This window comes from Oncorhynchus keta, chromosome 36 (genome assembly GCF_023373465.1).
Source record: "Oncorhynchus keta strain PuntledgeMale-10-30-2019 chromosome 36, Oket_V2, whole genome shotgun sequence".
In the NCBI taxonomy this organism is placed as follows: domain Eukaryota; kingdom Metazoa; phylum Chordata; class Actinopteri; order Salmoniformes; family Salmonidae; genus Oncorhynchus; species Oncorhynchus keta.
Window position 1 is genome coordinate 16,999,182 of NC_068456.1, and position 72,089 is coordinate 17,071,270.

The 72,089-nt window shown below is 41.7% G+C and overlaps 2 protein-coding genes across 4 annotated transcripts; both read left to right on the plus strand.

Moving 5' to 3' along the window:
• The first annotated feature begins 5,844 nt into the window (after window positions 1-5,844).
• Window positions 5,845-24,484, plus strand: LOC118369719 (phosphatidylinositol 3,4,5-trisphosphate 3-phosphatase and dual-specificity protein phosphatase PTEN-like). Of its 2 annotated transcripts, XM_035754353.2 has the most exons (10): window positions 5,850-6,785; window positions 15,806-15,890; window positions 16,093-16,137; window positions 16,237-16,280; window positions 16,370-16,608; window positions 17,384-17,525; window positions 20,109-20,177; window positions 20,700-20,863; window positions 22,891-23,157; window positions 23,473-24,484. In XM_035754353.2, the coding sequence occupies exons 1-10, from the start codon at window positions 6,707-6,709 to the stop codon at window positions 23,656-23,658; spliced, it is 1,320 nt and encodes a 439-aa protein (XP_035610246.1). In that variant the 5' UTR covers window positions 5,850-6,706; the 3' UTR covers window positions 23,659-24,484. The 2 variants fall into 2 exon arrangements, with proteins under 2 accessions (XP_035610247.1, XP_035610246.1); XM_035754354.2 differs by lacking the exon at window positions 20,109-20,177 and having other exon boundaries at window positions 5,845-6,785.
• A 30,392-nt stretch (window positions 24,485-54,876) lies between these two features.
• LOC118369720 (tumor necrosis factor receptor superfamily member 6-like) lies at window positions 54,877-63,488 on the plus strand. Of its 2 annotated transcripts, XM_035754355.2 has the most exons (9): window positions 54,878-55,028; window positions 57,884-58,022; window positions 58,271-58,405; window positions 58,518-58,635; window positions 59,067-59,143; window positions 59,273-59,368; window positions 59,565-59,629; window positions 61,120-61,138; window positions 61,234-63,488. In XM_035754355.2, exons 1-9 carry the CDS (start codon window positions 54,990-54,992, stop codon window positions 61,545-61,547), a joined length of 1,002 nt encoding a protein of 333 aa, XP_035610248.1. In that variant the 5' UTR covers window positions 54,878-54,989; the 3' UTR covers window positions 61,548-63,488. The 2 variants fall into 2 exon arrangements, with proteins under 2 accessions (XP_035610249.1, XP_035610248.1); XM_035754356.2 differs by lacking the exon at window positions 57,884-58,022 and having other exon boundaries at window positions 54,877-55,028.
• Window positions 63,489-72,089: the final 8,601 nt, after the last annotated feature.

Consider the following 72,089-nt stretch of genomic DNA (forward strand, 5'->3'; position numbering starts at 1 on the left):
AAACCTTGAAGTGTAGTGTCGCATCATTCTACTTTTAACCAACATTTTGTTGGCTTCAAAGCACTTTTGAGATCATTGAACAATGTTTGAGAGATGAGCGATATTGTCGTGCCAGAATCAATTAGTGCATGACAAGTTAAGCATTCCTCCAGGACTGTTTCCAGGTATGGCCGTTTAGAATTGCGTTTAGTGGACATATTCTCACAGGGGAGTTTACAAATATATATTTTATATCATCCGCAATGGCGTGATGTACCATTTCTGTTCAAGGTGAAGGCAGATCAACTTTTTTGATTTTGAGTGGGCTTGGCTTTAGCAAAGCTTTTGACCTTTTTCTTCACAACCTGTGTATCAGAGTCTATAGACAAAGCCTGTTGGCTTGTTTAATGATCGAGTGGACCCTGGATAGGGTCTCAAGTGAGAGCGGGAGATATTCTATTTTTTTACGTCCTCGCTAACGGTTTTAATTCCTGCTGACCTGGTGTCCGGCAATTCCCCGTCTAGTCCTTGTGACTTATCATTTACCCTTTTCTCAAATGTTTCTCACTTTAGTTCTTCACATAGCGGAACTTCTAGGGAACATTGGTCTACATTTTGATTGTCCTTTAATAACCCTTTGTTACCCTTGTGTTCTGACACTTTGTGTTTGTTTGGGTGCAAGAACGTAGTGAACAGGTCGATTGTAGTGGTAGGCGTTTCGATGGCGACGTACTTGACAGTTATTTCAACCTCGGTGGTTATTGGATTCGTGGTTTCGTGGTACAAACCGTTGTTGTGTGTCATCTCTCAACGCTCTAATACCTGATAATGCACCCTCTAACTGGAGTGAGTGTTCCTGGTCAAACTTCAAAACCGAGTGGTCAGGGATCTTAGTGTGGTGAGCTTTTGATACCTCAAAAGCTGTGCTTACTAGCTCTCTGAGTTGTAAGATAGGCAAGCTAACATGGGCTGTTGGGCCCTAGTAGGTAATGAAGGTAGGATACTTGTTCGACAGAAACATTTGTTTGATTGGTAACAGCTCTTCCATTGCAGTTTCACTGAGTAGGCCAAAGTAAGCTAAATGAAGCCTATAATAGTAAGCCTGTGGGTGTTCATTCCGAGCTTGTTTGACAGTGTAAGCCAGTGATCTATCGTGTTTGCGAGAAGCAGAACCACTGAATTTTCATTTCAAAGCTGTGGCAAGTTTATCGTAGTCATTAAACACGTGCTGCTATTGTAGACGAATGAACCTCATCATGTGTCTATTTGACGTTTGCTTCAACAAGTAAACCCTGTCAGAACCCGTAGCTTTCGGGTAGCCAACCAATGCATCCTCTGTCAGCTAGGAACTTCTCAGTATTGTTTGGCTGACCTGGAACGGGGTCAAAGGTGGGGAAATTCTTGACGAGTTTGTCAAGGCGTTCTACACCAAGCAGATGGAGAGGGTTGGCTTCATCCTGTGGGGAAATTGGGTCCGAAAGGCCAAGAGGAGAAGCCAAGCTTTGCCTTTGCTGATGAAGAGGTGCCATATTACTCAGTGCCAAATGGCCAAGAGGAGAAGACTGAGGGACACATGAGGGAGGCAAAGTCTGAAACCTTCTATCATCTTCACTCCTTTGAGTACCGGGCTCCAGTTGCTTGGTTGGGTAGTCACGCTGTAGTGTGTGACCGTTCTGGAATTCTACCAGATTGTAACTAAGAGTGGTATTCTGTCGTTGTTGTCTTCTTTGTTGGAATACTTGATCATCCTGTAGTGTTCATCAGAGTCTCTGGTTAACTTTCCCAGAAGTCACAATGTCTTTTGTGGTTGTAGGTGGTTAGATTGGTTACTTCAGAGTACCATTCGGAAATGTTCTCATAGAATAAATGCTTCTGCGGTTGTCGGTATTCTCGTTCTAGACTTATGTAATTTCTAGCTGCAGACTATGTAAGGGTTGCGGAACTGGTGGCAGTGAAGTCAGACGCAGGAGAGCAGAAATAGGTAATAGCCGGAGCAGTCTAATATCAAATCCAACGGCAAATAAAAAAGAACCTATAGCATTGTTCCTTACCCACATCTCTGGGGACCAAATATATATCCAAAACTACACACTGCCATCTATTTATGTAAATGAATTTCACATCAAGTTCCAAATCTTAGAGGCATAGTTTACTATTATACAACTAAGATGTTAATGTTTCCTCACAATTAAAGTAGTCTTACGGGCCAGGAAAAACTGTAATTCATGGTTCAGTTTTCTTTAAACAGCCACCACAACCTAACAATCAAATCAAGCCTAATTGTATTTGTCACATGGTTCATAAGCAACAGGAAAGAAAATAAAGATAAGATAAATACACAATAAGTAATGATATCTTGGTTATATACACGGACTAACAGTACCGATTTGATGTTCAGCCGAACAAGGTAATTGAGGTAGATACAGTGGGGAAAAAGGTATTTAGTCAGCCACCAATTGTGCAAGTTCTCCCACTTAAAAAGATGAGAGAGGCCTGTAATTTTCATCATAGGTACACTATGACAGACAAAATGAGAAAAAGAAATCCAGAAAATCACATTGTAGGATTTTTTACGAATTTATTTGCAAATTATGGTGGAAAATATGTATTTGGTCCATAACAAAAGTTTATCTCAATACTTTGTTATATACCCTTTGTTGGCAATGACAGAGGTTAAACGTTTTCTGTAAATCTTCACAAGGTTTTCACACACTGTTGCTGGTATTTTGTCCCATTCCTCCATGCAGATCTCCTGTAGAACAGTGATGTTTTGGGGCTGTTGCTGGGCAACACAGACTTTCAACTCCTTCCAAAGATTTTCTATGGGGTTGAGATCTGGAGACTGGCTAGGCCACTCCAGGACCTTGAAATGCTTCTTACGAAGCCACTCCTTCGTTGCCCGGGCGGTGTGTTTGGGATCATTGTCATGCTGAAAGACCCAGCCACGTTTCATCTTCAATGCCCTTGCTGGTGGAAGGAGGTTTTCACTCAAAATCTCACGATACATGGACCCATTCATTCTTTCCTTTACACGGATCAGTCGTCCTGGTCCCTTTGCAGAAAAACAGCCCCAAAGCATGATGTTTCCACCCCCATGCTTCACAGTAGTTATGGTGTTCTTTGGATGCAACTCAGCATTCTTTGTCCTCCAAACACGATGAGTTGAGTTTTTACCAAAAGGTTATATTTTGGTTTCATCTGACCATATGACATTCTCCCAATCTTCTTCTGGATCATCCAAATGCTCTCTAGCAAACTTCAGATGGGCCTGGACATGTACTGGCTTAAGCAGGGGGACACGTCTGGCACTGCAGGATTTGAGTCCCTGGCGGCGTAGTGTGTTACTGATGGTAGGCTTTGTTACTTTGGTCCCAGCTCTCTGCAGGTCATTCACTAGGTCCCCCCCGTGTGATTCTGGGATTTTTGCTCACCGTTCTTGTGATCATTTTGACCCCACGGGGTGAGATCTTGCGTGGAGCCCCAGATCGAGGGAGATTATCAGTGGTCTTGTATGTCTTCCATTTCCTAATAATTGCTCCCACAGTTGATTTCTTCAAACCAAGCTGCTTACCTATTGGAGATTCAGTCTTCCCAGCCTGGTGCACGTCTACAATTTTGTTTCTGGTGTCCTTCGACAACTCTTTGGTCTTGGCCATAGTGGAGTTTGGAGTGTGACTATTTGAGGTTGTGGACAGGTGTCTTTTATACTGATAACAAGTTCAAACAGGTGCCATTAATATAGGTAACGAGTGGAGGACAGAAGAGCCTCTTAAATAAGAAGTTACAGGTCTGTGAGAGCCAGAAATCTTGTTTGTTTGTAGGTGAGCAAATATGTATTTTTCACCATAATTTGCAAATAAATTCATTAAAAATCCTACAATGTGATTTTCTGGATTTCTTTCCCTCATTTTGTCTGTCATAGTTGAGGTGTATCTATGATGAAAATTACAGGCCTCTCTCATCTTTTTAAGTGGGAGAACTTGTACAATTGGTGGCTGACTAAATACTTTTTTGCCCCACTGTATGTACATATAACTAGGAGTAAAGTGACAGATAGTCAACAGTAGCAGCAGCATATGTCACGAGTCAAAAATGTTGGTGCAAAAAGTAACTTGGCAAGTCAGTTAGGAACAAATTGATATTTTACAATGACGGGCTACCCCGGCCAAACCTTTCCCTCACCCAGACGACGCTGGGCCAATTGTACGCCGCCCTATGGGGACTCCCGATCACGGCCATTTATGCTAAAACCGAGCTCAAACTCGGGAACCTATTTGGTTATAGTCCGGGTAACTATTTGGTGAACTATTTTGCAGTCTTATTGCTTGTGGGTAGAAACTGTTCAGGGTCTTATTTGTTCCAGACTTGGTGCATCGGTACCGCTTGCCATGCAGTAGCAGTCTATGACTTGGGTGGCTGGAGTCTTTGACAATTATTTGGGCCTTCCTCTGACACCGCCTGGTATAGAGGTCCTCGATGGCAGGGAGCTTGGCCCCTGTGATATACTGGGCCATACACACTACCCTCTGTAGCGCCTTTGGATGGCAAGTAGTTGCCATACCAAGCAGTGATCAACCTGTCAAGATGCTCTCAATGGTGCAGCTGTAAAACTTTTTGAGGATCTGAGGGCTCTTGACAAATCTGTTCAGCCTCCTGAGGGGAAAGAAGGTATTGTTGTGCCCTCTTCACAACTATGTTGGTAAGTGTGGACCATGATAGATCCTTAGTGATGTGGACACTGAGGAACTTGAAGCTCTCGACCCGCTCCACTACAGCCCCGTCGATGTGAATGGGGGCGTGCTCGGCCTTCTGTTCCCTGTAGTCCACAATCAGCTCCTTTTTCTTACTGCTGTTGAGAGAGAGGTTGTTGTCCTGGCACCACACTGCCAGGTCTCTGACCTCCTCCCTATAGGCTGTCTCGTAGTCTGTGATAAGGCCTACCACTGTTGTGTAATCGGCAAACTTAATGTTGTTGGAGCCGTGCGCGGCCACACAGTCGTGGGTGAACAGGGAGTACAGGTGGGTACTAAGCATGCACCCCTGAGGACCCCCATGTTGAGTGTCAGCGTGGCGGATGTGTTGATGCCTACGCTTACCACCTGGGGGCGGCCCATCAGGAAGTCAAGGATCCAGTTGCAGGATCCCATGTCTTGGGGAGAAACAAAATTGCACTGTACTGGTCTTTTCATGACACTGAGTGGAAGTGGATGTTTCCCCTTAAGTCCTCGCCTTTACTACAAACAAATGGCCTTTCATCCCAAACATCAGGCAGGGAGAGTTGGTCTGAGCCTTTGAATTTTACAGATTATGTTTGGTGTGTTTTGTGCCTAAGGAATGTTTGACAGACACCCCCACTTCTACACCCCACCCTTGTCTCACACATTCACTCACTCACTCACTCACACACTCTCTCTCTCTCTCTCTCTCTCTCTCTCTCTCTCTCTCTCTCTCTCTCTCTCTCTCTCTCTCTCTCTCTCACACACACACACACACACACACACACACACACACACACACACACAGGTAATTGGTTGTCTCAGAGTCAATTAATGGATCCCATGGATACATTCAATAAGGTAAACTAGGACATTAGAAATAATATACTAAAATGGTGTATCTGACTTCTCTCAATTGTTTTATATGATGACATGAACATATATGCTTGTCAGTCACACTTAAATAGCATAACCCAATTTAAACCGAAAAAAGTGACATTATGTTGGAAACTTCCCTAATTACAAAAAAACACGTGATCACATTGACAGAGACTTGCATGCGCTCTGATTGTGTCCTTCCGCTGCCAACAAAAGAACTAGCCGACTACAAAAAACGTAAATTGACAATACACTGACTACAATATAAAACTTATGCAAATAAATAGCTATTCTGAGAATCAACAATTATTTATTTGATAGGAAGAAAGTGTTTTTGATTTCGCTCTAGAACTATATATTTGCGGCGGTAGGATATTTATTTTAAAAACCTAGCCTGCTCTACATTTTCTTCCTCCGTTGGAAGCCATGATGGAAGCTTGAGAATTCAGTTGGAGAGAAACGCGAAAAGATGATCCCCAGGATATAGCTATCTGTCAGACGAATCTGTGCTCATATTTGATCCCTGTATAGACAATATAAATGCACGGTGGAGCCTGTCACTTTTTCCGGTGTAGTTTAGCAAATAATTCACGACGATGTTGATTCGCTAGGAGGTTTTTTGATTAAAAAAAAGGGGGTAACGTTAGCTAGCTAGCTAGTTAGTTACTATACTGTAGCTTGCTAACGTTAGCTACGAGTGGATACTGTTGCTGTCCTTTTCGAGAGTAACATTATTCTTCAAATTCGAGCGCCGGAGAGTTTTCTCTCCTCGCTGTCCGGTCAATCACGGCGGCTACTGTAGATCAAGAGGTTCGGACCGTCTCTTATACCATACGGTTAGGCGGGAGGAGAATTGTATGTATTTTTCAGGGGGGATTTGAAAACAAATTCCAGGATTGGGAAAGTTGGGCCTGCGTGGAGGAGCAGAGCAAGGCCCGTCTTTATGATCCAGAGAAGACATTCTAGTTAGCAAGTTAATCCTACTCACAACGACTATCACTGCTAGCTTTGCTAGCTTGTCATTGCGAGAAAGGAGCTACAAAATCAAAAGCGCAAAGGGCGAGCGAGAGGCAAATCAAGCGAAAGCAACGATACTTTTTCATAAATAGACTCCTGTCACTAAGTTAGCTACAATGGCTGCGAAGATAAAATTAATGGTCAGCCGGAACAAAAGGAGATACCAAGAGGATGGGTTCGACTTGGATTTAACGTGTATCCTTTTCTTAAATAACAAACGTTAGTTTATCATACAGTAAACTAGTCACGTGAGTATGCATATTGTATCAATTCAATAGCGATGATTGCTTGCTAGCTAACGTTAGCTAGTTAAGGTAACTGGCTGTTTTTGATAAGCCGGAAAGCATGTTTGAAATATGGTGGATCTGTCAAATGAGCACGCAGAAATGTCTGAAGCAAGTATGTATGACATCCAGTAACTACCTAGCTCGTTGTCATTACCAGGTACAGTGCCTTCAAAGTATTCACAGTCCTCGACTTTTCAACATTTTGTTACAGCTTGAATTTAAAATGTATTGCATTGTGATTGTCACTGGCCTACACGAAAAATACCCCATGTCAAAGTGGAATTATGTTCACAAATTTAATAAAACATGAAAAGCTGAAGTGTCTTTGAGTCAAGTATTCAACCCCGTTTGTTATGGCAAGCCTAAGTTCAGGAGTAAACGTTTGCTTATAAGTCACATAAGTTGTAAGGACTCCCTCTGTGTGCACATTTTTTTTATGACAACCTCGTTGTACCCCACATACAATTAATTATCTGTAAGTCACCCAGTGAATTTCAAAAAGATTCCACCAAAGAGGCCAGGGAGGTTTTACAATGCCTTGTGAAGAAGGACATCTATTGGTAGATGGGTACAAATAAAGAAAATGTTAAATATTCCAAAAATGTGGCAAAGAAATGAACTATGTCCTGAATACAAAGTGTTACGTTTGGGGCGAACAACACATTAGCACAGGCAAAATCTTAGGAAAACCTGGTTGTCTGCTTCCCAACAGACACCGGGAGACAAATTCACCTTTCAGCAGAACAATAACCTAAAACGCAAGGCCAACTGTATGTAAGAGTTGCTTACCAATACAACGTTGAATATTCCTGAGTGGCCTAGTTAGTTTTGATGTAAATCGGCTTAAATCTTTAGCAAGACTTGAAAGTGGCTGTCTTGCAATGATCAACAACCAACTTGACAGAGCTTGAAGAATTTTTAAACGAATGTGCAAATATTGTACAATCCAGGTGTGCAAAGCTCTTAGAAACGTACCCAGAAAGACAACTATAATCGCTGTCAAAGGCGATACTAACATGTATTGAGTGGGTGTGAATAGTTATGTAAATTAGATTTCTGTATTTTATTTTCAATTTGTATGCAAACATTTCTAAAAACATGTTTTCACTTTGTCATTATAGGAAATTGTGTAATGAAAAAATACATTTGATACATTTTGAATTTGGGCTGTAACACAGCAAAATGTGGAATAAGTCAAGGAGTATAAATACTTTCTGAAGGCACTGTTGTGTTACGAGTAACATTAGCCAACACATTATTTTACCAATTTAGCTTGCTAGCTAGGTTCAGGTTAGCAGCCAGTCATTATTACTCAACTTTGTTGGCTACAAATTGTCAATATAGGCATGATTACTTGAAAGTACTACTTAAGTAGTTTTTGGGATATCTGTACTTTACTATTTATATTTTTTGACAACTTTTACCTCAGTACATTCCTAAAGAAAATAATATCCTTTTTACTCCATACATTTTCCCTGACACCCAAAAGTACTTCTTACATTTTGAATGGCTAGCAGGACAGGAAAATAGTACAATTCATTCACTTTATCAAGAGAACATCCCTGGTCATCCCTATTGCCTCTGATCTGGCAGACTCACTAAACACTGCTTATTTTGTAAATTATGTCTAGGTGTTGGAGTGTGCCCCTTGTAATCCCTAAATTAAAAAACAAGAATTGTGCCATCTAGTTTGTTTAATATAGGGAATTTGAAATAATTTATACTTTACTTTCAATACTTAAGTATATTTTAGTAATTACATTTGCTTTTGAGACTTAAGTATATTTAAAATCAAATACTTTTAGACTTTTACTCAAGTAAGTATTTCACTGGGTTACTTTTACTTGAGTAAAAGTAATGATATCTTTGATAGAAAATTACTCGAGTATGACAATTGGGTACCTTTTCCACCACTGATGTTAGCCAACCTTCCGTAATGTAAACTAACATTTGGTTTGCTTGCTACAGTAAAACTTGACTTATTTGACAGTGCAGGGAAGCTGGTTGGCTGCTGTAACAATGTTTTCTTCTCTTAGATGAAATATAGATGACATGAGGCATAATTCTAGCTACCTAGCAAACTACCTAACCTATTGGCCAGCTAATCAACCACAAACTTGGTTTGCGAACACAGAGACTGCATTTACATAAGCTGCCCAATTCTGATCTTTTACCCAATTATGGACAATATATCTGAATTTGGCTGCTTGTGTAAACGCAGCCTGACAGTTCTGGGATGTTGGCCCAAAGGCCAATGTATCACAGATTTAATCATTGGACATGTTGGGAAGCAATCGATTTGAATGTTTAAGACGGTGCAATGCACCTTTCGAAAAGCACTGTTAACCAGATTGAGAAACTAAATATTTTCTCATGAATTTGGCAATCATGCAGCATGTGCTGCTAGCTAGCTGTCAAACGTGATCTAAATTAGGTTCCCTTAGGGTATAGGGAACATATCTGGCAACCTTGGATAGAAAACATTTGAAAATGTGCTACTGCCGAAAGAGCCTCAATTCTGTTCATGTTATCTTTATGCAAATTATTAATTCAATATGCCAATTTTCAATGTCTAGCTTTTCAATGAATCACTATATACTTTTTACAAATAACATTCACACTGACGCACCACTTCCTGAAAATTCTTAAATTGAGAAGATCTAATGCTAATAAAGTCCAAATGGAATCTGCATGATTGGATATTGTAAATTTATTGAGGTTACCTTCAGAACATCCTCATGTATTCTGTCAAGTGACATATGTGATCTAGGCCTATACTGATTTTGTTAACCCATAATATGCTGGTGGTGAGAATGGTAGTCCCTTGCTGCAGCACATCTCATACCTGGCCCTGATATTGAAGACAAGTTTAAGGGAGTGCACTGTATGGGTTTGGAGGAGAGATAGTGGGAAGAGTGGACACAGGGATTGTGTTAATTGTATAGTTTTCTCTGACATGGATTATGTGCACAATGTTTATTTGGAGCAGTTTTTTGTGCACTTTGCAAAAAATCTAGGGACTCTAATGGCCTGTATAGTCCTTTTTTATCTATGGTGTGGTAGGATGGTGTTCACCCTAATGGCAATACCTTTGACGGTTTAGTGAGGCATTTGTTCAGTTACTTGTGGGCCTGAGCAAATCAAAACGACTTGTCCCACAGTCTGTTTGAATCCACTGGTTATGCAGGCTATACAGTATTATAATGTGGAGACCATATTGATGTAAGTTGCGGCACAGGTTAAGGGGGTTTTGCTTTACTTTTCTATCTTGTTTTAAAATTGATACTTACATGCGACTAATAGGAAAACTGGTCACTGTCTGAGCATTAAGCTTACCCCTCATTCAAAGTGTCAAATGCCACTATTCTGTTTTGAATGGACACCACTCACTGGAGAAAGGCATTTATCTCAATTCAACTCAGTTTATTCCCTGCACCCATTCAGTAGAAGAAACCACAGATGAATGGATAACAGGCTGATCGTGTAAAGATGCTGTTATTGAGATATTGATATCAGATTTGTCTGTTTCTGTGGGGTTTTCTGCTTGTGAGATAGATGCGAGGGAGCGAGAGGGGTGTGTCATTCAACCCCAGTAATTCCTCTGTTGATGAGCAACAGCCAGTCAGTGTGAGTCCCCTCTCTGCTGATCTAAATTCAGGCACTTGTGGACGCAAACCTTTTTTATCGGATTTGGCATGGTGTCTTAAAACAATATGAGCTCTTTGCAGTTATGTAATGCAGTATGGGTGGACATTTCGGTTAACCAGTCAAACTGTAGAAAAAATAACATCCAAACAGGAAAATGACGTGACCAGCAGAAAATACTATGCATGCATACAAGGAACTGACATATTTCATTACGAGCTTAATGAACATTTTCAACAATAGCAAGCCCTCCGTTTTACAGTCAAAAGGCTATTATTGAACGTTCAACAGCTGTAGTGAAGCAGGTAATAATATTTTATTTTTAATACATTTACCAAAATGCAATTTGCGTGAACACCATTCTAAGCAACGCACCTAATGCGAGCGGTTCCATTTGTGACGTAGATGAACGTCTCCATTGGAAACTTAGAAAGAGGGAGAATCTAGTAGCAACAACTAGGATGGGTTGCTAATATGACTATGATTGTGCCTTTGGCTTCTGGACAATGAAAGAAAGTTATGAAAACCAATAGAACAGGATAGAAAGGCTGCTTAATGGCATGAGGAAGTATTTATAAAATAATTGCATCCATGTTTCTATGGTTGGATTTTGGCTAGGCTAATTTGAAGCAAGGTAAGACATTCTACATTATTTAAAGTGAAGTAAAATGTTCAGGTTTCAAGCAATGATACTGCCTTAATATCACATTGCAATGTGGTGGGTGACGAGCTGATAGCCTGCCTACCGTTGACTATAGCCTATACATGCGAATAGGAGGCGCACTTGAATTGAGAGTTGAGATTGAGATATATAAATAGTAGCTATTTTTAATTGTGGCCATCAAAACTGTTTTTAACACACCATTGCATTTAGAATTATTTGTTGCACAATGACTGGGTTTATTTATAAAAGCATATTTAATTCCAATAGCAGCTTTTTTAAAGGGTCTGCTCTCGTGTTGTCTGACAGGTGATTGGCCATTCCGCTCCTCAAACTAGGCTCTGTATGCTGGGCATGTTTGATAAATAATTTATCCTTTTATTTAACTAGGCAAGTCAGTTAAGAGCAAATTCTTATTACAATGACGGCCGAACCCGGATGACGCTGGGCCAATTGTGCGCCGCCCTATGGGACTCCCAATCACATCCGGATGTGATAAAGCCTGGATAATAAATGAGATGCATGACGACTAACAGAAATACACACGTGCCAATTTAATTCCACTAAATTATGCAAATTAACATAGAGACCGATAAGCATGACTGGTCAAATGTGTTTTCGACAGCTAACCGTTTAACAGTTAACCGTTTATATCCCTATAATGCAGTATCAGGGTTCTGGGAATAATCCTTATAATAGAGCACCAGTGATCTTGTATCAGCAATGCTGCCTGAGTCCCCATCCCCAACCAACCACCTGCCCTCTTCCCCACATTCTCTCCTCTACTCTTATCCACCCTTCCCATATCATTCGTTCTCTGCCTGCTCCTCTCATTTTCTCTTTTCAACTCTCTCCCCCTCTACTCTCTTTTTTCTGTTGCCCAGCCGTGGAGTTAGCTAGAGCACAGAGCTGTGGCAGGACAGCTGAAAACGCCAGAGAGAAAAGGCGTTCCTGAAATGTCCGGTTTTTAGAGGAGCTTCCGTCGGGGGTCCTGTATGTGCGTTTCCTCCCAGCTGCAGAATTCCGAGCCCCCCGTGCCCTGGGCTGTAGCTCCCCTAGGAGCTCTGGAGCTTTTTAAAAACACTTAAAATAGTCTGAGTGGAATGATTTTGCCAGTAGGACCAAAGGCAGAGGTGGAGGTTGTAGCCCATTATGTGGTATAGAACGGCCTGGATTTGGTTCCTAATTAGGTCTTTGAGGCATTAATGGAAATGATTATGTTCCTCTATGTAATAGACAGGCTCATATGCTGAAGGCCACAGGCAAGTAGCTTGGCATTATGCAAATACTATAATAAAATCTCTGCTGTGTTTTATTGAATTAATGCAATGCATTGTGTTCCTCTTGAATTTTAATGCCATAGCTGGAATTTGGTAGATACTACGCCTATCTGACATAGGGCATCATATTCTTGCTAGTTTCATTCAAATTTTGGTCAAGTTACATTGGATCTTGACAAATGTGTTCATCACATCCACAGATACTGCCATTGTACTGTGTGTTTGTGTGCATGCAGAAATTAGAGGCAGTTCAAGGTTCAAGGGAGTCAAGTCTTCACCTTTCTTCACCAGAGTCACCAGAGTCGTCAGTGGTGTGTCAAATCTTGGAGACGAGTTTTAAAATGATTTGCTCCAAAATAACTTCTGCTAGTAAAAAACAGACATTATATTAGAGCTGTTTGCCATTCTATTTCTGACACGGTGACACAGGAAACGTACAAAAGGGTGACCTTTCGTCAGTGGTTAAAGTGCAAAATCCCACGGCTTATGTAGGCAGACAGGCTTCAGAATGTCAGTTACAGGTAGGAGTTGAGATGATGTGCAATCAATTCAATAATGTTTTGAGAAATTGCATTAAAGTTGATATGGACATGATCACACATAATATGGTTGACATTTGTCCTCCAGAGACAGAAATTAGTTTAGTAGTTTAAAGTATCTTTCAAAAAACCGCAGATGCACTAGAAAATGTTCAATATGCAGCTGAAAGTAACAGCTTCATTTTGCACTTAATGAGTGTGTGGGTTTAGCAAAATGGTTGGTCAATAGAAACGTTTTTGCAATCATCTTAAGTCATACACAGTGCCATTGATATGGTATTATTCAAGATATTTTGATGTGCAGCCTAAACTAGTGATTGTAATGAATTTTGGGGTTACAATTAGCCTGTTGCTATATTTTACTCTAAAAATAGGGATCCAGAATTGCTATGTCTTTAGTTCAATAAATTTGCATACGTATTTTGTGTGGCTATCACAAATAGCTACAAATAGGCTAATTCCTTTAGGGCTAATTTGCCAACTGAGGAAGTGGAAACTCCAAATGCATTAGCTAGGTTGAGGAATATAATATGTTGCTAGTAAGCCATGTAATTGGTTAATGTAACAGCAAATGTAATAACTTTGTAGCATTCCCAATGATGTCTAGGCCTATGTAATCACTGTAAATGGCAGATGCGTGCTCCCCCGTTCCGCATATCTCAAAGCCCATAGCCTACCAGATACTTTTGTTTAAAAAACGGCACTCAGACAGTCAATATTGAGAGTTGAGAAATAAATGTAATACAGAAAGCTGAGAACCTCTTCTCTCCAACAGTCACAACAGTAGTTGCTTTTGGAGAATAACAAATATTTTGTAAAGGTTGCTATTACAACTCATTTTTCTCAGCCACTCCTCTCCCACTAGCCTACTCAGAGCCTGCAGGAAAAATGGGCACAGGCAAGCACTTTCATGCACTTTAGGCCAGGGTTTCCAAAACTCTGTCCTGGGACCCCCTTGGGTGCACATTTTGGTTTTTGCCCAAGCACTTCACAGCTGATTCAAATAGTCAACTCATCAATCTTTGATTATTTGAATCTGCTATGTAGTGCTTGGGCAAAAACAAAACTCCCCATGAACCCCATAACCAATTGTCATTTATCCCAACAAGATACTTTTCTTGTCCGTCAAGGCAGGGTCCTCATTACTCTTACATTTGATCTGTTAAATATTCCATGTGATTCGGCTGGGGCTGCAGGAAAATTAAGCCCAACATCTGCGACGATCTCAATATAACTAGGGCTCTATAAATACATGCAGGTCAAGCTGTGTAAATTCTCCTAGTGCACCCACATGTGGGCCCCGCTTGATTAGGAGTGCTCCGGTCCTCTCGGCCTCTCTCGCCCTCACACAGCCAACACCATCTGTTATTCTACTGATCACAACCCTTCTGCCCAGCACTATACTTTCCCTTTCTGTTCATTACTGCACAATGACACCCACATGGTGATACAAACGTCATGATGATCTTTCCTCAGACCTTTTGTGATAGGATTACGTTGTAAGCTAGAGGTTTTGGTATTGTATGAGCTATACAGTGCATTCCAAAAGTATTCAGACCCTTTGACTTTTCCGACATTTTGTTACAGCCTTATTCTCAAATGGATTACATTTTTTTCCCCCTCATCAATCTACACACAATACCCCATAATGACAAAGCAAAAACAGGCTTTTATATTTTTTGGGATCAAATTTATAATAAAAAAATAAATAAACATAAGTAAACTGAAATATTACATTTACATAAGTATTAAGATCATTTACTTTGTTGAAGCACCTTTGGCAGCAATTACTGCTGCACAGTTATTTTCAGGTCTCTCCAGAGATGTTCGATCGGGTTCAAGTCCAGGCCACTCAGGGACATTCAGAAACTTGTCATGAAGCCACTCCTGCCTTGTCTTGGCTGTGTGCTTAGGGTTGTTGTCCTGATGGAAAGTGAACCTTTGCCCCAGTCTGAGGTCCTGAGCGCTCTGGAGCAGGATTTCATCAAGGATCTTTCTGTACTTTGCTCGGTTCATCTATCCCTCGATCCTGACTAGTCTCCCTGCCGCTGATAAACACCCCCACACCATTTTTGTTATTTTTTATTTAACTAGGCAAGTCAGTTAAGAACAAATTCTTATTTACAATGACGGCCTACCACAGCCAAACCCGGACATCGCTGGGCCAATTGTGCGCTGCCCTATGGGACTACCAATCACGGCCGGATGTGATGCAGCCTGGATTCGAACCAGGGACTGCAGTGACGCCTCTTGCACTGCGATGCAGTGCTGCAGAAATGGTTTGGTACTCTTCCCTAGATCTGTGCCTTAACACAATCTTGTCTCTGAGCTCTACGGACATTTCCTTCGACTTCATGGCTTGGTTTTTGCACTGAGATGCACCGTCAACTGTGGGACCTTATATAGACAGATCTGATCCTGTCCAAATCATGTCCAATCAATTGAATTTACCACATGTGGACTCCAATCAAGTTGTAGAAACAGCCCAAGGATTATGAATGGAAACAAGATGCACCTGAGCTCAATTTCGAGTTTCATAGCAAAGGGTCTAAATGCTTATGTAAATAAAGTATCTGTTTTTTATTTGTAATACATTTGCAAAAATGTCTAAACCAGTTTTTGCTTTGTCATTATGGGGTACTGTGTGTAGATTGATGAGGGGGAAAAAATAGTTAATACATTTCATAATAAGGCTGTAACATAAAAAAATGTTGAAAGCAGAAAGGTGTCTGAAAACTTTCCAAATGCACTGTATATAGGATTTTCTTCTATCTGTGTGTCCTTGACCCAATGGTGACCACAGATATCTATCCAAACATCATTGCTATGGGCTTTCCTGCAGAGCGACTCGAAGGAGTGTACAGAAACAATATAGACGAGGTTGTACGGTGAGTAACAGCCACCCATGACCTCAACTGGTGAGGACTGTGATATTAATGCATGTGGAATGTGGTTTGTGACCAACATTAGACAAAACAATCCAAGTTGATAAAGTATCCTGAGGTGTTTTACATTCTCATTAGATGCATTATGTTGTCAATTTCTGTAGTTGCGGAATGTTTTGAATGTAACTATCTTTTGCCTCAACAGGTTTCTTGACTCGAAACATAAAAACCATTATAAGATTTACAATCTGTAAGTATACCGCTAAACACTTAAATGCTGATATCAATGTTTTGTTTACAAATGAATTGCTCCTTCATGACTGCTGACTTAATATCCTTCCTATTTCAGTTGTGCAGAACGACACTACGATGCTGCCAAATTTAACTGCAGAGGTACGCCGTCACAAACAAAATGTTTTTAGAGCTAGGTTGCTTAAAGGAAACTTACTCTTTATATTTCTCTCTCACTCTCCACCCGCCAGTTGCACAATACCCCTTTGAAGACCACAACCCGCCTCAGCTAGAGCTCATCAAGCCGTTCTGTGAAGACCTCGACCAGTGGCTGAGCGAGGATGACAATCATGTGGCGGCCATCCACTGCAAGGCAGGGAAAGGCCGCACCGGGGTGATGATCTGCGCCTACCTCCTGCACCGTGGCAAGTTCCAGGACGCCCAGGAGGCACTCGACTTCTACGGGGAAGTGCGGACAAGGGACAAGAAGGTCAGTGACAGTGACTTGCCAGGGGTGGTGACTAGTGATGGGCCTTTTACATAATTTAACTATTCAAATAATATGCCATTTTATTATTTGTTCGAATATCCGGATAGTGATTTATCAAATGCACATGGCAGAGAACTGAGGACAGGCTGTTTTTTTTTCTCTGCTTATTTTTTGGCTGAAAGCAACAGTGAAAGAGAAGTCCAATTTTTGCCATGATAGAACTGATTCTGTCACAGAAAGGTTTTCTGATTAATGTTTTACATTCATCTGGGTCAGTTATTGTGGGAACTCTGTTAAGTGTGCGCCTGTAGTTGTTATTCAAAGTGGGGGAAATAGCAAACCAATGTCAATTCATTTTTTTGGGTCAAAATTGCCTAAAAAAATGAACACAAGTAAACGAATAATAACGTCCGTTCGGATATTCAATTAACCGTGCCCATCCCTAGTGGACACTAGACGCTAGTACTCGGTGTGAGAATTTTTAATAAACGCAGACTAGGCCTAGATCGTCTGTTTTGTCATAGACCTGCCGTGATTAAATTTTTACATTGACATTTTAGTCATTTAGCAGACACTCTTATCCAGAGCGATTTACAGTAGTGAGTGCAAACATTTTCATACTTTTTTGTACTTGCAAGCACCATGCGCTACCAACTGAGCCACACAGGATTTCAAAGACATATTTTTCACAATCTGTATATCCTATTCTTTGCGGTAATTATTAAATTGAGGTCATTCCCTATCATTGACTGTTTTTGTTGTCTTTCCTTTTCAGGGAGTGACGATCCCAAGCCAACGGCGCTACGTGTACTACTATAGCCACCTGCTGAAAAACAAGCTGGACTACAAGCCTGTGGCTCTCCTCTTCCACAAAATGGTGTTTGAGACGCTACCAATGTTCAGTGGAGGCACCTGCAGTGAGTCACTCATGTTTAACTTGAACTCCGACTCAGGGTGTAGGCATGTAGCTCTTTAAATGGTGTGTATACGGCCACCCACGGTAGTAGAGAATGGTGCAGGTCAACTTGTGTAGTGAGAGCATAGAGTCATATTATGTACTTTACAGTGAAGCCAACAAAGCTCTTGATCAGTTGCTTGTACTCTTTAAGAAAGATGGCTAGATATTGATGAGAAAGAGAGCATGGATGACACTATTCTCAGCTGCGTTCAGCTAGGCTGGCTTCTACCTGCTTTATCCAAATTGTGACATGTTTTGCTCTGCAGTTCAGAGGAGGAATTCAGTACGTGTAAATAACAAGTCACCAATGACCTCTTACAGATAGCAAATATAATAACTGCGTTTATTGTTGTCCAGGGATTTTCAGAAAGACAAAGACTTCAACTCCTAGCTCAAGTAGACATTTTCACCGATGATCTTTAATCAAGAGATGTAGTGATCTATGTTTTTCATCTAATAGAATGTGAATGACTATGCATGTACATCTAATGCATGTAATTTGCTTGGCTGAACTTTTCTGTGAAACAATGATTTTAATATCTTTACATTTTGGTCATATGAAATATGGATTTCTGGTTTAATGTGCCTGAGTCACAGATTATCTTCTTGTTTTTTCTCTATATTTCCCTGTTGCACAAAAATGCACCCTTTTCCTCCTTGGATTATCTGTGATGCTCTAACCTAGCATCTGAATGTGCTCAACTGCTCTAAACTAACCCTTCTCTTTCCCTCTTAACACTCCCTAGAGAGGGCCCTATTCTGAGTTTGACGTTCTCTATTTGTAAAGACCTAGATAGAAAACATAATGTTTCTTGTTCGCACTCATTTTAAATTATTGGCTAAATACTGAGGTGTATTGTAGTGATGTGCAGATCAGCTGTTTGTTCACCCCCCCCCCCAAATCTGAGGCCTGCACTCGACCCTAACCCGTAAATATTGAAAATGCGCTGTGCCATCTGACAATTTTTTGAAGAGGTCTTTTTAGATGGGTCCATGTTTTGTCTTATAATTTCGGACATTTTGTTAGGCTATTTGTCAACTTGTCTATAAATAGATACATGCAGCTTCTCTTCTGTCATTACTTGTTTCCCTTAGACTAAATAAACCCTTTTTCAACAAAATGTCATAAATCGATAGAATGAATGATTCAATCCAGTTGGCATCGGTAAAGTTTGCTTTCTGTTTCCTCTTTCATCTCTGCTTCTCTACAACAATGTTTAGGTACTGGGGAGAAAATGCAATAACTAAAAAATAATAATAATAAGATAATGACATTGGTTTGACTGGTTTTAAGGAAATTTAAATCTGTTAAAATTACCCAACAATTTGTGGTTGAAATACTATCAGCTTTTATGATGCTGATAAAGACAGCACATATACAGATGGTCGTGTCCATTCTCTCATAAATCAATCCTATTTCTCCACTCCTGTTAATATTATATCAGGCTATGAGCGAGGTTATAGAGCTACAGTGTATAACCTCCTGGTCCCTAAACATCTTTCCAGATTTCAGTTAGGCTACTATTCCATTTAACCCATCTGAACAGTACAGTTACCTTGATGTGCCATATTGATATCCCTGTCTTGTGACTGTCAAATGTATATAGAGGTTCACAATCATCACACACAACATAGCCGAACGGCACTGCTTATCATCCTCTCCTACCACTTCAGCAAATCTTTCCCAAACATTAGACTACTGTTCTTGCCGTCCGTTTAATTTATTTTCAACTCTCCATTTCACAGCTTTTCTCTTATTGAATTCAACTCTTAACATTATCCTTTTTTGCCTCAGTCGATTGACATGAAACTTTTCTGCCCAAGTTCCCAAAAGCATTTGGCAATTACATTGTTTGTCCCTAAAGCCTAGGCTTAGGCAATGCACTAGTTCCAGATTCAAAATAATGAATGAAAACCTCAATGTAGACTATGGATATAAATTGCACATTACATACATTTATGTATTTGTTATGCATTTTCTCTTTATTTAATCCTCCCGCCACCCACCTGCCCTTCATCCACACATATTTAATGACCCATAACCTACCCGCCCAAGCGGGTCCTGTGGGTTATGAGTCAACCCGCACATCACTAGTGTATTGGATGAGAAGTTCATTTGGAGAGAACTTTCCTTTTTCAATAGACTAGCATATAAGACTAGCTAGCATATAAGGCGGTTCTCATTGGTGAATACATTATCACACATTGTTAAGAATTAAATTGGCTAGATGCAGGTACTGCCATTGGGATTTATGGTGGTCAATTGAGATGTTCTTGGAATATCTACAGTCTGAAGTTCCCACATGTTCTTTTTCCTGTGAATTATTAATGTATTGCACCATGTATCCCAAGTCTTGTGGACTAGATTTAACTTGATATCTCCATTTGAAAGCATTGTTTTTAGATATGTGGCTGTGTATGTATGTATATAATTGATATCCTAGCATATATCTGTACTGTTAGAAGTGTTCTTGCTGTGTTCTGAAGGCCCAGCTTGCCAGCCCAGCCAGGCTGTGAGTTAATCTCCTTCTCTCTCTCTAAGGGGACAGTACCGTTAAAAACAGGAGCGAGCCGATCCCTCTGGGCTTCAAGAAAGTGAATTGGCATTGGGGTAAATGATCCTTTCATCCGTTTTGATGTCCTTCCCTCATATACTGTTCATTTGGCTCCAGTTCCCACAAGAACTAGAAAGGTAGAACTTATTCTAGTGAAGGCTAGAAGAAGGAGTTGTAGCATTAAAACATCATTGCAATGTGGAGGCATACAAAGACCAACCAACCACCCCCTTATGAGAGGTTTGAAACTCTCACAAATGTAAGGCTATTGTTATAGAAGAAAGCACAACAGTCATCAGAATGGGGTCCCATGTCTTTAGTTCTGGTTCTTTTTGGGTGCTATTTGTGGTCTGGTTATTTCCCCCTATTCTCCTTTGTGGTCTGGTTCTTTCCTTCTCTCCTCCTATATTGGAAAACACGGTTTTAGAGAACTCCCAACTAGGGGTTGCTTTTGTAACTGTCATGGCAGCAACTCCAAGACTACTAAGACTTGTATCCTGTCTTGTCTGGTTCTCTCTACCGGCATTACCCTTCATTGCAACCTCTCTCCATATCTCTGAAACACTCACCCCTTTTAGATCCTCAGTTTGTGGTGTATCAACTTAAAGTCAAGATCCACACATCCAACCCGGCTCACACGCGGAGGGAAGAAAAGCACATGTTATTTGAGTTTCCCCAGCCGCTGCCCGTCTGTGGAGACGTCAAAGTGGAGTTCTTTCACAAGCAAAACAAAATGATGAAGGTTGGTTAGTTCCGCCTGTCACATGAGTGTCTCTAATTTCCACCTGGGTTTCCTTGGCTTCAGCTGTTATGGGGTTTTCAATTGCTGCCCCATTGTAGTTATTGTCATAATTGCAGTGTCACTCCAATGTTTACCTGGTATTTTATCATAAAAGGTGTTTTATGTGAGTCCCTTATAGTATCATACATGATAGTCGTAATGACGTTAAACGGCACTCTGACGTTATAATTGGCTAGCTTACCTGGAAATGTATTGAATCATGTTACTATAAATAGCTGATTTTCACACTTACAGTGCCTTGCGAAAGTATTCGGCCCCCTTGAACTTTGCAACCTTTTGCCACATTCCAGGCTTCAAACATAAAGATATAAAACTGTATTTTTTTGTGAAGAATCAACAACCAGTGGGACACAATCATGAAGTGGAACGACATTTATTGGATATTTCAAACTTTTTTAACAAATCAAAAACTGAAAAATTGGGCGTGCAAAATTATTCAGCCCCTTTACTTTCAGTGCAGCAAACTCTCTCCAGAAGTTCAGTGAGGATCTCTGAATGATCCAATGTTGACCTAAATGACTAATGATGATAAATACAATCCACCTGTGTGTAATCAAGTCTCCGTATAAGTGCACCTGCACTGTGATAGTCTCAGAGGTCCGTTAAAAGCGCAGAGAGCATGATGAAGAACAAGGAACACACCAGGCAGGTCCGAGATACTGTTGTGAAGAAGTTTAAAGCCGGATTTGGATACAAAAATATTTCCCAAGCTTTAAACATCCCAAGGAGCACTGCAAGTGATAATATTGAAATGGAAGGCGTATCAGACCACTGCAAATCTACCAAGACCTGGCCGTCCCTCTAAACTTTCAGCTCATACAAGGAGAAGACTGATCAGAGATGCAGCCAAGAGGCCCATGATCACTCTGGATGAACTGCAGAGATCTACAGCTGAGGTGGGAGACTCTGTCCATAGGACAACAATTAGTCGTATATTGCACAAATCTGGCCTTTATGGAAGAGTGGCTTGAAGAAAACCAGTTCTTAAAGATATCCATAAAAAGTGTTGTTTAAAGTTTGCCACAAGCCACCTGGGAGACACACCAAACATGTGGAAGAAGGTGCACTGGTCAGATGAAACCAAAATTGAACTTTTTGGCATCAATGCAAAACGTTATGTTTGGCGTAAAAGCAACACAGATAATCACCCTGAACACACCATCCCCACTGTCAAACATGATGGTGGCAGCATCATGGTTTGGGCCTGCTTTTCTTCAGCAGGGACAGGGAAGATGGTTAAAATTGATGGGAAGATGGATGGAGCCAAATACAGGACCATTCTGGAAGAGAACCTGATGGAGTCTGCAAAAGACCTGAGACTGGGACGGAGATTTGTCTTCCAACAAGACAATGATCCAAAACATAAAGCAAAATCTACAATGGAATGGTTAAAAAATAAACATATCCAGGTGTTAGAATGGCCAAGTCAAAGTCCAGACCTGAATCCAATCGAGAATCTGTGGAAAGAACTGAAAACTGCTGTTCACAAATGCTCTCCATCCAACCTCACTGAGCTCGAGCTGTTTTGCAAGGAGGAATGGGAAAAAAATTCAGTCTCTCGATGTGCAAAACTGATAGAGACATACCCCAAGCAACTTACAGCTGTAATCGCAGCAAAAGGTGGCGCTACAAAGTATTAACTTAAGGGGGCTGAATAATTTTGCACGCCCAATTTTTCAGTTTTTGATTTGTTAAAAAAGTTTGAAATATCCAATAAATGTCGTTCCACTTCATGATTGTGTTGTTGATTCTTCACAAAAAATACAGTTTTATATCTTTATGTTTGAAGCCTGAAATGTGGCAAAAGGTCGCAAAGTTCAAGGGGGCCGAATACTTTCGCAAGGCACTGTATGTACTGTAAATGTGTAGCTTTTCTAAGCCGGCATTAGCGTGGTAACTATAACCACAATGATCGTCAGACATACTCCATTACAATTAGTCAGTACCTCTCCCTCTCCACTATCCAGGATAAGATGTTCCACTTCTGGGTTAACACCTTCTTCATCCCCGGGCCACCGGAGGAGAGCATGGAGAAGGTGGAGAACGGGTCAGTGGTGGTGAACGATGTGGACGGGGTTCAGAACCAGTCCACGATTGGCACCCCTCCCCAGGCCCCGCAGAGTGCCGAACGCAGGGACAGCGACAGGGACTACCTCATCCTCGCGCTCACCAAGAATGACCTGGACAAGGCCAACAAAGACAAAGCTAACCGCTACTTCTCACCTAATTTCAAGGTGAGCCATTTAAACTAATGGTTGTAATGGAATCTTTTATTTAACTAGGCAAGTCAGTTAACAACAAATTATTATTTACAATGATGACCTACCCCGGCCAAACCCTAACCCAGGAAACACTGGGCCAATTAATAATATGAGGAAGGTACTGCAAATCTGTTGTGTAAATCTCTCAATTGGTCTTTGCGCTATTAGAATCCTGATGAAATTGAAACATTGGTTTTCAATGACAGCAGTGCTGAGTTCTATTGTTTGACAAGGTTCCTTGTTCTGATATTATGGCTTCCCCTTTCTCTCCATGTCTCGCTCCTTTAGGTGAAGTTGTATTTCACGAAAACCGTGGAAGATTCTTCGAATTCCGAGGCGAGCACTTCGACATCTGTCACTCCGGACGTTAGTGACAACGAGCCAGACCATTATCGATATTCTGACACCACTGACTCTGATCCGGAAAACGAACCTTTTGATGAGGAGCAGCACACGCAGATCACAAAAGTGTGAACTCTTACTTTTTTTATAGGAACACGAAGAAAAAGATATGTACACCAGAGAAAAAAAAGGAGCAAACTTGAATATGAACTCAAAAGAAGAACCTTTGTTCCCCTGCTTCCCCCAAAACGGCAGCAGAGCATCATGTCAAATGCCAATTTTAAAAGAAAAAAATAATATTCTGACCAATATATTATTTTTAGGACTCTTTTCTTTGGCACGGCCATGTACCATGCGCGAGGTATTGACGTTGTTGGGGGAAGGTGCTGTAGCTGTAATGTTTATATATACACATACATACATACATATGTAAACAAACTTTTTTGTGTCATAGACAATGGAAAAGAGTAACAATCAGGAGGACTATGCTGCTCCTTCTCCTGTCGAAACCAAGGCCAGTGCTGCAGTCACTTTGTTTATTTTCCCGTCTTCTCTCCCTCCCTCTTCTCTTCTACCCCCTTCACCACACCTCTTCCCTCATCCTCCTTTACTGTGAATGCTTCTCGTGCTCTTTGCAAGCTGTCTCACACGACGATGACCTTTGGCCTTTGTGCTGTGGAAGCTGCATGCAGGCAGTGGGTTGGGGGCGGGGCTGGGTTATGAGTCTTTGATGTCTAAAGCGTTGCCATTCCTTTCCGTACTGTTTAAATTATGCAGAACAAGGCATCCCATGTAATTGTCTGTTTTTTTTTATCCTAAAATAATAAAAAATATAATACACAAAACAGCAGGGAGACAAGTGTTTGCAATGTCAACACTTTATATACATTTAAAGAACTGTGGCGGTATGCATGTATTGGAATTTAGCACCCATCCCTAATAAATGTATGCAATGTCATCCTTTCTTAGACACAAGCTTTTCAATGTCTTTTAAGATCTTGGGGTTACCCTGTGGATCATTTGTCATAATGGACTTCCTGGTCTTTGGAGTGAATTGCATCATGGAAGTTCATGATGTTTTATGATTTAGGTGATTTCACACCATCTGCAGTGTGTGTGTGTGTGTGTGTGTGTGTGTGTGTGTGTGTGTGTGTGTGTGTGTGTGTGTGTGTGTGTGTGTGTGTGTGTGTGTGTGTGTGTGTGTGTGTGTGTTACAGAGTTACAGTTCATGTAAGGACATAAAATAATATCATTAGGCCCTGATCTAAGGATTTCACATTGGGAGTACAGATAATGTATGCATCTGTTGGTCACAGATACCTTAAATAAAAAAGGTAGGGGCGTGGATCAGAAAACCAATTAGTATCTGGTGTATGACCACCATTTGCCTCATGCTCTGCAACACATCTCCTTCTCATAGTTGATCAGGCTGTTGCCTGTAGAATGTTGTCCCACTCCTCTTCAAGACTGCAAAGTTACGGGATATTGCTGGGAACTGGAACACGCTGTTGTACACTTCAATCCAGAGCATCCCAAATATGCTCAAAGGGTGTCTGGTGAGTATACAGGCCATGGAAGAACTGGGACATTTTAAGCTTCTAGGAATTGTGTACAGATCCTTGCAACATGGGGCTGTGCATGCTGAAACATGAGGTGATGGTGGCGGATGAATGGCACGACAATGGGCCTCAGGGTGTCTGTGCAGTCAAATTACCATCGATAAAATGCAATTGTGTTCGTTGTCCGTAGTTTATGCCTGCCCATACCATAATCACACCGCCACCATGGGGCACTCTGTTCACAACGTTAACATCAGCAAACTGCTTGCCCATGCAACGCCATACACGTGGTCTGCGGTTGTGAGGCCGGTTGGATGTACTGCCAAATTCTCTAAAACAACGTTGGAGGCGGCTTATGGTAGTGAAATGAACATTCAATTTCTGGCAACAGCTCTGGTGGACATTCTTGCAGTCAGCATGCCAATTGCATGCTCCCTCAACTTGAGACATTTTTGAGTGGCCTTTTTATTATGCCCAGCACAAGGTGCACCTATTTAATGATCATGCTTTTTGATATGCCATACCTGTCAGGTGGATAGATTAACTTGGCAAAGGATAAATGCTCACTGAAATGGATGTAAATACATTTAAAAGAAATAAGCTTTTTGAGTGTATTGAACATTTCTGTGATCTTTTATTTGAGCTCATGAAACATTGAACCGACACTTTATATGTTTTGTTTATATTTTTGTTTAGTGTTTATATTTTTGTTTACATAGTGTATCTCCACACTATGAGGTTGTAAAATATTGGTTTTGGTGGGATGGAGTTTTTGCCTGCCTGGTGATATTAGTAATAGACCAGAAAAGATTCCAAACCGTTCTGCCAATAAAATCTAGTTTTCCGTTTTCCCCTCCCCACTCAGACCACTCCCAGACAGTCCTAGCAAAAATCGTCCTTGAGAAATTGCTCTTTGCTAAGAAGCTATTTTTGTTTCTTTTTGACCATTTTAATTAAAACAATCATAGTAAGGTGCTTAATTGTTACCCAGAAATATTGATATATTGAGATAAAACCAGCTGCATTGGCCCTTTAAAGGCAATGTGCCTGCATTCCTGGATACCACATTCATGGTAAATGCTGCATATGTTGGATTAATCAGAAAATCCCTTTAAATGTCAATCGCGCTGTAAGGCGGATGTAACGCGGATCAGAATGAATCCCGGCCCTAGTCTGAACAGCATCTATCCATTACCACAACTAGATCAAAAACCCAGACACAGTTGACTTTCATTTCATGCAGGGGCGCAAATCGATTTACATTGCGGGCGGCATACCAAGTTTCTCAACTTTAACCAGTTGATTTCATACCCAGCTATCAGTATCAAGCCAGTGGGCTGTCTGTCTGTTTGTCCAGGTCTTCTCCATCCCAGCAGTTGAAGGATAGCCAACTCCGCATTACTTCCTGATAATTGAGATGTAGCCCTGGAGAGAGAGAGAGCTAGAGCTGCCTGGGTAAAGCAGCTTGCTGCGCTCCCCACCCTTCAGTGGCTCCCCAAATGAAAGAGTAACAGGATTAAGTACCATGTCACTGTGATAGGAGGCACAGAGAGGCAGGACCCTGGCTAAAGCAAGGTCCCGGGTCCTCCGATAATAAAATAGAATTTAAATAAAGTACAAAATAGTGTTCCCACCCCAGGGACAGTCAGTCACATAATCTCCCTCTCGGCTCTATTAAGAGTCGCTCCCCCGGTCGCCTCATGTTGATGGACATCAAAGACGCAGCTCGTCAGCGAATGAGTCTGGCAGCAGTCGGTGGGGCATTACTGTAATTGGCTAGAGCGATGGAGAGAGAAAGAAAGTCCCTGGTATGTGAGATTAATAATGAATGTTCTGGGTTGGGTTGGGAGACCAGAAGAGAGATGCCTCAGCACTCTCTGAACAAATAAAGACTGAAGCTAAATACACTGGCCTCTGAAAGAATCCAGCTCAAGCTGGCAACCCACATGGTTTTAATTATGCCTTCATCGCAGTGACATATAGATAAATAAAATACATACGCATCTTGATGGTATAGTGAACAGCACTCCCCTAAGAGAAAGACTTCCCCTAATATACTGGGTTTTTCATGGTATTTCTTTAACATTAAATCTCTCTGGCTTCACCATCTTACATTAATAGCACTATATCTCTAAAAGAATGGGAGGGGTAGAGCTTACATCAAATATATAGATTTAAACACTATGATCAAATAAATGGGGGTCAATTTGGCCTATAAAATCTGAGATAAACCCAATACGACAACCCGTTTTTCCCCTCCCATCTTCTGGGAGCAGTTGCAAAGTATGGCTCAGCACAGCAGGACCTGGCAACCCTCCCCCAGCTCTCTGCCTGGCTCAGCACAGCAGGATCTGGCAACCCTCCCCCAGCTCTCTCTGCCTGGCTGCACAGCTGTGTTGCGCTTGGATTAGGCCAAGAATAAAACAGGAAGTCAAAATTAAACAAAAGCTTAAAAAAACACAGGCTCTTTAAGTTACCAAAGACTTAGCGGCATGACTCTGACAGCCTGTGGAAAATACACATACACTACACCTACACGCACTTACGGTATCATATTAAAAACACACATAAATGCTCAATCATTCTGCGAGCACAGTAATTCACATACATTTAGTCTAACACATTTCACACCCCTCCATGCACACCCAGCACACAAGCATATTGTCTATAGCTCACACCCACACATATGGTCCATACACACATGTTAAGTGCCTCAATGCTTTTTTCCCCTTTGGTAGTTTATTGTAGTAGTTTATGAGGGTTATTGCAGCCGAAGAGATCCTCAAAATAATAAATGGCAGAAACATCTGTGGAATATCACTCGCCTCTCTTTGATTGTTATTCCTAAAGAGGCTCAGAGCTTCAAATCAATATTTATTTTGTTATGCAAAATTAGCCATTTAACTACTTCACTGACTTGTCATACGATGAATGAATGACGAGAGAAAAGGTGAGAGCAGTGGCGACCCGTCATTCAGGGCAGGTGAATGCTGTTTTGCCTGTTTTGAATGTTATTTTGGCATTAATACGTGTCACATATTCGTTTTTTAAGAGTTAATAAACTTGCAACCTTTATTGATTAAGGCAGATTCAAAATGCAGGTGTTTCAGCCTAGCTCAGTGCTTTCTGTGGTGGTGGGGCAGCCAGCGGAAAATACGGAGTGTAGGTGTTGGTAATATTCTCTAGTTTCACTGTGATTGGCTCAGTGTTCTGTCACTCATGGGGACACTACGTCACCGCCAAGTCTAAGGGTAGAGCTCGAAAATGTAAGCCTCTTGGGTGCTGCCATAGAGTTAAATTAGAAGTGCCCATCCAAGAAGGCTCAAGGTCATTGACCACAGATAAAATGACGTCATATCACGTTATATCTACCATAGCTTTGATTGGACTTTCAAAATCTTAGCTAGCAGTCATCATCATGAATCAAATCCTTTTTAATTCTTGTCATATGAAGAGAAATTATAGATAAAACGTATCGTGCTCATCGGCCATTGGACATAAACATTACACAACCATTACACAAATCGTAAATTCAACAATGAGTGGTTAGGAAGGAATCAGTGGCTAACTGCAAGCATTGCAAAGCAATCTGCTATTCAGTGGAGTGGCTGTGTGGTCCCAAGTCTGGGATTAAGGGTCTCTTTTCCAAGCTTAAAATGATAAACATTCAACATTGGCCATGCTGTCAATGCTCAAAACAACTGTTAACTCAGAAGACAAGAAAACTGGGAACTCGGGAAAAACGGGACCTCGACTGGGAAAATACGTTTTGAACAGTCATCCAACTCGGAATTGTAAATCCGGAACTCGGGCCTTTTTCTAGAGCTACGACCTGAAGATCACTGACGTCATCATGATTCAACATTGTTTTTTTTCCAGAGTTCCCAGGTGTCTTGAAAACACAATAAATCCAGAGAATGCCAGACTTTGATGACAAAGTTTGATGACAAAATCTGCCCACAAAGGACCACAGCACCAGCTTCCTGTTCAAGTGAGCACAGCATAACAAGGTGAGTCCAAAAATGTCTTGTATGCTGCTGCATAAATTATGTAATATGCCAGGGAGATACAGTGGTTCTTCCTTTAAATGTTTTGAGCTTATGCAGATTGTGGTAAATTTTGTCTTTCTGGCAACAATGGCTGACAATTAAATGACTTGCCATAGAATTCTGCGGCACCACGCAAGCTGTGCTGCAGTACACCGCAACTTTTAAAGGAATAACCACTGTATGCATACTGTAGCTATGAAAGTAATACTAAGTGTATGTTGTGTGAGCTGTTTGTAGGCCATGTGCCTTCGCCAAATAATTTCCTTCTTAATATCGCCTACTGTTCTGAACTGGTGGTGCACATGTGGCCAATAACCTGTTTTAGAGAAATGTAATCATTTAATATTGTAAGAGCTTTCAATGTCTGCTTATATGCCCCCTTTATTTATCCTACGGTTCTTACTTGGTGTACAGGGAGATCACTGCAAGAACGGCCCATGTTCTGAATTCTGTCACTGTCAATTTCAAAAGTGCTGAACAACTAGCAGTGGCTTCTTCCTTGCTGAGCGGCCTTTCAGGTTATGTTGATATAGGACTCGATTACTGTGGATATAGATACTTTTGTGCCTGTTTCTTCCAGCATCACAAGATCCTTTGCTGTTGTTCTGGGATTGATTTGCACTTTTCACACCAAAGTACGTTCATCTCTAGGAGACAGAACGTGTCTTGTTCCTGAGCGGTATGGCGGCTGCGTGGTCCCATGGTGTTTATACTTGGGTACTATTGTTTGTACAGATGAACATGGTACCTAGTGGTCCTTCTGTAGCTCAGTTGGTAGAGCATGGTGCTTGTAACGCCAGGGTAGTGGGTTCGATACCCGGGACCACCCATACGTAGAAGTATGCACACATGACTGTAAGTCGCTTTGGATAAAAGCGTCTGCTAAATGTCATATTATTATTATTATTACCTTTAGGCGTTTGGAAATTGCTCCCAAGGATGAACCAGACCTGTGGCATTTTATTCTGAGGTACACCTCCAATTGACTCAAATTATGTCAATTAGCCTATCAGAAGCTTCTAAAGCCATAAAATCATTTTCATTTTCTTCCCTTAGAAATATGTTGTGATGTATCACATTCCCAGCCCACCCCCTCCCTTATTTGAGTTTATTTTAAAACTATTTGTTTTTTTAAACTTTTCTCCCCTTTTCTCCCCAATTGGTACAGTTTTGGTACATCGCTGCAACTCCCTCTGAAACATGACCCTGCCACTGCTTCTTGACACACTGTTCACTTAACCCGGAAGCCAGCTGCACCAATGTGTCGGAGGAAACACCGTCCGGCCAGCGACGCTAGTCAGCTTGCAGCTTTCCGGCCCACGACAAGGAGTTGCTAGAGCACTATGGGACAAGGAATTCCCGGCCGGCCAAACCCTCCCCTAACCCGGACGACGCTGGGCCAAATGTGCACCGCCTCATGGGTCTCCCAGTCACGGCCGGCTGTAACACAGCCTGGGATTGAACCCGGGTCTGTAGTGATGACTCGGGCACTGTTAAGCAGTGTCTTAGACCGCTGCGTCACTCGAGAGGCCCCTCCACCCTCCCTGTTAACCCTAAAGAATGTCTGACAACTTCTCAGTGTGTTGGGCCTTTTCCTTCCATTAATGTATTGTATAAACCATAGTCCCAATGCATTTTGTTATGACAATGTTTAAGCTATTCAACATTTTATGATAATTTAGTTAGTTAATGTCGGTGTTACTGTAATTGTTTGTCTTTGTGCATGTGTGTGTGTGTGTGTGTGTGTTTGAATATAGTCCTATGCATGTGACAATCACATGGAAATAGTTACCGCTGTCACCACAACTAACCCCCTCCCCAACACTCACCACACACTAGCGCATGACCACCCATTCCCCAAAATGTATTCTAGGAAGAGTGCACTTGTGTCTAGGGTCCATTGCATACAAATCAAATCACATTTTATTGGTCACATACACATGGTTAGTAGATGTTAATGCGTGTGTAGCGAAATGCTTGTGCTTCTATTTCCGACAGTGCAGTAATATCCAACAAGTAATCTAACAATTTCACAACAACTACCTAATACACACAAATGTAAAGGGATGGAATAAGAATATGTACATAAAATTATATGGATGAGCGATGGCCGAGCAGCACAGGCAAGATGCAGTAGATGGTATAAAATACAAGATATACATATGAGATGAGTAATGTAAGATATGTAAACATTATTAAAGTGGCATTTTTTTAACTGACTAGTGATCCATTTATTAAAGTGGCTAATGATTTGAGTCTCTATGTCATTAGTAGCCTCTCTGTGTTAGTGATGGCTGTTTAACAGTCTGATGGCCTTGAGATAGAAGCTTTTTTTTGTCTCTCAATCCCAGCTTTGATGCACCTGTACTGACCTTGTCTCCTGGATGGTAACGGGGTGAACAGGCAGTGGCTCGGGTGGTTGTTGTCCTTGATGATCTTTTTGTCTTTCCTGTGACATCGGGTGCTGAAGGTGTCCTGGAGGGCAAGTAGTTTGCCCCCCGGTGATGCATTGTGCAGACCACACCACCCTCTGGATAGCCTTGCGGTTGAGGGCTGTGCTGTACTGTAATTGTTGACATTATACTGTGCTGTACATATGCACATGTCCATAAACAATAAACAATTACAGTATAAATCATTCACACACAAATAGTCTCCATATTCACAGAACACACGCACATACAGGAACTTGCAGTATGTTGTGCTTGGCTCAGAGGAGTGTGGTGGTAAAAAGCGTCTCTCTCCTCAGTTGTGTTGGCCTCGGAATAAAGACTCCACATTTATCAGTCTTTACTGGAACATGTCCCATTCTACCTGACTTTTACTCTAAAGTCAGAGCTGGTATAATCCTCCCTCTTTCCTCCCCCTCTTTCTGTTTCCTTCTCCGTTATCATTTATTCATGTTCATTTGCAACAATGTTCTATTCATGTTTGTTTCTGTGTAATGTTGCTTATGTTACTTTGAAAAGTGTTTCTTTGAAAATAAAAATATAACTGGTCTGTGCTTGTGAGTGGCTGTATTACCTAAACACATAGAATATACTGCACTATGAATAACACTCACACGACAGTATGCATGTGTCCTCTCATTTGTACCCAGCACGGCAGCCAGTGTTTTTTAAAGGGCCTGTGATTTGACAGAATCCTGAGGGGGAAAGGGGGATTAGGTTTAGCAGCTGTTTCCCCTCAAACACTGGAGACGATACGCCGTGGCTACGCCATGCCACTGATGGCAAATTAATAGATGAAAAGGACATGCGTGGGTCGTCTCAAATAATGCTTAAACCCACCCGCTTCTTAAATAGCGAAGAAGGTGTCCTTTTCTTGAACCCAGCTGTGTGAATCCACTGACACACGAGCATGCAAGCAGGCAAGCACACACAAACACACTCAAACACACATACACGCAGACACATGGAGAGAGTTGAAGGCATATTGTGTCCATGAGAAAGGTTTAAAACATCATGTCTTTAATCTGAGAGCAGCACAAAGCCAGCCTACAGATTAAGCTGCCTGCCTCTCAAGCTACTGTGCAGCAGATCTGGATGGCCCACACTAAGACCCACAGAGACAGGGGTTTTTAACACCAGACACACACACATACACTCATATGAGCCCGCTACTGACAGCAAACCAGAAAACACACATGCACGTGCAAACACACACACACACACACACACACACACACACACACACACACACACACACACACACACACACACACACACACACACACACACACACACACACACACACACACACACAAGCATCAGGCTAAAATGCATTCCAGCTCCAGTCATCTCACTAATTGAATTGACAACTAAGGACATGTTTTATTCAAATCAAATCAAATCTATTTGTCACATACGCCGAATACAAAAGGTGTAGACCTTACTGTGAAATGCTTACTTACAAGTCCTTTAACCAACAATGCAGTTCAAGAAAGAGTTAGGAAAATATTTACTAAATAAAAGTTTTTATAAAAAACTGAAAAAGAAATAGCAACAATAAAATGGCATAACAATAACGAGGCTATGCAGTGCGGTAGCAGAGAGAACAGTCTATGATAATTCCTAAAATTTTATCTTTGTAATAATCCGGTTTAGGTCAGTTAGGATCACCACTTTATTTTAAGAATGTGAAATGTCAGAATAATAGTAGAGAGAATTATTTATTTCAGCTTTTATTTCTTTCATCACATTCCCAGTGGGTGAGAAGTTAACATACACTCAATTAGTATTTGGAAGCATTGCCTTTAAACTGTTTACCTTGAGTCAAATGTTTCAGGTAGCCTTCCACATGCTTCACACAATAAGTCTCGTGATTTTTGGCCCATTCCTCCTGACAGAGCTGGTGTAACGAGTCAGGTTTATAGGCCTCCTTGCTCGCACACGTTTTTACAGTTCTGCCCACACAGTTTTTATGGGATTGAGGTCAGGGCTTTGTGATGGCCACTCCAATACCTTAACTTTGTTGTCCTTCAGCCATTTCCTCCTGACAGAGCTGATGTAACTGAGTCAGGTTTATAGGCCTCCTTGCTCATTTTGCCACAACGTGGAAGTATGCTTGGGGTCATTGTCCATTTGGAAGACACATTTGCGACCAAGCTTTAACTTCCTGACTGATGTCTTGAGATGTTGCTTCAATATATCCACATAATTTACCTCCTCATGATGCCATCTATTTTGTGAAATGCACCAGTCCCTCCTGTAGCAAAGCACCCCCACAACATGATGCTGCCACCCTGTGCTTCACGGTTGGGATGGTGTAGTTCGGCTTGCAAGCCTCCCCCTTTATACTCCAAACATAACGATGGTCATTATGGCCAAACAGTTTTTGTTTCTTCAGACCAGAGGAAATTTCTCCAAAAAGTACGATCTTCGACCCCATGTGCAGTTGCAAACCGTAGTCTTGTTTTTTTGTGGCGGTTTTGGAGCAGTGGCTTCTTCCTTGCTGATCGGCCTTTCAGGTTATGTCGATATAGGACTCGTTTACTGTGGATATACATGCTTTTGTACCTGTTTCCTCCAGCATTTTCACAAGGTCCTTTGCTGTTGTTCTGGGATTGATTTGCACTTTTCACACCAAAATACGTTAATCTCTAGGAGATTGAACGTGTCTCCTTCCTGAGCGGTATAGCGGCTGCGTCATCCAATGGTGTTTCTACTTGCGTACTATTGTTTGTACAGATGAACGTGGTACCTTCGGGCGTTTGGAAATTATTCCCAAGGATAGGTCTTGGCTGATTTTCTTTTGATTTTCCCATGATGTCAAGCAAAGAGGCACTGAGTTTGAAGGTAGGCCTTGAAATACACTGTCACGACTTCTGCCGAAGTCGAAGCCTCTCATGTGTGGGCAGAGCTCGGCGGTCGACATCACCGGTCTTCTAGCCATCATTGATCCATTTGTCATTTACCATTGGTTTTGTCTTGTCTTCCTACACACCTGGTTTCAATCCAATTCATTACCTGTTGTGTATTTAACCCTCTGTTTCCCCTCATGTCTTTGTCAGAGATTGTTTGTTATTCAGTGTTGTTTTCGTATTGGTGCGCGATGGGTCCTTGTATCCACTTTGTTTATTGTTACATTTAGCTTTTGGAGTATGTTTCATTTATTGTTATTAAATAACTCCATTACAGTCAGTTTGATTCTCCTGTGCCTGACTTCCCTGCCACCTATACACACGACTGACATACACTCACAGGTACACCTCCAATTGACTCAAATTATGTCAATTAGCCTATCTAAAGCCATAACTTAATTTTCTGGAATTTTCCAAGCTGTTTAAAGGCACAGTCAACTTAGTTTGTGTGAACTTCTGACCCACTCGAATTATGATACAGTGAATTATAAGTGAAATAATCTTTCTGTTAACAATTGTTGGAAAAATGACTTGTGTCATGAACAAAGTAGATTTCCAAACCGACTTGCCAAAACTATAGTTTGTTAACAAGATATTTGTGGAGTGGTTGAAAAACAAGTTTTAATGACTCCAACCTAAGTATATGTAAACTTCCGACTTCAGCTGTCGGTCCTGGATGTCAGGAAGCTTGGCCCGAGTGATATACTGGGCCGTACTCACTACCATCTGTAGTGCCGAGCAGTTGCTATACCAGGCGGTGATGAAACTGGTCAGGCTTCACTCGATTGTGCAGCTATATAACTTTTTGAGGATATGGGGACCCATGCCAAATCTTTTCAGTCTCCTGAGGGGGAAAAGGTTTTATCGTGCCCACTTCACAACTGTCTTGGTGTGTTTGGACCAAGCTAGTTTGTTGGTGAAGTGGACACCAAGGAACTTGAAACTCTCGACCCGCTCCACTTCAATCCTTTCGATGTTAATGTGGCCTGTTCAGCCCTCCTTTTCCTATAGTCCAGAATCAGCTCCTTTGTCTTGCTCACATTAACCTCTTGGTCCTACCTGGCACACAGGCGTCCCATCTAGACATCTGGAAATGCAAATGCGCTACGCTAAATGCTAATAGTACTAGTTAAAACTCAAACGTTCATTAAAATACACATGCAGGGTATTGAATTAAAGCTACACTCGTTGTGAATCCAGGCAACAAGTCAGATTTTTAAAATGCTTTTCGGCGAAAGCATGAGAAGCTATTATCTGATAGCATGTAACACCCCAAAAGACCCGCAGGGGACGTAAACAAAATAATTAGCATAGTCGTCGCTACACAAACCGCACAAATAAAATATAAAACATTCATTACCTTTGAACATCTTCTTTGTTGGCACTCCTAGATGTCCCATAATCACTATTGGGTCTTTTTTTCGATTAAATCGGTCCATATATAGCCTAGATATCGATCTATGAAGACTGTGTGATAAACGGAAAAAAATAGCGTCTGATAACGTAACGTCATTTTTTTAAATTAAAAAAGTTGACGATAAACTTTCACAAAACACTTCTAAATACTTTTGTAATGCAACTTTAGGTAGTATTAAACGTTAATAAGCGATCAAATTGATCACGAGGCCAAGTATATTCTTTAGCTGTCCGTCTGGAAAAAATGTCCGGGTATTTCTCAACCAAAATATCCGGTCAAAGACCGGAGGAAAGTCTGTTTGACCAAGAAACAAAGCCTAGGCAAATGACAAGACTCTAGACAACGCGTGGAAGCTGTAGATATTGCAACCTCAGCCCCATTAAATGTGGTTCACCTTTATCAATGGGTTCAAGTCGCGCATCAAATCAAATCAAATCAAATTTATTTATATAGCCCTTCGTACATCAGCTGATATCTCAAAGTGCTGTACAGAAACCCAGCCTAAAACCCCAAACAGCAAGCAATGCAGGTGTAGAAGCACGGATATATATTTCCATTTTCAGTGATCAGATTTTCCTGCGCTTTTCGATGAAATGCACGTTCTGTTATAGTCACAGCCGTGATTTAACCAGTTTTATAAACGTCTGAGTGTTTTCTATCCACACATACTAATCATATGCATATACTATATTCCTGGCATGGGTAGCAGGGCACTGAAATGTTGCGCGATTTTTAACAGAATGTTCGAAAAAGTAGGGGGTAGGATTAACAGGTTAAGGGAGAAGTAGTTGTCCTGGCACCACACTGCCAGGTCTCTGACCTCCTCCCTATAGGCTGTCTCATCGTTGTCGGTGATCAGGCCTACCACTGTTTGTATCATCAGCAAACTTAATGATGGTGTTGGAGTCGTGCCTGGCCATGCAGTCATGGGTGAACAGGGAGTACAGAAGGGGACTAAGCACGCACCCCTGAGGGGCCCCCGAGGATCAGCGTGGCAGACTTGTTGTTGCCTACCCTTGCCACCTGGGGACAGCCCGTCAGGAAGCCCAGGATCCAGTTGCAGAGGGAGGTGTTTAGTCCCAGGGTCGGTAGCTTAGTGATGAGCTTTGTGGGTAATATGGTGTTGAATGCTGAGCTGTATAGTCAATGAACATAGGTGTTAGGTGTTCCTTTTGTCCAGGTGGGAATTGGCGATTGAGATTGTGGATCTGTTGGGGCGGTATGCGAATTGGAGTGGGTCTAGGTTTCCGGCATATGGTGTTAATGTGAGCCATGACCAGCCTTCCAAAGCACTTCATGGCTACCGACATGAGTAGTAATCATTTAGGCATGTTACCTTCACTGGGTGCAGTGAATATGGTGGTAAGTTTGAAACATGTAAATGTTACAGACTCGGTCAGGGAGAGGTTGAAAATATCAGTGAAGACAGTTGCCAGTTGGTCTGCGCATGCTTTGAGTACACGTCCTGGTAATCCATCTGGCCTCGCGGCTTTGTGAATGTTGACCCATGCAAAAGTCTTGCTCACATTAGCAACGGAGAATGTGATCACACAGTTGTCCGGAACAGCTGGTGCTCTCATGCATTTAAAAAAAAAAAAATCTTTCACCTTTATTTAACCAGGTAGGCAAGTTGAGAACAAGTTCTCATTTGCAATTGCGGCCTGGCCAAGATAAAGCAAAGCAGTTCGACAGATACAACGACACAGAGTTACCCATGGAGTAAAACAAACATACAGTCAATAATACAGTATAAACAAGTCTATATACAATGTGAGCAAATGAGGTGAGAAGGGAGGTAAAGTCAAAAAAGGCCATGGTGGCAAAGTAAATACAATATAGCAAGTAAAACACTGGAATGGTAGTTTTGCAATGGAAGAATGTGCAAAGTAGAAATAAAAATTATGGGGTGCAAAGGAGCAAAATTAATTAATTAATTAAATAGAGTTGGGAAAGAGGTAGATGCATGCTTCAGTGTTGTTTGCCTCGAAGCGAGCATAAAAGGCATTTAGCTGATCTGGTAGGCTCGTGTCACTGGACAGCTCGCGGCTGGGTTTCCCTTTGTAGTCCGTAATAGTTTTCAAGCCCTGCCACATTCAACGAGCTTCCGAGCCAGTGTAGTAGGATTCAATCTTAGTCCAGTATTGACGCTTTGCCTGTTTGATGGTTCGTCTGAGGGCAAAGCGGGATTTCTTATAAGCATCCGGATTAGTGTCACGCTCCTTGAAAGCGGCAGCTTTAGCTCAGTGCAGATGTTGCCTGTAATCCATCACTTCTGGTTGGGATATGTACGTATGGTCACTGTGGGGACGACTTGATGCACTTATTGATGAAGCCGGTGACTGAGGTGGTATACTCCTCAATGCCATTTGATTAATCCTGGAACATATTCCAGCCTGTATTAGGAAAACAGTCCTGTAGCGTAGCATCCGCATCATCTGACCACTTCCGTATTAAGCGAGTCACTGGTACTTCCTGCTTTAGTTTTTGCTTGTAGAATTATGGTCAGATTTGCCAAATGGAGGGCGAGGGAGATCTTTGTATGTGTCTCTGTGTGTAGAATTTGGTCAAGAGTTTTTTTCCCCACTGGTTGTACATGTGACATGCTGGTAGAAAAGAGGCAAAACAAATTTAAGTTTTCCTGCGTTAATTGGCATTAACTGGCCACTAGGAGCGCCACTTCTGGATGAGTATTCCTAACTCATTTTGAAGTAAATAGCACACTGAGTATTTGAAGGGACGGTACATTTCAACAATAAAGCACCAAAATGCCAGTGAAGCAGAGGTTGATGGTTATTTTGAGGACCCAGGCATCTGTGTGAATGACATGGACTGATAGACATAAACTTGAATTACTCTGACTGAAGAACAACCATCCCTATAGAATGACCTCAATCCAGACAAACCAGTTACAGATATTGATTACAGAACTGAGACGGAACTAATCAGCTGATTCTACATCCAGTCACTGACCTCTCATAGACAAGACCAGCTCTGTTGGTTGGAGTAAGGAGCTGAGACACAAAGTGAGTTAGCTCTGCTCACTCGATTAGAACTAGGGCAGACATGATGAGCCTGTTAACTCAGTTCACCTGTGAGCATCAGACTCTCCACCAGTCAACTATCAACCACCTAGACAGACACAATTTGTTTACAGAAGCCTAGTAAAAAGAGAGATAGAAGAGGGCGACAACGGTTCCCTACAATCGACTTCAGACCAGACACTGATGTCAGACAGTAGTGGGTCATTTCTATGAAAGAAGATATCCACAGACATGGCAGAGAGAAAAAGAAAGAGACTAGCTACATGTTTCCAAGTTATGTTTCCAGAGAGAAAGAAGGTGGGAGAGAGGAAGTAAGACAAAAGATGAGTTGGAGTATAAGTGATATTTGGTGTTAACAGTATCTTGGGTTTTCAAACCCAAATAGTGGGTGACACTGTGGGGTACAGTGTGTTCATGGATGCCAAGGGAAGCCAAGCTTCCCTGAAAAATTGACCAAGAAAAAAATAAAATAATGTATCTTTCTTCTCTCTGTGTTTCATGATTGTCCTTCAATTCACAAGAGGCTGAATGTATCTCACTGGAGAAAGCATCCGAGCGAGCGAAACAGCGCCTCTCTGTGTCAGTATGTGTAGGCCATATATTTGATGCTGTCTGGTCAAACAGAGTATGACATTGTTGCCGCCTGTAGCATTGATTTCAAGGGAAGCCAGAGAGCACTTGGCTTTCCTTGATGAAAAAAATAAATAATAGCCAATCAGCGTTGAGCTAAACTGAGTGAGCTAAAAGCCAGTTTAGATTTGGCTTCACACCAATCACAAGCCAAAAGTCATTTACAGAAAAAATGTGAATTGTTCCATCTCACTGTGTCCTTGTCCTCCAGTGGCTAGCTAGCTAAAATCGTCCCTTTAGCTATGGATGGAGATAGGGATTTGGCAGTGGTTTTACTTAATCATCCGTACTGGCCAATGATTATAACGGTAATTCTGATCTAACCATAAATTCTTACATTGTGCCCTTGACCGAAATTCAATAAGAGGCTAGATGTAGTAGGCTAATGTTAACTAGCTGGCCTGGCGCATCATTTCCCACAAAAAGCATTTTAGCCAGTTAGTCTACTACGACAACAAAAACAAAAATCTTGTACTGTATGACAGTCATGAAAGAAAGGAGGATGGCATTGGTGTTTCTGGGTAACTCATCATGTTTTTTTTTCACATGCGCACACGAATACACACACACACACACACACACACACACACACACACACACACACACACACACACACACACACACACACACACACACACACACACACACACACACACACACACACACACACACACACACACACACACACACACACACACACACACACAGCTATATCAAATTTAGTTTATGTTGATTGAACAAAATAGTTTTTGGTATCTTAGTTGTGACTGTATTAGGCTAAGCGTAGGTGATTTGATGATGTTGAAATATTGAAGTTGAAATAGCAACTCCGGATGCTGGCCTTCTAGACAAAGTTCCTCTGTCCAGTGTCTGTGTTCTTTTGCCCATCTTAATCTTTTCTTTTCATTGGCCAGTCTGAGATATGACTTTTTCTTTGCAACTCTGCCTAGAAAGCCAGCATCCCGGAGTTGCCGCTTCACTGTTGACATTGAGACTGGTGTTTTGCGGGTACTATTTAATGAAGCTGCCAGTTGAGGACTTGTGAGGCGTCTGTTTCTCAAACTAGACACTCTAATGTACTTGTCCTCTTGCTCAGTTGTGCACCAGGGCCTCCCACTCCTAATTTCTATTCTGGTTAGAGCCAGTTTGCGCTGTTCTGTGAAGGGAGTAGTACACAGCATTGTATGAGATCCTCAGTTTCTTGGCAATTTCTTGCATGGAATAGCCATCATTTCTCAGAACAAGAATAGAGTGACGAGTTTCAGAAGAAAGGTCTTTGCTTCTGGCCATTTTGAGCCTGTAATCAAACCCATAAATGCTGATGCTCATGATACTCAACTCGTCTACAGAAGGCCAGTTATATTGCTTCTTTAATCAGAACAACAGTTTTCAGCTGTGCTAACGTAACTGCAAAAGGGTTGTCTAATGATCGATTAGTCTTTTAAAATTATACACTTGGATTAGCTAACACAACATGCCATTGGAACACAGGAGTGATGGTTGCTGATAATGGGCCTCTGTACACCTATGTAGATATTCCATTAAAAATCAGCCGTTTCCAGCCACAATAGTAATTTACAACATTAACAATGTCTACACTGTATTTCTGACCAAATTGATGTTATTTTAATTGACAAAAATTAGATTTTCTTTCAAAAACAAGGACATTTCTAAGTGACCCCAAACTTTTTAAAGGTAGTGTTAGTATTCAGACCCTTCACTCAGCACATTTGCCAGTGATTACAGCCTCGAGTCTTTTTGGGTATGACGCTACAAGCTTGGCACACCTGTATTTGGAGAGTTTCTCCCATACTTCTCTGCAGATCCTCAAAAGCTCTGTCGGGTTGGATGGGGAGCCTCACTGCACAGCTATTTTCAGGTCTCTCTTGAGATGTTTGATCGAGTTAAAGTCTGAGCTATGGCTGGGCCACTCAAGGAAATTCAGAGCCACTCCTGCATTGTCTTGGCTGTGTGCTTAGGGTCATTGTCCTGTTGGAAGGTGAACCGACGCCCCAGTCTGAGGTCCTGACAGCTCTGTAGCAGGTTTGCATCAAGCATCTCTCAGTACTTCGCTCCGTTCATCTTTTCCTCGATCCTGACTAGTCTTCCAGTCCCTGCCATTGAAAACATCCCCACAGCATGATGCTGCCCCCCCAATTCTTCACCGTAGTGATGGTGCCAGGTTTCCACCAGATGTGACGCTTGGCATTCAGGACAAAGTTTTCAATCTTGGTTTCATCAGACAAGAGAATCCTGTTTCTCATGGTCTGAATGTTCTTTAGGTGCCTTTTGGGAAACTCCAAGCGGTCTGTTGTGCCTTTTACTGAGGAGTGGCTTCCATCTACCATAAAGGCCTGATTGGTGGAGTGCTGCAGAGATGGTTGTGCTTCTTGAAGGTTCTCTCATCTCCACAGAGGAACTCTGGATCTCCATCAGAGTGACCATCGGGTTCTTGGTCAACTCCCTGACCAAAGCCCTTCTCCTCGATTGTTTAGTTTGGCCGGGCGGCCAGCTCTAGGAAGAGTCTTGGTGGTTCTAAACTTCTTCCATTTGGAGAATGATGGAGGGCACTGTGTTATTGGGGACCTTCAATGCTGCAGACATTTTTTGGCACCTTCCCTAGATTTGTGCCTTGACACAATCCTGCCTCGAACCTCTATGGAGTTCATGGCTTGGTTTTTGGTCTGACATGCACTGTCAACTGTGGGACCTTATATAGACAGGTGTGTGCCTTTCCAAATCATGTCCAATCAATTGAAATTACCACAAGTGAACTCCAATTAAGTTGTAGGAAACATCTCAAGGATGATCAATGGAAACAGGATGCACTCATAGACTCATAGCAAAGGGTCTGAATACTTATGTAAATAAGGTATTTTTTAAATGATTTTTTATTATACATTTGCATAAAATAATACAAATCTGTTTTCGCTTTGTCATTATGGGGTATTGTATGTAGATTGAAACATGTATTTAATCAATTTTATAATAAAGCTGTAATGTAACAAAATGTGGAAAAAGTGAAGGAGTAGTTTACCGAATGCACTGTATCACACTGGCAAGGGATATGAACTAACAGGTCATAGAGCAAACAATGCAATTATCACAACACATAGGTTGTAATATGGCTTCCCCCTCCATGTCTTTGCTTCCTTAGGGACTTCACCCACCACAGCTCCTGGTGGGGTAGTGATTGTATCAGCCTGACAGATAGGTACTGTCACACCCTGACCATAGTTTGCTTTGTATGTTTCTATGTTTTGGTTGGTCAGGGTGTGAGCTGAGTGGGCATTCTATGTTACATGTCTAGTTTGTCTAGTTCTATGTTTGGCCTGATATGGTTCTCAATCAGAGGCAGGTGTTCATCATTGTCTCTGATTGGGAACCATATTTAGGTAGCCTGTTTGGTGTTGGTTTTTGTGGGTGATTATCCTTGTTACTGTCTCTGTGTTACTTTGCACCAGTATTAGGCTGTTTCGGTTTTACTTTGTTTCGTGTTTACTTTGTTTCATTAAACATGGATCGCAATAGCCACGCCACATTTTGGTCTGACTCTCCTTCACATACAGAAAAGCCTGACAGAATCACCCACCACAACAGGACCAGGCGGCGTGGTAACGGGCAACAGCGGCGCAAAGAGGAATGGACATAGGAGTACGGTTTGGACTGCAAGAGTATGGACTATACTTCTTGGGAGGAGATAGACAGGTGGGCGGTCGACCCAGGGAGAGTGCCGGAGCCCGCCTGGAATTCGATGGAGCAGTGAGCGGAGGGTTATCGGAGAATGGAGTTGGCGAAGCAAGCACGGCGGCGCAGACGGAAGCCCGAGAGTCAGCCCCAAAAATTTATTGGGGGGGGGGCTCACAGGGAGTATGGCTATGCCAGGTAGGAGACCTGCGCAAACTCCCTGTGCTTTACCGGGGGGCTAGAGAGACCGGACAGGCACCGTGTTATGCTGTGAAGCGCACGGTGTCCCCAGTGCAGGTGCATAGCCCAGTGCGGTACATTCCAGCTCCGCGTATCGGCCGGGCTAGAGTGAGCATTGAACCAAGTGCCATGAAGCCGGTTCTACGCAGCTGGTCTCCAGTGCGTCTCCTTGGGCCGGCTTACATGGCACCAGCCTTGCGCACGGTGTCCCCGGTTCGCCTGCATAGCCCAGTGCGGGCTATTCCACCTCGCCGCACTGGCAGGGCGACCGGGACCATTTAACCTGTTAAGGTTGGGCAGGCTCGTTGCTCAAGAGCTCCAGCTCTGCCCAGAGCTGCCGGAGCCCCTCTGCCCAGAGCTGCCGGAGCCCCTCTGCCCAGAGTTGCTGGAGCCCCCCTCTGCCCAGAGCTGCCGGAGCCCCCCTCTGCCCAGAGGCGCCAGACCCCCTCTGCCCAGAGGCGCCAGACCCCCTCTGCCCAGAGGCGCCAGACCCCCGCTGTCCCGAGCAGCTGTCCCTCTGTCCCGAGCTGCCCCTGAGTCCAGTGTGGTCATTAAGTAGGGTCGCCGTAGTTCGGAGGCCACGGAAGCGGACAAGGTGGGGGACTAAAACTATGGTGAAGTGGGGACCACGTCCAGCACCAGAGCCGCCACCGCGGACAGATGCCCACCCAGACCCTCCCCAATAGGTTCAGGTTTTGCGGCCGGAGTCCGCACCTTGGGGGGGGGTACTGTCACACCCTGACCATAGTTTGCTTTGTATGTTTCTATGTTTTGGTTGGTCAGGGTGTGAGCTGAGTGGGCATTCTGTTACATGTCCAGTTTGTCTAGTTCTATGTTTGGCCTGATATGGTTCTCAATCAGAGGCAGGTGTTCATCATTGTCTCTGATTGGGAACCATATTTAGGTAGCCTGTTTGGTGTTGGGTTTTGTGGGTGACTGTCCTTGTTACTGTCTCTGTGCACCAGTATTAGGCTGTTTCGGTTTTCGTGTTACGTTTATTGTTTTTGATTCATGTTTACTTTGTTTCATTAAACATGGATCGCAATAGCCACACCGCATTTTGGTCTGACTCTCCTTCACATACAGAAAAGCCTGACAGGTACATAGACACTAACTGTGAGTATAAGAGTTAATTGGAAGGTTGATGTTTTTGACACACTTTAACAGTAAAGTTTATCCGCTTTGACCACATTGAGAAACCAGCACTCTGTTAGTGGTGGTTTGGGAAACACGTGTGAGAGAGAGCACACCCTGATGTTTCCTGTGTGTGTGTGTCTACTGTATACTGCATGTGTATGTTGACTGAAAAGAAGTGTTATACAAATTGTGAAGAACATTTTTGTATTAGCATATTCCTATGTGTTGTATACAAGCATGTCTCTCTGTATAAAATATCTATTCATTTGGATCCATTTTTGTTTTGATGTGCAAATCACATCTGTGCCAAATAGAATAAACCTTAACTAGCAACATCCTCTACTGTAGGGGCTAACTGAGCAGGGTACTGTAGCTGTTATAAGAGTAATCAGAATAGAAAAAGCCTTGATTGAATTCATAAAGCTGCATGTCTTCTTATAGCAGTTCCCCAATCAGCTTCATTTCTCACATACTGTAGCTATCTCAAATCAAAGTTTATTTGTCACGTGCACATGATACAGCAGGTGTAAACAGCATAGTGACATGCTTACTCTTCCTCAACAATGCGATTATGCTAAATCATATAAAATAATACACATGAGAATGTACACTATATACAAGGCCGATACTAGTACCATTCAATGCGATCGAGGGCGTTGCTATTGTAGCCAGTCAAAATGCTCTCAACGGTACAGCTGTAGAACTTTTAGAGGATTTGAGGGCCCATGCCAAACTTTTTCAACTTCTTGAGGGGAAGAGGCACTGTCGCACCTTCTTCATGACTATGCGCGTGTTCGGACCATTTGAAGTCTTTAGTGATTTGGACACCGTGGAACTTGAAACTGTCTACCTGCTCCACTGCAGCCCCGTCGATGTGGATGGGAGCGTGGATGGGTATAGATGTCAGACACCGCCTGGTATAGATGTCCTCAATGTCTGGGAGCTCGCCCCCGGAGATGTACTGGACCATCCGTACCATCCTCTGTAGAGCCTTGCGGTTGAGGGCGGCCAGCTGCTGCTGATGCAGCCAGACAGAATGCTATCAACAGTGTATCTGTAGAACTAGAATGTGTTCATAGGAACCCACCCAACCTAGTTGGGGATGGCACCTACAAAGACACAGTGTGTTTGCATGTGTGTGTATGCTCGTGTGTTAGTGCATGCATGCCTATGTGTGTGTGCAGGGTGTTCCCCCAGTTGCATTTATCTACTATAACAGTACATCATTTATACATTTACATGACCATTTAGTCATTTAGCAGACGCTCTTATCAAGTTTACAGTTAGTATGACAATGTGCTGAGGTTTCATGTCTTTTCACTTCCTCTGTGATTTTGGCAGAGCGAGAGGGAGAGAGGCATGCTTAAGACCTGCAGTTAAAAGCTCTCGACCACAAATAAATGTGTGATTCATCACTTCCTTCCTATTGAGCATGAATAGCGCAAGAGCACAGGGTGTAAACGCTTTTCTCCCCTTCTCTCTCTCTCTCTGTGTGTGTGTGCTGGTTTAGTCCATGGAGTATGTGGACAGAGACCCTGCATACATTAGCTATACATATAAAGTATAAGTATGCGTAGTGTGTGTAGACTGTAGTAGAAGGAGCTCTCCAGTTCTCCTGCCGACCTCTGGTGCCATCTGCCAGCGACAGGGAAGAAATGCAAATCAGCTGCATCCCTATAATCCACCAGAGCCAGCTCTCTCCATTAGAGCAGTCCACAAAACTAAACTAGGTCAGACAGACCAGCAGCCAGCTGTGTGTGTGTGTATGTGAAAGACGGCACACATGCACAGTTCCTTTGTGTAGTGAGATGACTGTACGTGTGTGTCTGGGGGATGGAGGTTGGGTTGACATGACAGTGTATAGAGGCCTTATTATCATATTATCTATCGTGTGTGTTTGTGTGTGTGTGTGTGCATGAATATCACTTAAAGACATTCTAACACACAACGACCTTACAACACTCATCTTCAAACATATCTTTTAACACAAAATTATCACATGATGTCGACACACAGTATGTGACCAGACAGGGCGGCTTAGAAACTCAATGGCAAATAATGCCTCTTATCTGAGCCTGAGCCACAACACAACTGACAGGGAACCTATTAGACTTCTGAAAACCAAACAGCCAGGAGGATGATGCAACATTAAGGCAACACTTGTGTAATGCAGACAGACGCGTCCTTTCTCATATCTCTGCCTGGGACGACGCCTCTGAATTATAAATGAGGACTCTTTGCAGCCACTGTTATGCTCACAATTATGTGTGTTTTTACTGTGTTATTCTCCATTATAAACTGAGTGGTTTGAGCCCTGAATGCTGATTGGCTGTCACTCGTGGTATATCAGACTATATACCACAGCTATGACAAAACATTTATTTTTACTGCTCTAATTAAGCTGGTAACCTGTTTATAATATCAATAAGGCACCTCGGGGGTTTGTGATATATGGCCAATATACCACAGCTAAGGGCTGTGTCTAGGCACTCCGCCTTGCGTCACGCATAAGAACAGCTCTTAGCCCCCTTTCCCTTATTGCTTAAATATATTATAATCTCTGTCTTTCACCTTGATTTGAGATATTCAATTCCTATTATTTTCATGAACTGTTTTCTCAGTCTTGATTGCATATACCTTATAATAATAATAATATATGCCATTTAGCAGACGCTTTTATCCAAAGCGACTTACAGTCATGTGTGCATACATTCTACGTATGGGTGGATAGTCAAGTATAGTGGTGTGGAGCTTCACTGCTCTGTGAATGTGTGTGAGAGAGTGTGAGAGAGAGAGAGAGAGTGTGAGAGAGAGAACGTTAGAATGGGCAAAATGAGTGACCTAAGCAACTTTGAGCATGGTATGATCGTTGGTGCCAGAAATGCAGAAAGGCTTCCTGGGCTTTTCACGCATGACATGGTCTAGGATTTACCGAGAATGGTGCGACAAACAAAACACATTCAGTCAGCGGCAGTCCTGTGGGCAAAAACAGGTCGATGGTCGAAGGAGCAAAAATCGTGCAAGCTAACCGGCGAGCCACAAACAGACAAATAACAGAGCAGTACTACAGTGGTGTGGAGAACGGCATCTTGGAATGCACAACTTGTCAGTCCTTGTCACGGAAGAGCTATGGCAGCAGACGACCACACCGGGTTACACTCCTATCAGCTAGAAACAAGAAGAAATGGCTCCAGTGGGCATGCAATCAACAACACTGGACAATTGAGGTGTGGAAAAACATTGCCTGGTCTGACGAATCCCGGTTCCTATTGTGTCATGCTGATGGCAGAGTCAGGATTTGGCGTACGTCCATGTCCCCATCCTGCCTGGTGTCAATGGTAGAGGCTGGTGGTGGTGGTGTAATGGTGTGGGGAATGTTTTCCTGGCAAATGTTAGGTCCCTTGATACCAATTGAGCAATGGTGCCATGCCCCAAATAATTCAGACCGTTCTGGAGGAAAAGGGGGGTCTGACCCAGTATTAAATGGGTGTACCTAATAAACTGGACCATGGCTGGACCATGGCCTTGAGTAGGCTAGGGGAGAGACTATTTCAGATTTCAGCATCACCAGCTAGCTAGCTCACATGTCCTATACAAGACCTGTACAAGTAGAGAGTTTAAGGAGCATGAGGACAGGAAGAGGACAGGTTGAGGACAGTGTGATGACATGACAGAGACAGGGGGTGAGGAGTTGACATGTTGACTAGGGGTCTGTACAGCTGCAGGCACACTGGTTTAGCTCATTCTGCCTCTGTTCTGTTTGCATTAAGTCCCTAACCGGATTTCTCAGATACCACTACCCCAGATAAATCTATCTCTATGGGATTTTCAGCTGGGATTATTCCTGTCATTCTCTATGGCAGTCAGAGCCGCACTCGGCTCAGCCGGTTGTAACAAGGCATACTATTCACTCTCCTTCCTCCATTGTCTTTTCCTCCAGACACTGTCTGGCTGAATGTTCCCAGTCAAATCCCTCAGCAGTGTACAGACACACAGATACACTCAGCTTTAATTAGGCCGACCACTAGAAACGGGGCAGGGAAATCTCTCTGTACAGACATACCGTCTAGAGCCAGCTTTGCAGATTTATTTCTGTGTGTTTTGTGTGTGAGGGAGAGAGAGAGAAAGTATGAGTGTGTGCGTTCCATGTGTATGTGTGTGTGTGTGTGTGTGTGTTTCAGCACATAAAGTACTCAAAATCCACTCAACACTCTCTGCTTGCCCCTGAGCTCCTCATCATCAGCTCTGAGGTCACGTCCTGTGGTCATGGAGCAGCATGTCTATTTTCCTGTTCTATGTGCTGTACAACATCAGCTCTCTGGGCAACCTACACTTCCACATCCCCACTGTCCCCTGTACATGCGAAGGCATCAGGCGAGAAGGGGTGCAAACTACCTAAACTCAGGCCAAAACACTGAGCAGACTACCTAATTACTCAATTTGGAATGGATAATAATTAAATAATTAAACAGCTTTGAAAACCCTGTTGTCTGACATACTTTAACAGCAAGTCACTTCTACAACTTTACCAGTTTTAGAACAGTAACAGTTTAAACAAATTGGCTACCATTGAATAATAATAACATAGTCTTGAAATTCACTACTGTAAAAAATTACTTGTTAACATACTCGTACCCCCTGCAAGTAGATCTATTACCTGTGTCCTCTTACTCCACTCACTCTCTGAAGGGAAACTTCGCTATACATTCCTATGCATCCTCCACACAACAAAACACAACACTGCTTTTTCCATCTCTGTGGAATAGCAAAACTAGTACGAGAAGGAAAAAAAACATTCTGCTGAGGCTTGGAAACCAAATATACTATTCACCCAAAAAGACTGTTTGGGGAACACAGACTGGCTAGACTTTACGCTTTCAAAATTTGATGAGAAACATTCAGTGCTCATTCAGGGGAATCTCTTCCAAGAAATTAAATGAACGACTGTGTTTGAACTAATTCTGTCATCCATTTGGCTTGAATAAATGAGAGGCATTGTCTGGTTTGAAAGCCTCACAGCAAACCGTGGCAGAATCCCCAACCATAGCTGTAAATTAAGGGTCAAAGTACGGTTTTGGAATCTTCAACTGCTGTTACTTTTCAACATAAGTAAAGTACTAACCAGATGATGTGTCTGTGTGCAGGCTATAGGCCTACCTAAAAGTCAGCGTTCAGGGTGAATATGTACTGGCTAACGTAGGCACACATGCACGCACGCACGCACGCACACACACGCACACAGACACACACACACACATCTTTGCTTAAAGGCTTTAAGCATCTGATAAGGTGCTACTTGCCTGTCAAGCTCAAACAGGTCTACAAATGCAAACATCCACTCAAAGTATTAAATATATCAATCTATAGGATTAAACAGTCAGACTGGTGTGATATTTACAGTCCTGGGTGAAGATAAACATTAGCTACATCACTCCCTGATGCAATATCAGAGACCTACAGAACACATTACCATTCATCTGACCTAGTATTCATGATGTCACTGTCAATGAAGAAAATGAAAAAAAATGAAGAAAATGTGAACGATTCAGGTTGAATACTTTATTGAGCTATTTCAATATCAAATGTCCTTCTCCATCAGACATACATCTGTTGTGAACTGCCAAAGACGTATAATATGTGCGATTGCTTGAAAATACGACACATTTTTCCAGAAATGTCTATAGAGATATGTGACTAAACATGTTTATCAGCTGTATAGGTCTATATTTCAGTTTTGAAGAGCCATAAGAACAGACGTTGTAGGCTAGCACAAGACAAGTCGGGACTTCCAAGAATCAATCAGTCTACAAAGGGCTGAAATTTGATACACTTGGAAAAACAAAACAAATCCCACAGGAGGTCTGCTTCTAGGAAGTTCTTGTTCTCCAGCCAAAAATACTTTTCTTTTAAGATACAAATTAACATGAGGCCTTTCGTAGAAAGGCTAAAGTCCTAGTTGACTCCACTTGGCAGAGATCAAACAAATAGTTGAGGGAACTGTTTTTTTTAAACATTGTTTGTAAAAAAAAAAAAACACAGGTGAAATAAATGAACAAAAATGAAAGACAGGGCTACGTCCAAGAACACAAAGAAACAGGGCTACGTTCAAGAACACAACGAAACAGAACACAAGGTTGACTAAGAAAATAAACACAGAACCTTACAGTATCAGCACCATGGACAGAGCATGCCACGGATTGTGTGTGTGTGTTTGTGTGTAGGGGGGCTATGGAAAGCCACTGGGTGGTTAGGTATGACTCCTTTGAGTGTCCATAAAAAGCATACATTTTTTTTTTTATCTGTGGTAAGCTATGTGAATAACATGGTAAGATACATGAATAAAGAGATACGCCTCCGCCTGTAATATCTGATTTTGATTTATAAGGACGGGGTCAAGTTTACAGTTGAAGCTGCTTCATTGAACTCTGCCTCACGCCACACCACTACAGAGTTTAGTTAGCTTCTTAGCTAGCTTTAAAAGGCATTAGTGTTATTAGCCTATTTAGCTCTAACCAGCTAATCTGCCACTGCCATTATTGATATCAGAAATGAAACCACAGAGGCCGCCGCCAAGCCCAGCAGCACTGAAGCTGCCGAGCTCCAGCTAGCTCTGTGTGAAGAGCCCCCCCCTCCCATTCCACAAGTGCCGCCAGGATAATGGCTTCACAGCCCCCTCCACCCCCCGACTGTTCCTGATAATTAATAGCAACTGGTTCATAGGCAGAGAGTGGCTGGAATACTAGGTTACTGCAGATGCAACATTTTGGTTCCCAAATGTCCTGTATTAGGTCTAATGCTAATTCAGACAAGGCCTTAACCCAAGGTATGTATTCTATCTGGAAGCATGCTATTGATAGAAACAAAGGATTAGCGAGGCACGCATAAAGCAAGGAGCATTTGAAATGCACTACACTATGGAAAGAAAAACAAGTTGTATTCGGCTGCATTCACATAGGCTGTTTGTAATTGGTGAATTACCCTATCTAACTTGTAGCCTATATTCGTTGCCAAATAGGCCTTGCTTTACAGTGTAGGCCGCTGTCCGTTGTGCTGATAAAGGGGAGATGGTTTACAGATTTTGCGCCAACATGTCACTTTAAAAGCACTCAATGGTCCTCGAGTCTCTGCATTTGAACTTTACGTTTACTATGGTGTAGCGTTATATATGTAGAATTCAATATAATTCCAATGCAAGAACCCCCCAAAATTGTGCCCCCTCGCCGATTTTAGCTGCTGCCTTAGTCACTTTATCCTGGTGCCGGATCTGCTCTGACCACTCTCTTGCTCTCTCTACTTTCCCTCTCCCAAAAAAGTCAATAAGCTATTAGAATGGCAGGGGTGATACCATGTACAGTAGCTCCATTTTTTTTATTTTAAAGGCATCACAGGAGTAACACGTAACAGTAAGTGTTTAACTAATGTACCAACCTAGGACTGGATCATAAATATAGTATAAGGCTATTTTATTCTCAGTATACAATCCTAAAAATATCACACTAAAAAAATCACTACCGGCCTATACAATTAAAATTGTAACAATCGGTCCTCACATCTCCACTGTGATAGCATGTGATATAGTGATTTGGAGTCATGGCTCCAATGAATGTACAAACATACTTTATGTGTCTGATAGAGATGTGTAGTAACTGAGTGATGTGACAGTCGCTGCTGTGCCTCACCAGTAGGGATTACTCCATAAGTGTAGTATGCAGACCGTTGGTCTGTAGGGAGCTCTGGATTGTGTCAACCTTTAACCCTAAAAGTGCAAACAGGGGTAAATTTGAACCCCAATGGGTTGAAAAAATAATTTCTAAACCATATTTTTATCACAATGTTACGACATTGTCAAGCAACTAGTCACAGACAAAAAACACAATTAACCACGATTTATGTGATAAAATGGAGGGTGGAAAAATAATCTCTCTTTTGTATACTAGTGGTGAGTGCCGAAAATGAAAATGTGCTCTCAATAGTTAACTTTGTGATCAAATTTGGCACAGAGGGTAGATAGATGTATGTACCCTTAAAAATATATAGATATGGAGCCACCCCATTTTTGCCTTCTATGGGGAGTGGTAGACTTCTTAATAAAAAATAAATCAGAAATGTAAATCCATATTTAGCTACAGTGCATCCGGGAAAAGTATTCAGACCCCTTGACTTTTCCACATTTTGTTACGTTAGAAATTCTAAAATTGATTACAATTATTGCAATCCATTTCTCCATGTTATGTCTATCATGGATTCATATTCTATTTGGAACGAATTGATGACATGGGTATATGGCCAGAAGATTTTCCTGTCCACCTGATTAGAAGAAAACCTTGAGGCCGTATAAGTCACCGAGGAGTGTATTATGCAATGTAGTCTCAACATTGGTGACTGTAGCTAATACACTGACTGGCAGTTTAGGATTACCAACCAATGCTCTCTATTGCACAGCATGGTAGGAAGAGAGCTTGATAGTGAAACAATCGAATCTGCCTCGGGACTTGGTGTGCTTGAAAAATGACCAGCACACATCCTGTCGGTCCTGACGGTTTGCTGCAGTAACGGACCCCTGAAAATAAGTAAAGAGAGGAGCTACCCAGTCCTTCCCGCGCTAAGGCCACTCACTTCCTCTAGTGGTACATGCAGCGATACACTATGCCTTCAGATAGTAGTTACACCCCTTGACTTCTTTCACATTATGTGGTTACAGCCTGAATTCATAATGTATTAAATATATATATATTTATTTCACCCATCTACACACAATACCCCATAATGACAAAGTGACATTTTAGACATTTGTGTGAATTCATTCAAAATTAAATACAGAAATATCTAATTTACATAAGTATTCACACCCCTGAGTCAATACATGTTAGAATCACCTTTGGCAGCGATTACAGCTGTGAATCTTTCAGGGTAAGAACGTTGCACACCTGGATTGTACAATATTATTATTTTCAAAATTATTCAAGCTCTGTCAAATTGGTTGTTGATCATTGCTAGATAACCATTTTTCAAGTATTGCCATAGATTTTGAAGTAGATTTAAGTCAAAACTGTAACTAGGCCATTGGGAACATTCACTGCCTTCTTGGTAAGCAACTCCAGTGTAGATTTGGGCTTGTGTTTTAGGTTATTGTCCTGCTGAAAGTTGAATTCATCTACCAGTGTCTGGTGGAAAGCAGACCGAACCAGGTTTTTCTCTAGAATTTTGCCTGTGCTTCGCTCCATTCCATTAATTTTTTTATCCTAAAAAATTCCCCAGTCTTGAACGATTACAAGCATACCGATAACATGATGCAGCCACCACTATGCTTGAAAATATGGAGAGTGGTACTCAGTAATGTGTTGTATTGGATTTGCCCCAGATATAACACTTTGTATTCAGGATAAAAAGTTATGTGCTTTGTCACATTAGGTTAGTATTGTGGAGTAACTGCAATGTTGTTGATCCATTTTTCGTTTTCTCCTATCACAACCATTCAACTCTGTAACTGTTTTAAAGTCACCACTGGCCTCATGGTGAAATTCCTGAGTGGTTTCCTTCCTCTCTGGCAACTGCGTTAGGAAGGACGCCTGTATCTTTGTGGTGATTATGTGTATTGATACACCATCCAGTGTCATTAATAACATCACCATGCTCAAACGGATATTCAATGTCTGCTTTTTATTTTTACCCATCAACCAATGGTCTTTGTGGTTGAATCTGTGTTTGAAATTCAGTGCTCGACAGAGGGACCTTACAGGTGTGGGGTACTGAGATGAGGTAGTCATTAAAAAATCTTGTTAAACACTATTCTTGCACACAGAGTAAGGCAATGCAATTTATTATGTGACTTGTTAAGCAAAGGTTTACTTCTGAACTTATTTAGGCTTGCCATAACAAAGGGGTTGAATGAATCCTTATTGACTCAAGACATTTCAGCTTTTCATTTTCAATTCATTTGTAAATATTTAGAAGAACAGAATTCCACTTTGACATTATGTGTTATTGTGTGTAGGCCAGCGACAAAATAAATCTCAATTTAATCAATTTTAAATTCAGGCTGTAACAACAAAATGTTGAAAAAGTCAAGGGGTGTGAATACTTTCTGAAGGCTCTGTAAATTCCTACTTCAACTAATTGTGTGGATCTTATGAGATGATAAGCCTTTTCAATAGTCAAGCGTACATTTGGATTTCGTTAGTAAATAGAAACATTGTGCTAAATTGTACACATAGTACACCATTAATGACAGACTGGGTGTTATTGTGGGTGTCTACTTCCTTCAAAACTAAAACTAACGAACATTTGCAACGACCGTACAGAGGGCGCAGAAATTTCTTCTTGGTGGCGTCAATTTGGAAGATGAACAAATATACGTTTCTATGTGTCCTGTGCATTTTGGTGAGTTGACGATCAACATTTTATCGTTGACATACTTTTTATAGGATAAACTCTAACACTTTATTATTGTCAGGCGGTAGCTAACTAAACTAACTCCCATCCAACTCAAGTCACTACGCCGTGATCTTGCGTCAATTAAATAGATGACTACACATCTACAAAACACGATGTATCAATAGTCTGATATATCATATATTTAAGACATATTTAATTGTCAACTAACATAATTGCCACTGTAAGATACATGTATCTTTATAACTCCGTAAAGTCTAGCCTAGTCAAATTCATTCACTCGTCTGTGCTGAAGACGAGTAACGTTAGTTTCACTTTCGATGTCATTATGTGTATTTTTTTATTCACTTCTTGGGACTTACCACTGGAAATGTGGGTAATATTTGTTTGAGACGTTGATCAATGAGATTTCATTCTTTATTCACCCACCTAAAATACAGCCAGAAATTTGTTGAATTCCCAATGTGTTATCACTATACTTTCAACCACCTAAAAGCACAACCAAATTCCAATAGAATAACAATCATTTAGGTGTCATTGACATGTTTTATCACTTCGCTTTCAGCCATTTAAAAAGCACAACAACGTTCAAGATGGAATGTCATATACACTGAGTATACAAAACATTAAGAACACCTGCTCTTTCCATGACAGACTTACCAGGTGAAAGCTGTGGCCCCTTATTGCTGTCACCTGTTAAATCCACTTCAATCAGTGTAGATGAAGGAGAGAAGATAGGTTAAAGAAGGATTTTTAAGCCTTGAGACATGTATTGTGGCTCCTGAGTGGTCTAAGACACTGCGTCTCAGTGCTCGAGGTGTCACTACAGACATCATGGTTCGAATCCAGGATGTATCACAATCTGCTTTGATTGGATGTCCCATAGATGTCCCCCCGCTGGGCGCACAATTGGCCCAGCATCGTCCAGGTTTGGCCGGTGTAGGCCGTCATTGTAAATAAGAACAAAAGATTTAAGAGCCTTTGAACGGGGTATAGTAGTATGTGCAAGGCGCACTGGTTTGTGTCAAGAACTGCAACACTGCTGGATTTTTCACACTCAACAGTTGGATGTTACTCATTGAATAAATACTGTTGCATTAGTTTGTAAGATACATTAAATAGCCTAAAGTTAAGGCTAATTAATTTATTGCAAAAGTCATTTTGAATTGTATTTGGTTGAAATATCAACATTTGAAGGAGATGTATCTTTTGTGCCACAGACTTAGTCTGGCTTTGATTCCAGTTTGTCTACAAATTAATCATTTATATGTTGGATTCACACTTCCATTTCATCAAAAAAATGTATGTTAAAGAAAAGGACTAAATTATATCAAATCAAACTTTAATTAGGTTTTTGGTTGAGATGGAGACCTGAAACCAACATATTAATTAACAACTTGAAGATTACAGGCTGTATCACAACCAGCCGTGATTGAAAGTCCCATATGGCTGCCCACAATTGGCCCAGCGTCGTCCGGGTTAATGTTTGAGATTTGATTGCTTCACGTGTGTGTAAAATATTACTGTTGGCAGATTTTTTTATTCATAGATTTTAGATGTGTATGGCAATGTGTTGTTTTTGCAAAACGCTATAAGTCCATTGTTTAGCTGGAATGGAATGTTTGTATCCTGAATATTTGACTGTGATATATGGTTGTCTCACCTAGCTATATTAAAATGAATGCACTTTAATTATTCATTCATTTTTTTACTTAACCTTTATTTAACTAGGTAAGTCCGTTAATTAAGAACAAATTATTATTTACAATGACGGCCTACAAAAAGGCAAAATGCCTCCTGCAGGGATGGGGGCTGGGGTTAAAAATACAAAATAAATCAAATATAAATCATGACAAGAGAGTCAACACAACACTACATAAAGAGAGACCTAACACTTACTGTAAGTATGGTTCCAGGCACCCCAGCTTGAGTGTGTCAAGAACTGCGACGATGGTGTGTTTTTCCATGCTCAACAGTTTCCCTGTGTATCAAGAATGGTCCAACACCTAAAGGACATCCAACCAACTTGACACAACTGTGGGAAGTATTGGAATCAACATGGGCCAGCATTGCTGTGGAATTCTTTCAACACCTTGTAGAGTCCATGCCCTGACGAATTGAGGCTGTTCTGATTGCAAAAGGGGGTGCAACATAATATTAGGAAGGTGTTCAAAATGTTTTGTACACTTGAGTGCATATCAAAGCTAAGCAGGGTTGGGCTTGGTTAAAAACCCGGATGGGAGACCAAATGGATAGCTGTACAGTATATAGGTCAATTCTCCAGTAGCAGGTGCTGCTCAGCCCAAAACAAATTCCAGATAGTGGATATAACGTTGAAGATCTGATGATGTGTCAAAGGTACAAATTCAACAAAATTCTCTATGTTGAAAATTGGTGACCATGATGACATAATCCTGAGGTTGAAATGTCACCCTCAACACAACTGTTGATTACTTTTTTCAAAACTTAAATGTATTATCTACGTCGATTCCACATCACAATGCATTGACAAATTACGTTGAAACATGTTGATTCAACCAGTTTGTGCCTAGTGGGTTGACACACATAGGCATGTTTTTTTCTTAATGATCATTATTGACCTTCCAATCATACTTAAATCACTAATACCCCGCTCACTCTTTCTCACTCGCTTCCTCTCTCTTTTCACACACACACACACACACACACACACACACACACACACACACACACACACACACACACACACACACACACACACACACACACACACACACACACACACACACACACTGTAACTGCCGTAACTGCCGACTTACTCTGTCTGTTTTAATAACACGCAATAATGTCATGGCATTTAACAGTGTATAGTTCGTTCAGCTACAACTTCCAAAGCAGAGCAGAGTTCCCAAGACATAACCATCAAATTGCGCACCAAAAGGCAGAGTTGTCAAGATGGCAATTACCAATATGAAAACAAGACATGCTGTCTCTGTGCTGCTGGTAAGCATCTAAAATGTTTAATATTGTCTGTATTGAACTATCTAACTTGAGCTTTTTTATGGTCCCCACCATGACAGCATAATACCGTACTAACAGCGCAAGGACATTTACTTTGGCGTGAGAACTGAAATGTTCACTAGTTAACATATGTACTGTCTCAGTCAACTGTAAATTGCATGAATAAAATGATTGTATGCTACTATGTCTTTCCCTCTGACTCCCTATGTCTTGGTACTCTGTGTGTACAGGCCATCATCTGGACAGCCACTGTAGTATGAACTCAGACGATGGGACCTGTATTCTCTGTGAGCTAGGCAGAACCTACAACAGTTACCCGAACTTCCTGGACTCTTGTGAGCCCTGCACATCTTGCAACCCTAAAGGTAGGCATACACACACACGCAACAGGTGGAATTAACACCGTAACATAAGTCCTACCCACTGTAGCAAGTGAGGTTTCTAACGTACTGTCATGGTGGTGGTTGTCCTCCGTAGCCAATCTGGAGGTGGAGGACAAATGTACCATCATCAGGGACACAGTGTGTCGATGCCAGCAGGGCCACTACTGTGACAAGGGGAAGGTGCACTGCAGGGCCTGCTACCCATGTACCATGTAAGTCCAGAATACTGTAGTTTAACCAAATAACCATCAAATAAAACATTGATTTAGTTTATTGTTTGTAAATGCTAAAGGTAGACTCAGCGAAATGATGTTGCCCCGAGTAGCGCCACAGATATTGAGATGAGTGAGATGCAAGACTTTGCTTTCCCACAGTCACACACAGTATCTGCGCATGTACCTGGGTTCGCTTCACGCTGTAAAAGTGTGGTAGACACGGGAACAAAACAGCGGAGAAGTTGAGCCTCACGCTTCAACACTATTACTTGATGCGGACATTGACCCACTATGCTGTTTAACTTTCTACATCTACGTCATATCGCTGGGTCTACCTTTATAACACATTGTTAAATCGGTTGTAGGCCTATTATTATATAGACTAGAGAGATATCAACCTGCATCAAATCTTTTAATTTATCTTCAAGATGTGGGGACGAAGGTACCAAGGTTGCCTGTACCACCACCAACAACACCATATGCCATGACGACCAAAAACAAGGAGGTTTGGGGATTGAGCAAAACCATAACATTTCAATGCATTACAAAGATGTGGTTTCACTTACAGTATAATTATAATAAGTCTGTTTTTTACTTGAAAATGTGGCTGTTATTTTTAATTTCTTTGTTTCAGGAGGAAGAACTCATGCAGCAGTACTTGGCTCAGTTATGGTTATTGCAGTTTTTCTTATTTTTTGCTGTCTGAGGCGAACAAATAAATGTTGTTCTGGTAAGCATTTGGGTCATTCAGACAGCTGTAGGCTATGCTAAACCACCAGAAGGAGGCACAAGAGATTGTTCTATCATTTTAGTTAGTAAAGCAGTTGGAGAGAGCGGAAGTCTGTTTTTCGTTGGAAAGCTCCCTGTCCAAAAGTATGTTTTTACCCTTGAAACATTTTTAAAAATGTCTGTTTTTGCTTCGTTAGGGAAAAAGCTGGGGCAAAATGATGGTTTCACCGAAATGCCCAACCAGAATTTAGAGGTAGCTGAGGTAATTATCTTCAATAGGTTACACTACTCCACCCTGTCCTTGACCAAAACCACTGCTTAAAACACACCCATGCATCTCTAGTGCTACATTAATGTCACAGTACATACACTACATGACCAAAAGTATGTGGACATCTGCTAACCGAACATCTCATTCCAAAATCATGGACATTAATATGGAGTTGGTCGTTCTTCTGGGAAGGCTTTCCGCAAAATTCTGGAATTTAGCTGCGGGGACTTGCTTCCATTCAGCCACAAGAGCATTAGTGAGGTCTGGCACGGATGTTGGGTGATTAGGCCTGGCTCGCAGTATGCGTTCCAATTAATTCCCGAAGATGTTAGATCGGGTTGAGGTCAGGGCTCTGTGCAGGCCAGTCAAGTTCTTCCACACTGATCTCGACAAACCATTTCTGTATGGACCTCGCTTTGTGCACGGGGGCATTTTCATGCTAAAACAGAAAATAGCCTTCCCCAAACTGTTGCCACAAAGTTGGAAGCACAGAATTGTCTGTGGCAACAGTGTTATTGACTTGTTCATTGTTTACTCCATGTGTAACTCTGTGTTGTCTGTTCACACTGCTATGCTTTATCTTGGCCAGGTCGCAGTTGCAAATGAGAACTTGTTCTCAACTAGCCTACCTGGTTAAATAAAGGTGAAATAAAAAATGAAAAAATTGTATGCCGTAGCGTTTAGATTTCCCTTCACTGGAACTAAGGGGCCAAGACTGAACCATGAAAAACAGCCCGGACCATTTATTCCGCAACCAAATTTTACATTTGGCACTATGCATTGGAGCAGATAGCGTTCACCTGGCATCCGCCAAACCCAGATTCGTCTGTCAGACTGCCAGATGGTGAAGCGTGATTCATCACTCCAGAGAACGCGTAGAACGCGTTTCCACTGGCAGCTAGCTTTATACCACTCCAGCTGACGCTTGGCATTGCACATGGTATCTTAGGCTTGTTTGTGGCTCCTCTGCCATGGAAACACATTTCAGGAACCTCTCGACGAACAGTTCTTGTGCCGACGTTGCTTCCAGAGGCAGTTTGGAACTCGCTAGTGAGTGTTGCAACCGAGGACAAATTATTTTTACGTGCTTCAGCACTCGCCGGTCCCATTCTGTGAGCTTGTGTGGCCTACCACTTCGCGGCTGAGCGTTTCCACTTCAAAATAACAGCACTTACAGTTGACCGGGGCAGCTCTAGCAGGGCAGCAATTTTACGAACTGACTTGTTGGAATCCTATGACGGTGCCACGTTGAATTTCACTGAGCTCTTCTGCCAATGTTTGTCTATGGAGATTGCATGGCGGTGTGCTCGATTTTATACCTGTTGGCAACGGGTGTGGGTGAATTAGCCAAATCCACTAATTTGAAGGGGTGTCCACATACTTTTGTATATATAGTGTATCATGACACTTATTATAATTTCCGAGTGAAATATCATTAGTGAATTTGTTTTACTTGTAAACATTTGTTTGCTTATTTGCAGGAAATGCAGCCACTGAGGGGTAATGACATCATCAATATTACCATGTTTACTAATATGACCCATATATGCCATCCCCAACTAAGAATTAACCTCAATCCTGCTTCTTGGTTTCAGGTATTGACCTCTGGCCACATCTCCCAGATATCGCTAAGACCTTGGGGTGGAAGGACATGAAACAGGTGGCCGAGCGCAGTGGGATGACTATTGCCACCATAGAATCCCACCAGCTAAACTATCCCAATGACTCAGAGGAGCAGTGCTCCAGCCTACTTAGGGCCTGGGTGGAGAAGAAGGGGATGACCACAGCCTCTGAGACACTGATCCATACTCTACGCCGCATGAATAAAAATGCCAAGGCAAATAATATCATGGCTATCATCAGCAACAAGGCAAACACAGTTTCGAACTCCGGGGTAGAACAAGTGTAGATACCGTACGGTCAGTGGTACTGTCCATGCCAGTACTAAGTACCTATGTGCAAATAGTTTGTTGAATTACCTGTTTGTTGCATTATAAAATATATATTTATATACAGTTGAAGTCGAAAGTTTACATACACCTTAGCCAAATACATTTAAACGAAATTTTTCACAATTCCTGACATTTAATCCTAGTAAACATTCCCTGTTTTAGGTCAGTTAGGATCACCACTTTATTTTAAGAATGTGAAATATCAGAATAATAGTAGAGAGAATGATTTATATAAGCCTTTATTTATTAAATCACATTCCCAGTGGGTCAGAAGTTTACATACACTCAACTAGTATTTGGTACCATTGCCTTTAAATTGTTACACTTGGGTCAAATGTTTTGGGTAGCCTTCCACAAGCCTCCCACAATAATTTTGGTCCATTCCTCCTGACAGAGCTGGTGTCACTGAGTCAGGTTTGTAGGACTCCTTGCTCACACATGCTTTTTCAGTTCTGCCCACAAATGTTCTATAGGATTGAGGTCAGGGCTTTGTGATGGCCACTCCAATACCTTGACTTTGTTGTCCTTAAGCCATTTTGCCACAACTTTGGAAGTATGCTTGCAGTCATTGTCCATTTGGAAGACCCATTTGCGACCAAGCTTTAACTTCCTGACTGATGTCTTGAGATGTTGCTTCAATATATCCACATAATTTTCTTGCCTCATGATGCCATCTATTTTGTGAAGGGCACCAGTCCCTCCTGCAGCAAAGTACCCCCACAACATGATGCTGCTACCCCCGTGCTTCACGGTTGGGATGGTGTTCTTCGGCTTGCAAGCCTCTCCCTTTTTCCTCCAAACATAACGATGGTCATTATAGCCAAACAGTTATATTTTTGATTCATCAGACCAGAGGACATTTCTCCAAAAGTACGATCTTTGTCCCCATGTCCAGTTGCAAACCGTAGTCTGGCTTTTTTAGTGCGGTTTTGGAGCGGTGGCTTTTTCCTTGCTGAGAGGCCTTTCAGGTTATGTCGATATAGGACTCGTTTTTACTGTGGATATAGATACTTTTGTACCTGTTTTCTCCAGCATCTTCACAATGTCCTTTGCTGTTATGGGAATGATTTGCACTTTTTGCACCAAAGTACGTTCATCTCTAGGAGACAGAAGGTGTCTCCTTCCTGAGCGGTATGACGGCTGCCTGGTCCCAGTGTTTATACATGCGTACTATTATTTGTACAGATGAATGTGGTACCTTCAGGCGTTTGGAAATTGCTCCAATTGTACATCTCCAATTGACTCAAATGATGTCAATTGCCTATCAGAATCTTCTAAAACCATGACATAATTTTCTGGAATTTTCCAAGCTGTTTAATGGCACAGTCAACTTAGTGTATGTAAACTTCTGACCCACTGGAATTGTGTGACAGTGCATTATAAGTTAAATAATATGTCTGTAAACAATTGTTGGAACAATTATTTGTGTCATGCACGAAGTATATGTCCGAACCGACTTGCCAAACTATAGTTTGTTAACAAGAAGTTGGGGAGTGGTTGAAAAACAAGTTTTAATGACTCCAATCTAAGTGTATGTAAACTTTCGACTTCAAAAAGCATAGCTCGCGATTAGATTACAAAACTATTTGTATCCACATTTGTTTTGAGACTAGATATGGTTCGTATTATTGTAGAACAATTATATTAATGGTTTGTAGGTTGACTGATATATACAACATTGTACACATTATTTTTATATCAAATTTTTAAGTACGCTCTCATTGGTTTGACCTGTACTTCCATTTTGTAAACCATTTGGTATTATTAGTTTCCAAATCAAATTGGAAGATACATCTGATGAATTTGAGACTATTTATTTATCACCAAGCCATGAGTGCTAATGTATGTAAAATTGTAAAATCCCAGCAGAAAATACAGAAAATATGAAAAAGAATTGAGCTGTTACTGTGTACTAGTGTTTCTGTGTCAGAGAGCATCAAATGAACTGCAAAGTGATACTGCACTTCTCACTTATTTCAACAAGGTGTTGGTATCGTATAGAGTGCCTGTTATTATTTCGTCTGTCACTCAATTGGTGGAGTCAACCACTAGCCATAAAATAATGTTGAGGATTTACACCAACTTCTGAACCAGAACAACATTTTAACTTTGTGCCAATGAGTCATCACTAACCTTTCTTACAAACAGAGCCACGGTAGACTTTGGCTAAGATTGGCATTATTATTATTGGGGCGGCAGCATACCCTAGTGCTTAGAGTGTTGGACTGGTAACCGAAAGGTTGCAAGTTCAAATCCCAGAGCTGACAAGGTACAAATCTGTTGTTCTGCCCTGAACAGGCAGTTAACCCACTAGGCCATCATTGAAAATAAGAATTTGTTCTTAACTTGCCTAGTTAAATAAAGATAAAATTATAATGTACTGTATTCTGCATTATAATATACATGATTTTATATGTGCCTGTTCACATACGATTTGCAAAGTGATGATGACCAGTGGAAAAAATTATACTTTCAAAGAAATGAAAGTTGGGCACTTGTTTATATTGCAGTGCAATTATTTTCTTTCATTTTATCTACACAATGTCCCTTTCCAGATTGTGTGGCAAACAAATCAAAGGTCAACGAAGATAATGGTGTTGGACTTTCATTTCTTTCAAGACTGGCAATATTCTCCTCCTGATTAAGTGGCAGTAATGAAACAAAGGGCTGTGAAGCTAATGAGGTATAGCCTGGCTGAAGCCACCCACGTGAGGACGAAGTTAGGTGTAAGCTAGGCTATATGAAGTAAGCCCAATAAATGGGTGAAAAGCCCAATATTGTGTAGTATTTCAGTCAAATACCTAAATGATCAAGAGCGTATCTGAGTAGTTTGTTGAAAAACTGTTAAAGGATAACTTACACTGTAAAAAAATATGTATATATCCAGTTTTTACATGAACTTACTGGAAGCCAGTTACTTCTAAGTTACTGTTACAAAAATATACAGTATGTGCCTGTAAATTTCAAATACATTTTGGTTTAATTAAATGAGATGGGTGATGATCTAAAATTGATCCACAGTTATTCAAAGGCACAGAGAAATAACACCTAAAGCCATGCCTGTACTTTTATTCATTCACATGAGTTTTATTCACTCATCCTTTGTTTTGTAAGGTGAGTAATTTGAGTGGAATGAACCAAATGTTTTATCACCAGGCGAAGTGGATAATGTTTTATTTATTTAGTTGAGAACAAGTTCTCATTTACAACTGCGACCTGGCCAAGATAAAGCAAAGCAGTGCGACACAGACAACAACACAGAGTTACACATGGAATAAACAAACATACAGTCAATAATACAATAGAGAAAGTCTATATACAGTGTGTGCAAATGAGATAGGATAAGGGGGCGAGGCAATAAATAGGCCATAATGGCGAAATTATTACAGTATGGCTAATTAATCACTGGGGTGATAGATGTGCAGAAGATGAGTGTGCAAGTAGCGGTACTGGAGTGCTGTTAGATGAATTTAGTAACTATGTGTTCATTAACCTCTTACAGCTACCCCCATGAAGACATACCCAAATCTAACTGCCTGTAGCTCAGGCCCAGGACCAAGGATATGCATATTTTTGGACTTTCCCCCTTTCTCTACCTCTATTCACTTTCTCAATAAGTTTGTTAAATCCTGTCCTAGTTCGATTAACTCTTTCCTGACTTTCCCTAGAGTAGCAATAAATATTCAATTCCTGTCTGTCCGCTCTCTCTCTCTCTCTCTCTCTCTGCTCTCTATCTATAGCCCACTGTAAAACCACCGCTGCCCCCTGTCCTGGGGTTCCCCTTTTCCTTTTACAGCCGCCCAATCCTTTTTCTGTCTCATCTTCTTCTAGGTGTATGTGCTTTTTGCCTTCTATGTGTGTGTTCTTTTCTACCGCTATCCAATTACTATAGTTACAGTGGGGCAAAAAAGTATTTAGTCGGCCACCAAAAGTTCTCCCACTTAAAAAGATGAGAGAGGCCTCTTCAACCTCAGGAGGCTGAAGAAATTCGGCTTGTCACCAAAAGCACTCACAAACTTCTACAGATGCACAATCGAGAGCATCCTGGCGGGCTGTATCACCACCTGGTACGGCAACTGCTCCGCCCACAACCGTAAGGCTCTCCAGAGGGTAGTGAGGTCTGCACAACGCATCACCGGGGGCAAACTACCTGCCCTCCAGGACACCTACACCACCCGATGTTACAGGAAGGCCATAAAGATCATCAAGGACAACAACCACCCGAGCCACTGCCTGTTCACCCCGCTATCATCCAGAAGGCGAGGTCAGTACAGGTGCATCAAAGCTGGGACCGAGAGACTGAAAAACAGCTTCTATCTCAAGGCCATCAGACTGTTAAACAGCCACCACTAACATTGAGTGGCTGCTGCCAACACACTGACTCAACTCCAGCCACTTTAATAATGGGAATTGATGGGAAATGACGTAAAATATATCACTAGCCACTTTAAACAATGCTACCTAATATAATGTTTACATACCCTACATTATTCATCTCATATGTATATGTATATACTGTACTCTATATCATCTACTGTATCTTTATGTAATACATGTATCACTAGCCACTTTAACTATGCCACTTTGTTTACATACTCATCTCATACGTATATACTGTACTCGATACCATCTACTCTATCTTGCCTATGCCGCTCTGTACCATCACTCATTCATATATCTTTATGTACATATTCTTTATCCCCTTACACTTGTGTGTATAAGCCAGTAGTTTTGGAATTGTTAGTTAGATTACTTGTTGGTTATTACTGCACTGTCGGAACTAGAAGCACAAGCATTTCGCTACACTCGCATAAACATCTGCTAACCATGTGTATGTGACAAATACATTTGATTTGATTTGATTTTAATTTCCATCATAGGTACACTTCAACTATGACAGACAAAATGAGAAGAAAAAAATCCAGAAAATCACATTGTAGGATTCTTCATGAATTTATTTGCAAATTATGGTGGAAAACAAGTATTTGGTCAATAACAAAAGTTTATCTCAATACTTTGTTATGTACCCTTTGTTGGCAATGACAGAGGTCAAACATTTTCTGTAAGTCTTTACAAGGTTTTCACACACTGTTGCTGATATTTTGGCCCATTCCTCCATGCAGATCTCCTCTAGAGCAGTGATGTTTTGGGGCTGTTGCTGGGCAACACAGACTTTCAACTCCCTCCAAAGATTTTCTATGGGGTTGAGATCTGGAGACTGGCTAGGCCACTCCAGGACCTTGAAATGCTTCTTATGAAGCCACTCCGTTGCCCGGGCGGTGTGTTTGGGATCATTATCATGCTGAAAGACCCAGCCACGTTTCATCTTCAATGCCCTTGCTGATGGAAGGAGGTTTTCACTCAAAATCTCACGATACATGGCCCCATTCATTCTTTCCTTTACACGGATCAGTCGTCCTGGTCCCTTTGTAGAAAAACAGCCCCAAAGCATGATGTTTCCACCCCCATGCTTCACAGTAGGTATGGTGTTCTTTGGATGCAACTCAGCATTCTTTGTCCTCCAAACACGACGAGTTGAGTTTTTACCAAAAAGTTATATTTTGGTTTCATCTGACCATATGACATTCTCCCATTCTTCTTCTGGATCATCCAAATGCCACTCCTGCGTTATCTTGGCTGTTTGCTTAGGGTTGTTGTCCTGTTGGAATGTGAACCTTTGTCCCAGTCAGAGGTCCTGAGTGCTCTGTCGCAGGTTTTCATCAAGGATCTCTCTGTACTTTGCTCCGTTCATCTTTGCCTCAATCCTGACTAGTCTCTCAGTCCCTGCCGCTGAACAACATCCCCACAGCATGTTGCCACCACCATACTTCACCGTAGGGATGGTGCCAGGTGTCCTCCAGGCGTGAAGCTTGAAATTCAGGCCAAAGAGTTCAACGTTGGTTTCGTAAGACCAGAGAATCTTGTTTCTCATGGTCTGAGAGACTTTAGGTGCCTTTTGGCACAGGCAAGTGGGCTGTCATATGCCTTTTACTGAGGAGTCTGGCCACTCTACCATAAAGGCCTGATTGGTGGAGGTCTGCAGAGATGGTTGTCCTTCTGAAGATTCTCCCATCCCCACAGAGGAACTCTAGAGCTCTGTCAGAGTGACCGTCGGGTTCTTGGTCACCTCCATGACCAAGGCCCTTCTCCCTGATTGCTCAGTTTGCCGGGTGGCCAGCTCTAGGAAGAGTCTTGGTGGTTCCAAACTTCTTCCATTTAAAAATGACTTCCCCAGATCTGTGCCTTGACACAATCCTGTCTCGGAGCTCTACGGACAATTCCTTCGACCTCATGGCTTGGTTTTTGCTCTGACATGCGCTGTCAACTGTGGGAGTTTATATAGACAGGTGTGTGCCTTTGCAAATCATGTCAAATTAATTGAATTTAACACAGATGGACTCCAATCAAGTTGTAGAAACATCTCAAGGATGATCAATGGAAACAGGATGCACCTGAGCTCATTTTCGAGTCTCATAGCAAAGGGTCTGAATACTTAAGTAAATAAGGTATTTGTTTTTTATTATGAATACAGATATTTTTTTTAAAATCGAAAAACTGGTTTCGCTTTGTCATTATGTAGATGGCTGAGGAGTTTTATTTATTTAAGCCATTTTAGAATAATGTAAAAAAAATGTGGAAAAAGTCAAGCAGTCTGAATACTTTCCAAAGACATTGTATTCATACTCCCACGTCTTTCTTGCCCAAGAGCTACGACATCACACCTGCTTTTACCCTCTGTTGACTAACTGAGGTTGACACTCCAATAGAGCTAATGTGCTTGGCTCCAGTCCAGTTAGCCCTAAGCTTTTTGGGGGGTTAGGCTGCTGTGGCGTCACTCATAGCCCCATTAGTTGAACCTCAGCCAAGTTTCCATTGCTCCATTAATGTCACATTGTCCCAGACTTGGCACCTATCCTAGGACTTGGACTCTGCAGTCACACAGTGCTGCCTACACCCTCACTTTCCTGATGATGCAATCCATGGCCTTCCTACGCAATAAAAACTCCATTGCTGAAGGAAGGTGGGTGGGGAATATTGTTCCTACGCTGACACCAAGAGTCATCTTCATAGAGTTTGTTTTGTCTGTGGGGGCTGAGGGTTGGATCACTAATTGTTATAAGTGGAAAGGGATGAGTTGATTTAATCAACAACTTCTGATCCCGCAGACAGCTAAATACACAAGTAGATCATCTAATTGAATTCAGTAAACCAGAAACTTTTTCTCTGGCCCCGTTTTTTCAACGTTTATCTGCAAAAAGCAACTACTTCAAACTTACCTGTACTGAGATCAAGTATCAACCTACTTTGCTGGTATGATTAGTCGAATCCTATTGAATGCAGGTGGTTGGTTACTACAGACAGGTCGTCAAAGTGTCAGCATTTCCCTTGTGGTATGCTCACCATTTGACTCTTTCTGATCATACCTCCTGGCCTACCAATATCTGCCCTCCATTACCTAAAGCTAGTTCAGTGGTTCTGTTGTAGAAAAACCAGCTCTTGTAGTCAAGAAAACTGTTAAGCATTCACCCAGGGTTTATTCAAAAGTGACCTGCACAGGGGAGACCTTTTCTGGATGCAGCCAGCATTGGACTCTCTTAGACATAAATACGTTTTAGCTTATATAGGCTAGGAACATCTGGCAAGCTTATCTATTCAACTTGGATAATAACTTTAAAGCTCACAGTACAGTTGTCTAACAATTGTCATTAAGCTTAATTTTTCCATCACAGTTCCAGACATAGGTGTTGGTATTGCTGCACTCACCCATGTAAGCTTTATGACTGCAGGGAACATTAGCTAACTGGTGTTTCTGGGGGATGTTTTCTATTTCTCCTCAATAAGACCCATGTGAGATAAAAACGTCACAGCATTGAATAATTATCCCCCTTGCATCAAAGGAGAACTTATTCTCACTGATATCAAGATGCCTGGTTCTCCATCTCACTGATATCCAGATGCCTGATTCTCCATCTCTCTCTCTCTCTCTCTCTCTCTCTGTTCGTGTTTGCATGTGTGTATACTGTGCTGTATGTGTATAAAACTAGTTGTCAAATCATGGAGTAATACTACGTGTTATGACCCACTTACAGTAATGGCATCACATGCTACCCATAAGTCAAACATTCCCCATAGGTGTCGGGTTCTGAATGAGGAAGAAAACTGGCCACAGACTCATCCTGAGTGATATTTTGAGCCCCGGCTTATTATCCTGTCTGTCTACTCTCACTTCTGCAGTTGATGTCAATCGAAAGTGATGGAAGATATGCACCAGTGGTTAGCCACCACACAACAATGTTATCTATACTTTCTGTTATAATCTAGAGATGTCACAATTGTCTCCATAAGAGGAAAAGGGGTATCAACCATGAAGACAAACACGAAAATACTATTTTAGTCCATGACCCAGAAGGCTACATTTCTAATGTTTGTCCACTTTGGGTTGACAAAGTCTAATGATGATTTTCATGAAGGTCCATGTCTGTGGGTTATAGTTTGGTATGATAACCACTTATTGGAATTAGCTAAATGTGGTTATCACTGCATTATATATAATGACCCCTACTCGTTTAATTGGGCCAACAGGATTGAGGGTATGAAATGTAATTTTGTATGACCAGGGAACAATCTTCTCAACCTAAGGCAATTTGATATTATTAACTTCTTAATACAACACATATGAAGGTATGAAACAATTGGATTGGTAATGATATCTGTATGGGCCCACCTTTTAGGGTACATTGAGACAGAATGGGCAGTATTGGGATGTGCTCTGTTACCACTCGGTACCCTATATCACCTATTCGCAAGAAATGCCGTCGGTGGTACACCAAATAAAAATGTGGTTCACTTTTAACAACAAAAAAAATAAAACTGTCCATTTATATTTTCCAACGGGGCTATACATCTGGGTGAGGTTTTTTGCTCGCCTGGGTAGCCTCGTTTCACTGCCAAAAATAAAATTAAACCATTTCTGTTCAGCAAAATAACAACACAGTGTCAAATACAGGTAGCCTAGTCAAATAATTAACATCCAATCACATTAACCATTACTCTCTCGCCGGAATTCCACTAAGGGTCCGAATGTAGCCAAACGTTGCTTCTGCTCATTACGTTTGCTCGAAAATTGATAAATGGTTAAAAAAAGTAAGGCCCGCATCCATTGAGACACATACCAGCTCTGCTTCCACGAACACATCCAATGCTAGCATCAGTAATTCTACATTTGTTGTTAGCCCAGCTAGCATGGACACTGACAGCTGTGAATCTGATGCAGCTGAAGAGCTACTGCCCTCTTACCCGGGAAAGCACCGAACAGACAGACAGGGACGTTGGACCATCGAAGAGGCACAAATATGATGAGAACTACATTGATTTGGAGTTCACTTATATTGGGAGTAGTGCCTTTCCTCAGCCACAGTGTGTTATATGAACAAAAGTACTATCTCACAACTCAATGAAACCTTCACTCTTGAGCAGACATTTATAAACAAAACATGCCTATTTGAAAAATAAGCCACAGAGTTTTTTGAGCGAGAATTAATCAAACTTTTGAGTAGTAAGACATGTATCAAAGCAACAGATACCATTAATAAGAAGGGGCTAGAAGCGTCTTACATGGTGATCTACTGAGTGGCTAGGACAGGCAAGCCCCATACGATTGTGGAGGACTTAATCATTCCTGCTGGTCTAATTGGGTGATGTTTTTTCTCGCCTGAATGTTCTGAATATAGGATTATAGGGACTCTCCGCAACTATATTCAGGGAACTCTTCTCTGTCTGCATTAACAAGGACAACACACAGGTCTTTCCATCATTGCATGATTTTTTTGTGTGCAAATGAACTCAAGCTTACAGAAAATGTCAAATAAGAAATAGCGAAGCACCTGAGTGAGTTGGGTGCACAATTCCGCACGTACTTTCCCGCAACGGATGACACTAACAACTGGACTCGTTATCCCTTTCATGCCCTGCCTCCAGCCCAGTTACCGATATCTGAACAAGAGAGCCTCATAGAAATTGCAACAAGCGGTTCTGTGAAAATTGAATTTATTTAGAAGCCACTGCCAGATTTCTGGATTGGACTACGCTCAGAGTATCCTGCCGTGGCAAATTGCTCTTAAGACACTGATGCCGTTTGCAACCACTACTTATGTGAGTGGATTCTCAGTCATCACTAGTATGAAAACTACATACAGGCATAGAACGTGTGTGGGAAATTTTTAAGACTGTGGCTTTCACCAATACAACCCAATCCGTTCAAGCACACCCTTCTCATTAACCTGTGGTGAGTTATTCACAATTTTTGATGAACAAATACATATTTTTAATAAGATGGCTAAATAAAGAGCAAAATGATTGATTATTATTATATTATTATTTGTGCCCTGGTCCTATAAGAGCTCTTTGTCTCTTCCCACGAGCCGGGTTGTGACAAAAAACTCACACTCACTCTTATGTTTAATAAATGTATTGTGGAGTGTGTTTGTGGCAGGCTTACA

Bases quoted from the DNA above. Each gene is read 5' to 3' on its own strand.
- LOC118369720 (XM_035754355.2), top strand. From the start codon at position 54,990: ATGAACAAATATACGTTTCTATGTGTCCTGTGCATTTTG. The intron at 58,023-58,270 runs GTAAGCATCTAA...CTGTGTGTACAG, and splicing joins ATGCTGTCTCTGTGCTGCTG to GCCATCATCTGGACAGCCAC. The intron at 58,636-59,066 runs GTAAGTCCAGAA...TTTATCTTCAAG, and splicing joins GCCTGCTACCCATGTACCAT to ATGTGGGGACGAAGGTACCA.
- LOC118369719 (XM_035754353.2), top strand. From the start codon at position 6,707: ATGGCTGCGAAGATAAAATTAATGGTCAGCCGGAACAAAAGGAGATAC. The intron at 15,891-16,092 runs GTGAGTAACAGC...TTGCCTCAACAG, and splicing joins AATATAGACGAGGTTGTACG to GTTTCTTGACTCGAAACATA. The intron at 20,178-20,699 runs GTAAATGATCCT...CACCCCTTTTAG, and splicing joins GAAAGTGAATTGGCATTGGG to ATCCTCAGTTTGTGGTGTAT.